Source organism: Triticum urartu, chromosome 2A (assembly GCF_056163025.1).
Source record: "Triticum urartu cultivar PI428250 chromosome 2A, HENAU_Tu73, whole genome shotgun sequence".
Classification (NCBI taxonomy): Eukaryota; Viridiplantae; Streptophyta; class Magnoliopsida; order Poales; family Poaceae; genus Triticum; species Triticum urartu.
Genome location: NC_141874.1, coordinates 365,402,541 through 365,474,629, shown reverse-complemented (window position 1 = coordinate 365,474,629; position 72,089 = coordinate 365,402,541). Strand labels below are relative to the sequence as shown.

Sequence of the window (72,089 nt, the reverse complement as noted above, 5' to 3'; positions counted from 1 at the left end):
GCAGATTAAGTTTGCGGAAAGCTTCACAAAGCTCGGGTTGATAAGGCTTGAGAATCAGACTATTGCAATAAGCCTTTCTGCTCAATGCGTCAGCAATCACATTGGCCTTGCCTGGAGTATACTCGATACTCGGATTATACTCTTGAATCATTTCGACCCATCAAGTTTGCCTGAGGTTGAGATTAGGCTGAGTGAAGATGTACTTGAGACTCTTGTGATCAGTGAAGATGTCCACTTTTCTTCCCAATAAGAGATGTCTCCAAGTCAAAAGAGCATGCACAACTGCCGCCAACTCGAGATCATGAGTGGGGTAGTTCTTCTCGTTGGGCTTCAACTGACGAGAGGTATAAGCCACAACTTTCTTCTCTTGCATCAATACTGCACCAAGACCTTGGAGAGAGGCATCACAAAAGACCTCGTACGGCTTGGATTCATCAGGCGGAGTCAGAACTGGAGCAGTGACCAATTTCTCTTTCAAAGTGTTGAAAGCAATGTCACACTCCGGAGACCAAACGTACTTGACGTGTTTCTGGAGAAGATTTGGGAGAGGCTTCGCGATCTTAGAAAAGTTTTCAATGAATCTTCGGCAATAGCTTGCGAGACCGAGGAAGCTACGGAGTTGCTTCACGTTCTGAGGAGGTTCCCAATTCACAATTGCAAACACCTTCTCAGGATTCACCGCAATGCCCTTGGTAGAGATGATATGACCAAGATAAAGAACCTCATCGAGCCAAAATTCGCACTTGGAGAACTTGGCATAGAACTGGTGTTCCCTCAGCTTATCGAGTACCAAACGCAAGTGCTTGGCATGATCTTCCTTGTTCTTCGAGAAAACCAGAATGTCGTCGAGATAGACCAAAATGAAGTCATTGGTGTAGGCGTTGAAGATGAAGTTCATCATGCGAGAGAACGTCGGAGGAGCGTTGACGAGGCCAAAAGACATGACAGTGTATTCATATGAACCATAGCTTGTCCTGAAAGCCATCTTGGGAATATCTTGCTCACGGATTCGAATCTGATGATAACCCATACGGAGATCAAGCTTGGAGAATACTTGGTCACATTTGAGTTGTTCGAACAGCTCGTTGATGTTGGGAAGTGGGTATTTGTTCTTGATGGTCTTCTTGTTCAATGGACGGTAATCAACACAAAGTCGGTCCGTTCCATCCTTCTTCTTCACAAAAAGAACACCACAACCCCACAGAGAAGAACTAGGCCGGATGAGATCAATTCTCTCTTGAATATCGAGTTGCTTCTTCAGCTCCTTCAACTCTTTAGGTCCGAGCTTGTAAGGATGCTTGCACACAGGTTCCGTGCCAGGCTCAAGATCGATGACGAATTCAACTGGCCGGTGCGGAGGCATTCCTGGAAGCTCTTCTGGAAAGACGTCTTGATATTCGCAAACGACTGGAATTTGCGAGATAGCATCCAGTTCACCCTTCTCATTGAGAGAAAACAAACGGATGGTATCATCACGAGCGGCAAAGACAATTACATCCTCAGACGAATGAGTCAATTGAATCTGCCTGGCAGCACAATCAAGATGCGCCTTGTGCTTAGAAAGCCAATCCATTCCGAGAATAAGATCAATATCCGAATCACCCAGAACAATAGGAGAAGCTAGAAATTTGTAGTCACCCAATGTGATAGTAATATCCGGGATGCAGAAATTAGCTGTCATTTGCTTGCCCGGTGACACGATTTGCAAGGAATTTTGAAGATACTGATAATCGCATTCATACTTCGATGCAAAAGGTTTGGAAATGAAACAGTGCGATGCACTAGTGTCAAAAAGAACTTTTGCAGGGATATCGTTAACAGAAAGGTTACCCATGATGACATCTGACGAGTCCTCTGCCTGAGCTGCATTCACCATATTGACCTTGGCGTACTTGGGGTTATGCTTGACCACAGCTGTACTTGCCGATCTGACAGGAGGAGGAGGAGGGAGACGCCTCTGGTTGAAGCACTTGTTGGCATAGTGACCCTTCTGTTGGCACTTGTTGCACGTGACCTCTGAAAGCGGACGGTGATACAGAGCACTTGATCTTGGAGCTTGAGACGAAGTCTTGTTCTGAAAGCCAGGGTTGGGTGGGTGGGAAGATCCACTGCCACCTTTGCTCTTCTGCTGATACGGCTGACGGAACGGAGGAGGAGGAAGCCAATACTTCTGCTGCTTGGCCACTTGAGTAGAGGAAGAAGGAGTAGCATCTCTGACTCGCTTCTTGGAAGCATCACACCTCAGTTGAGCGGCCTCTTGCTTCAATGCCATGTTGTAGAACTCATCGTACCTCAAGGGCTCAAAGAGAACAAGAGCTAGCTGAATTTCTTCTCTGAGACCACCCCTGAACTGGTATATCATGCTCTTCTTATCAGGGACGTCCTTCTTGGCAAAGCGGGCGAGCTTCTGAAACAACTTGTTGTAGTCATAGACAGACAAAGAGCCTTGCTTCAGGTTGCGGAATTCCTCACGCTTGCTTTCAACCACGCTCTGGGGGATATGATGAGCTTTGAAGTCTTGACGGAACTCATCCCAGGTAATAACACGTCCACCTCTGGAGTCCTTGTACTGCTGGAACCATTCTGCAGCTTGATCTTTGAGTTGGAAAGAAGCAAACTTGACGAAGTCCTCAGGCCTGACATTACTGCACTCGAAATGCTTGCACAGATCCACGAGCCAATCGTCAGCATCAGTTGCCTCAACACAATTGCTGAAAGTCTTTGGCCCGTTAGCAAGGAACTGGTTGAGTGTAGCAAAGTGATTCTGATTGTTGCCTTGGTTGCCTTGGTTCGCTTGATTACGCTCTTGAAGAATTTGCATGATCAACTGTGTGTTTGCATTGGTTGCGGCCATCACAGCTTGCCATGCCTCCGGAGGAGGTGGAGGTGGTGGTGGATCCTGATTCTGATTCTGATTGGTGCTCTTAGCGGGAGCCATCCTGAAGAGGTTGACCACCGTTAGCACATAGACAGATAAAATGAAGCTGAATCCAACGGAATGGAAATTGCAACATAAAGTCTTCACATCCGAACAAAATGAACGAATGCATTCCTCTTGAAATGGTCACATATCCATAAATTGAGAAGCCACTTAGAATTTAGGTAGAGAAATAAATCAACAAGGTACGGATCAAGAACGCATAATCGGTAAGAAATCCCAATCTCAAACCAAATATCCATGGAAGAAGAACTAGAGCTACTTGAATTCCCACCTATGAAACTCCCGAACCTTTCCGGTTATGCAATCAGGTGTTTGGGATACAGGGGAAGCATAATATCTCACCCAAATCTAGCAAATCCTACATCCAGCTGTATCCATCCTTCAACACATAACCGAGAAAAACTTCAGAAACCATCTACCTCAACCTTCGAAAAGCATCTGTTATACAAGTTATGGCGATACTCCCGAACTCCCGCCCCAGTACTGGGTGGCGTCGAGGTTATCTCACCAACGAACTGCATAAAAGAGATTTTCGATGTCGGCATACTAAACTCAGGTATTCCAGAATTGCAACGATAGAATTATGACGACAACACCTCGGAGCTCAACTCCCCGGGACACTTCCACAAAACCCCTGACAGGAGGCACCAAGACAATGTTCTCGTCACAAAACCATCGGAACGATTCCAAGATACCCACGTGATCCTAAATTTTTTTAGTGAAATTTGAGAAGAGAAGAGTCAAAACTCTACGTCAGGATGCCTTACCAGAGCGATGAGGAGACTGGGAAGTAAAAAGAATTCCTAAACTGTCCGATATATAATTCCTAAATGACTCAAAACATTTTTCTAGACACAACTCGGCTGCTAAAAACGATCAAGCAATGGGGCTCCTAAGGTCGGGGAAGGCTCTGATTACCAACTTGTAACACCCTCGATGCGACTATAGCTCCCACGTGTCGAGGCATGACTTAGAGACATAATCGCATTGAACGCATATGTCGCAAGTTAGGCAATCATCACAACATCCCATGTCATATAGATAATAAAAGGGGAGATAACATAGTTGGCTTACACCCGCCACGTCAATCAAGTACATAAAATAGCATTACATCATTCAAACACTCATGGCCCAACTACGGCGCAAAAATAAAAGATAACCCAACAAGCGACACGGTCCCGATCACCCCAACTGGGCACCACTACTGATCATCAGGGAAAGACACGTAGTATCATTGAGAGTCCTCGTCGAACTCCCACTTGAGCTCAAGCGCGTCACCTGGAGCGGAATCATCAGGCCCTGCATCTGGTTTGGAAGTAATCTGTGAGCCACAGGGACTCAGCAATCTCGCACCCTCGTGATCAAGACTATTTAAGCTTAATAGGAAAGGCAAGGTAAAATATGTGGAGCTGCAGCAAGCGACTAGCATATACGGTGGCTATCCTATTCGCAAAAGAGAGCGAGAAGAGAGGGCAAAGCGCGAACGAGAAACTAGAGAACACCCTGCGCAAGCATTACTCCAACACCGTGTTCACTTCCCGGACTCCGCCGAGAAGAGACCATCACGGTAACTCACACGGTTGATTCATTTTAATTAAGTTAAGGTTCAAGTTATCTACAACCGGACATTAACAAATTCCCATCTGCCCATAACCGCGGGCACGACTTTCAAAAGTTCAAATCCCTGCAGGGGAGTCCCAACTTAGCCAATAACAAGCTCTCACGGTCAACGAAGGAATAGACCTCCTCCTGAGACGTTCCGATCAGACTCGGTATCTCGGTTCTTCAAGACACTTCGACAGGTTAAAACAAGACCAGCAACACCGCCCGAATGTGCCGACAAATCCCGATAGGAGCTGCACATATCTCGTTCTCAGGGCACACTCAGATGAGCTCTCCATACAACTAAAACCAAACCTCGAGTTTCCCCAAGGGGGCGCTGCACAGGACTCTAGTTCGGACCAACACTCAGAGGAGCACTGGCCCGGGGGGGGGGGGGGGTTTAAATAAGATGACCCTCGGGCTCCGGAAACCCAAGGGAAAAGAGGCTAGGTGGCAAATGGTAAAACCAAGGTTGGGCATTCCTGGAAAAGCTTTAATCAAGCCGAACTATCAAGGGGTTCCCATTATAACCCAACCACGTAAGGAACGCAAAATCCGGGAACATAACACCGGTATGACAGAAACTAGGGTGGCAAGAGTGGAACAAAACACTAGGCGAGAGGCAGAGCCTTCCACCCTTTACCAATTATATAGATGCATTAAGATAACAAGGCAATATAATGATATCCCAACAAGTAAATAAATGTTCCAACAAGGAACGGTCTCCAATCTTCACTTGCAACTAGCAACGCTATAAGAGGGGCTGAGCAAAGCGGTAACATAGCCAATTAACGGTTTGCTAGGACATGGTGGGTTAGAGGTTTGACATGGCAATTTGGGAGACATGATAAGCAAGTGGTAGGCATCGTAGCATAGGCATAGCAAAAGAGCGAGCATCTAACAAAGCAAAGATAGTAGTGATTTCGAGGGTATGATCATCTTGCCTGCAAAGTTGTCAGAGTTGACTGGATCCTCGAAAGCAAACTCAATGGGCTCCTCGTTAGCGAACTCGTCTCCCGGCTCTACCCAACTAAGACAAACAAGCAAACGGAACACAATCAACCATGTGCAAAGCTCAAACAATATGATGCAAGGATGGTATGCTATGCGGGATGCGATGCGGGATGCATATGCAAGATTTGACGAGGAACGAATGAACCTGGCCTCACAATGGAAATCCAAGTGTGCCACTGGAAAAATGAGATGAAATCGCTTCAAAACGATATAAAGAACGCCGAAATCAGAGTTACGGTTTGGAAATGGCAAGCGATTCAAATATGACCACGTTCTGCGATTTACAGCAAGTAGCCATCTAAATGCAACAAGATGAACATGCTACAGCACCCAAACATGGCACCAAAATACAGAGCAGGAATCCATTAATGAAGCTTAACAAAAGTCTAGCACTGAGCTACGGCCAATTCATCCATTAACAGGTTCAAACAAGCATGGCAAAAATGCATTTGACAACCAGATCTCAGACTTAGTGAAATTAATACTTGTCTGGAATTTCAGATCAGATAGCACTCTTTGGAGCATGAAAATAATATGCTACAGGACCTGAACATGGCAAAGTAAAGCATGGCATGGAGCTACTCAAAGATCTTAACAAAAGTCCCTTAGTGACCTTGAGCCAAAAGGGATCAGAAAATACAATTACAAGCATGTGAACATGGCAAAAACATAATCAGTTCTCAGACTTAGTGAAAACTGGAGCATGCTGAAACAGATATCAAGTAGGCATGTTTACGAGCTCGATGCACTCACCACAGAGCAAGTCATAACGAGATAAGCATACACCCATCAAGAATACACAAAATGCAAGCTAGACATGGCAAGAACAATAGCATAGCATGCACGGTTCAACTACAACATCCCCGGCAAAATTGCTAACAAGTAGACAATCTGCCCAGATTCATGAAATGACAAAAGTAGAGCTCGATTGACTCAAGCTAGGGTGCTTCATAATTGCAAACAAAGACATGGATGGATAGAGCACTACAAGATTAACAAAACATCCTTACTGATCATCATCAAAAGAGGTACGGATCACCAGGAAACAACATGAACATATGGCCATATGAGATAACCAGCTCAAGGACTTGGTGGAAATGCTAAGTCCCTGAAATCAGCATTAACAAATGCCTCACTTTGCAAGCTTGTGCTAGTCACCACACACATCACAAAAATACATGGGTTTCACCTCTGGAAAGATGGAAAAACCCTTAACAAAACATATGTAGAGCTCAGGGGCATATCATGCACACAATAATCATGGCAAAAATGACAAATATCTAATTGGAGCAGCAGATCTGACAATTATCTCAAATAGCACTCTTCTAACATCATTTCGGGCATCAAGATGAACTCAAATGAAAATGATGCAGTGAGATGAAATGATGTACTTTCTGAGACGAACATTTTGATATGCTATATGCCCAAAACGGAGTTACGGATGCAAAGTTACGATGCGATGAACAGGAGAAAATTGTTAGGGTTTCGTGGCAAAAGTCAACCGAGTTTGGATCTAGATCCAGATCCGGCACTGTTCACGCGCGGACTACGAGGTTCACCGGCCGGACTTGGAGCTCGCCGGAGTCGGACTTGGCGCGGAGGACGGGCTCGCCGACCGGGAGGAGGGGGATGTCGGCGCGGAGGAGCTCGCCGGCATGGCGGACGCGGCGCGGAGGCGGCGACCCGAGCTCGCCGAGCTTGGCGGCGGGGCGGCAGAGCTCCGGATTGGCGGGGGCGGCAGTCGCCGGAGGTGTCGGGGCGGCGGCCGGCTCGGTGGAAGACGGCAGCGCACGCGGGGGATGGAGGCTGCGGGGCGACGGGCGCGGTGCGGTCCGCGGGGGCCGGCCTCGGGCCCCAGCGGGCCTGGCGCGGCGATGTGGGGCGCGGAGGCGGCGGCGACACGTGGCAGGCGCGGATAGGGCGCGGGCGGTGGTGGCGGTTTGTCCGGCCAGATTCGGACGTGTCCGGCCGGCGCGAGGTGGTTTTAGGGATTGGACGGGGGAGAGATCCGGATTTTTCGTGGGGGTTTTATTTATAGGCATAGAGGGAGTTAGGAGAGTCCAAATGAGGTCCGGTTTTCGGCCACGCGATCGTGAACGAACGCTCTAGATGATGGAGAGGGTTTTGGGCCAAATTGGAGGGGTGTTGGGCTGCAACACACACGAGGCCTTTTCGGTCCCTCGGTTAACCGTTGGAGTATCAAACAAAGTCCAAATGATACGAAACTTGACAGGCGGTCTACCGGTAGTAAACCAAGGCCGCCTTGCAAGTCTCAGCCCAATCCGGAAATGTTTAATCCCCACACACGAAAGAAAGGTAGAAATGACCACCGGAGGGGAACGAAGCGCCGGAATGCAAAACGGACAACGGGGAAAATGCTCGAATGCATGAGATGAACACGTATGCAAATGTAATGCACATGATGACATGATATGAGATGCATGAAAACGATAACAACACATGAAGACAAAAACCTGAACCCGAGAAATTAAAATAACTTAAGGGCGGAAACGGCAAGAGTTGGAGTACATATTGGGTAAATCACATCCGGGGTGTTACACCCACGTACCAGTGGAAGCAGCATGCTCCGCGCTGGCTGACGACACTTCAGAGGAGCGGCTATGCCTGTACACATTCGGTAGCGCTATGCTCCGCGCTGGTGATAAACAACTGAGGGTGGCCCCCGGGCCGCATCAACCTCAGGGAGCCCAGAGCTTAGTGTCTAGCCTCATCGTAACGCCTCCCCTCGGGAGTGCCGCGCGAGGGGGCTGGGCACGGGGGCTGCGCCTGGGTCACACCCAGACACACGCCGCCCAGCCAGGTCCCCCCGGGCCTGGTTCGTCACGCGTCTCTCCCCGAGCGGAGCCAAGGTACGAAGGCCGTTTGAGCGTCAAGGGGGACTCCTGAGCATCGCGACTCAGGACCCTAACTGGTCACGTAGCCCCTCACTCCGTGGCCCCGTCCTGGTTTTCGGTCGGGACCAGCGCTGGGTGAGGCACGCGCGTGGCCGGGCTCTGCAGACGTAGAACGGTAGATCCACCCGCATCACACCTCCCTACTTGTTGTTCGTGCGCCAAGGGGGACTCCTGAGCATCGCGACTCAGGAGCCTAACTTGTCACATAGCCCCTCACTCCTTTGGTCCCGTCCTGGTTTCCGGTCGGGGCTAATGCTGGGTGAGGTATGCGCGGGGCCGGGCTCTGCCGGTGTAGAACATAAGCAAGTAGGAAGGAAAAGCGTAAATTCAAGGAATTCAAAAGCAAATATTACAGTCCACACTGTTATCTCGGTACCAAACGCAAGTTTAAACGCCTCCTCGAGGCACGATACATGTGCAGGAATTAAAAGTAGGACAGTAGCCACAGCGGAGCCACTTGTCGGCGGTGGAGCAGCGCGGAGTGGCTTCGCCTCATGGAGCAGCAGGGTCGGCAGCGCCTTGCCTCAGCTTGGTGCTGAAGGCCCGGAACTTCCCCAGCAGAACCTCCGCGCGACCCTTCACGGCCTCGGCAGTGGCAGCGGCACGCTCGCCGCTTACTAGCTCCAGCAGGCCGTCGAGGTCGACGTCGGGATCGCGAAGGTAGATGTGGGTGAGCACCCGCGTCAGTGCTGCAGAAGACAGGACACGCGCCTCGGCCTTCGCCGTGGGGCCAAGGCCAAGGGCGACATCTTCAAGAGCGCGAACCAGGAAGGGAAGCAGCTTGGCGGGGCTGTCCTCGGCGCCAGCCAGCGGGCTCTCCAGGCCGCTGTCCTAAAGCGTCCTCAGTGAGGAGCGAGCCTTCGCCTCCATCTCCGTGAAGGCCACGCGGTCCTCGGCAAGAACCAGGGCCTTGTCGTCCAGCTCGGCCTTCCTCGCCCTCAACTCCTGCTCCAGCGCACCTAGGCGGTCGCGGCGCTTCCTGAGCTTGACCTCCCTCTCCGTGACAGCCCCCTCGCGAGCCTTCACACCTTCTTCCTGCTCTAGGCGAAGGCGGACCTATTTCGCGAGCTGGTCCCGCAGGCCCTGCAACTCGTCCTCCAGCGCCTTGCAGCGACCGCGGATGATGACCACCTCCCCCAGGGCTGCGTCACGAGCAGCCTTCGCCTCAAGGACGGCCTGCTTCTCCTCGTCGCATGCCGTCGAGGCCTGGACCAGCGCCGCCCGAATCGAAGCGTCGGAGCGAACCCATCCTGAAGCCAGCTCCAAGAGCCCGGCCACCAAGTGGGGGTCGGCACCAAGAAGATCCTGCCGCAGTCGGCCCAGCTCAGCAACAGCACGATCCAGAACGGCAGAAGGAGTCAGAGAGACAGCAGCCGGTGGAGTAGGAGGAGAAGGCGGCAGCGCGGCCGCAGCATCCTAAGGCGGAGTCTGCCGCGCCCCAACAGCTGTGGTGGCGGCGGCAGGCGAGAGCACCTCGGGAGCCACATGGGCCATGGGGGCTGAGCTCGCCCCAGCCGGCTCAGCCAGGCCTCGCGAGGACGACCGGGCTGGAGAAGCCTGTGCGTCGCGGTCACCCTCCTTCGCAGGCAGGAGCGCTGCCACGGATGGAACCTCGGGAGCCCCCTTCGGCTTCTTTGCTGCGGGCGCCAGCCTATCCAAGATATGCGGACGTCATGCCTCAGCAGTAGAGCAAGAGATAAAGACAGGAATCGAATGCTTACGGGTCGTCGCCAGCGAGCTCAAGCGGCCTTCGGCCAAATTTGAAGCCTGAAAGCCGGCTGGAAGGGTCACCCTCGGGAAGCTTGGAAGCGGAAGGTGCGGTCCGCCCCGGGGCCGGGGCAGGCCCGCGGGAGATCAGCCCAGTCCTGTCCTTCTTCGGGATCGGGGGCAAGCTCCCGCCGTCCTACTCGTCATCATCCTCGTCGTCATCCTCGTCGTCATCGCTCGGAGAGAGGCAGAGAACGCGGGACCTGCACCGGGGGAGGGGAGCCCTCGACTCTCCGTTAGTCGCCTCGGAGTCAGGCCCTTTTCCCCGCTCCCCTCCTTCCTCCTCTTCGCTAGAGTCATCGGAGGGCACGTCCACCGGTTCCTCGGGAGTTTCCATGGGCACGGGCCCATCCCCGTTGAAGACGGGCATGGGCTCCACTACCCGCTCCCAGTCATCGCGAAGGAACAAGGGCGTAGGAGCGCCCACCGACCTCGCCACATCGCCCCCGACCAGAGATTGGAGGACAGCAGCCAGATCACCGTCGGCTAAGGCCGCGGGGCTTGGACGGGGCCTCCACATCGGAAGTGAGTACTGCCGAAGCGGAGCCAGCTGGTGCTCCAGGAATTCCCTCAGCAGCGACGCGCCGGTCAGCTTCGCCGCCGCCGTATTGGCTGGCCTCAGATCCGCGTCCATCTTCTCCAACATTAGCTTCGCGCGGGGGTACGTAAGCTCCGCTCGACCCCAATTGCTGGAGCTCGTGGGCTGCTCCATTGGCAAGATCAGCCGAGGGTGGATGCGCCCAGCATCCACCAAGACCCACTTGCTCCTGAAGCCCTCAATCCTTTTCCCGGGGTTCGAAATGGCAATGGAGCCACCGTACGCGACGAAGCTCGCGCACGCGGAAGCAGTACCGCGAGAGGTCCGGAGGTAGAAGTAGTGGCGCAGCAAGGCCACTTAGGGCTGTACCCCTACATGAGCCTCGCAGTAATAGGCGAAGATTGCCAAGAGAAGGACGGAGTTGGGGTGGAGATGCAAGGCTTGCAGCTTTTAGTGGCGGAGGACAGAGAAGAAGATCTCGGAGAAGGGAGGCACCAGGCCAGCAGCAATGGCACTTACGAAGAGTGGATAGAAGATGCTCCCTTGACCCTCAGGGGTGGCGGAGCCGGCTTTAAACATCTTCGCCCCATTGACGCCCCGCGCCGTCGCCATCCGGCGCAACCGGGCAAGGCTCGCCTCCGACACGTTCGGCGGGTCTAGGGCGGACGAGTACCAAGCTACGGCCGGGGGCTGGCGAGGCGCCATGGCTTCCTAGGTCACACAGTCGGAGCGAATCTGGAAATTTTGGAGGAAGGAAGGAGAGGCGCAAGAAAGGGGATCTGAGCAGCAACCGGGGAAAGCAAGGAGCAAAGCCTAGGTGGGTGCCGCTCCTTAATCAACTCGCGCGGTTGCTAAGGCGCCCACGTCCAATCAACCGCCACGCGGCGCCCAAGGCCGCACACTGTTAGGGCCCACGGCGCTTCGCTCTTACCCTTCCGCCTCCCTGCACGGCCAAGTCTGAGCGCGCCTTGCGCCCGGGGGCTACTGTCAGCATTCTAGGAACGGGGGTCTCCAGACTTGCCTGCCTGCAGCCTGTGGCGTGGCTCAAAAGGGGGCCCAGCGCGGCCCATCTTCACCAACACAAACCCAAGACCCTTGCGAGGGGCCAAGCCTCGCGGGGCGGACGACGTGGAGCTTCCTCATGCACGGCCTCGTCAGGCTGGCTCACGAGGAGGCGGAGAGATCAAGGCGGGGTACCTCACGAGGTGCCCGTGACGCAAGCCATGACGACCGAGGGCGCCAGGCGGGTGCCAGCCCGCGCAGTGTCCTCCTTTCCTCTTTGGTGCAAAGGGGGCAAGCGCAGCTGCGGAGTACCGAGGCATCAGGCAAAGGTTGCCATTTTGGTGCAACGAGACCAAGACCAGGAGGACTACGAGACGGAGGTCACCGTGGAGCCCAAGACGGCGTCATCACCAGAGCTTTGCACAGGCGAAGACTACTTTTGTCAGGATAGCTAGTACTAGTTGTCCCCCTTCAAATTAGCCCGCCATTGTTGGCTCCCTTCCCGCTCGATATTTGGGAAGAGGACCAGGGCCCCTATAAATAGGACCGGCCACCCGCTAGACAGGGGAGAGAGGACCGAGGGCAAAAAGAAAGAGAGAGAGAGAGAGAGAGAGAGAGAGAGAGAGAGAGAGAGAAGGGCGACTGAGCTCCTCCCAGCAGTTCATCGCCCCAGCCAAGAACAAACCCTCGCGAGGCTGTTCTTCCTTGTATTGTTCATCATCATCAGCCCAAGAGGCAATCCACCACACCACACACTGGAGTAGGGTATTACACCACAACGGTGGCCTGAACTAGTATAAACCCTGTGTCTCTTGTGTTGTTCTTTCCTTAGTTTAGATCCTAGCAAGGCGGAGGGGTGCAGGTAGGTAGGAGACGAAAGCTCCGCGCGCACCCCAGTGTTCGAACCTCAAGGGTCTGCCGGAACCCAAAATCCGACAACTTTTGGCAACCAAAATTCACACTTGGAGAATTTGGTATAAAGGCGATGCTCTCGAAGTTTCGTCAATACCAGCCTTAGATGTTCGGCATGTTCCTCTTCATTCTTGGAGTAGATGAGTATGTCATCGAGGTATACTACGACGAATTTATCCAAATACTCCATGAAGACTGAGTTCATTAACCGAGAAAAGGTGGCTGGGGCATTGGTTAGACCGAATGACATAACGGTGTACTCGTATTGGCCATAACGAGTAACAAAGGCCGTTTTGGGAATGTCCCCGTTTCTGATTTTGATTTGATGGTAGCCCAACCTCAAATCCATCTTGGAAAAGGCTGAGGATCCAGCGAGCTGGTCATACAGATCGTTGATCCTGGGAAGCGGATACTTGTTCTTGATAGTGACCAGGTTGACAGGTCGGTAATCTACAGCCATCCGATCCGTTCCATCCTTCTTTTTAACGAAGAGGACGGGGCAAGCCCAAGGAGAGGAACTAGGACGGATGAAAACCTTTTTCAACGACTCATCGAGTTGGTTCTTAAGCTCGGCTAGTTCTAAGGGTGCCATCTTATAGGGTCTTCTAGAAATTGGAACGGTTCCTGGAACAAGGTCTATCACAAACTCGACATCCCTGTCAGGTGGAACACTTGGCAGTTCTTCTGGAAAGACATCCGGAAAGTCCCGGACTACCGGAATATCTTCAAGGTCTGGAAGGGGGTTGGCATTTAGGGAGTAAAGCTGGCGCTTGGCCACTCAAGTTAAGACGTTGACTATCTTGCCCGATGGGTGAGTAAGTTGAACGGTTCTAGTGGCACAATCAATCTTAGCGTAATGAGCTGACATCCAGTCCATACCCAAGATGATGTTTATGTCCGAGGACTTGAGAGCTATTAAGGATGCAAGGAAGACAAGTCTATCGACAAGAATTTCGTTCCCATGGCTTACTCTAGAAGTTTGCCATTTGGAACCTGGAGTTTGAATTACCATGGAAGTGGGCATGTCACAGAATGTCGTGTTATGCAATCAAGCATAGTTCTCGGATATGAATGAATGAGATGCTCCAGTATCGAAAAGAACAGATGCCAGATGGCAATTAACAAGGAGCGTACCAAGGACGACGTTAGGATCCTCATGAGCCTCCTCGGCTGAGACATAGTTGACATGGCCACATGTAGTGGTGACCGGCTTGACGTAGAATGCCTTTGCCGCTGGCTTACCACTGCCAACGGACTTTCCAGACTGATTGGGGTTGTTGTTCTGGGGACACTCTCGACTATAGTGACCCGTCTCTCCACACTTGAAACATGTCACAACATTGGGGCGTGGAGCAGCATTAGCAGCGGGGCCACCATAGGGCTTGGATGGTGCAAACTGCTGGTTGGGACAATGCGCCTCAAAGGATGGCCTCGGAATGAACCTGGGTGGCAGTGTCGTGCTTGGAATCCACACCCGGTGCTTCTGAGATCCAGAGCCGGATGAAGAGCCAAAATCACGAGAGTGCTTGCGTGAAGCGTCATAGTCAGACTGGCATGTCTCAGCACTGATGGCTTTGTTGACCAACTTCTAAAAGGAGGTGCACTCGTGCAGACGAAGATCGCGGCGAAGCTCAGGGCTAAGTCCCTTGCGGAACCTTGCCTGCTTCTTAGCGTTGGTAGATACTTCTTCAGGAGTATATCGTGCCAGATTCCCAAATTCACGACTATATGCATCCATAGTCAGTCTTCCTTCGGTGAAATTGCAGAACTCTTCCCTCTTGCGATCTATGAGACCTTCCGGGATGTGATGCTCACGGAAAGCCTCACTGAATTCAGCCCAAGTAGTGATTTGGCCGACTGGGTGCATAGATTCAAAATTTTCCCACCAAAGGCTAGCAGGGCCTTCGAGGTGATAGGCAGCATAAGTAACCTTATCAGCTTCGGCTACGTTGGCAGAACGTAGCTTGTGGGTGATGCTGCGAAGCCAGTCATCCGCGTCGAGGGGCTCGACGGAATGGTTAAACTTTGGTGGGTACAACTTGATGAAGTCATTGATTGACACCAAGTCATTTCGCTGATGGCGTGCAGTGTTCTGCTCAATCCGCTCCAGCAAGCGGTTAGTCTCACGCTTGTTTCTTTCCGCCTCCAGCATCACTTCGGCCAGAGAAGGCGGGTGAGGCAGATTTTCACCCCTAACTGCACTGGCTTCCCCCTGCTCCGGGCAGCAGGGTTGCTGCGGGTGTTGACCATCCTAGAAGAAAACAAGACAACGGTTTAGATAAGGATGGCACAAACTTAGCAAGGAAGTGCAGAATGTAATGGATAACATGGAATGCAGAGATGTTCATCCGTATGACATGGTAATATAGAACTGCCATATTTATACCAACGGTCATACACACCATACATAGTTTAGTACAAGCCCAGGCTACAGTACAACTATGATGAAAGACGTTACATATCATCGGAGGCATTCCAAGCTCCTAACATTATTTTCCTGCACCTCCGGAATTGATTACACACTAAGTCATATTCCACAAGTCACGCAGGACAGTGGAAATACAACTATTACAATACTAGTGATACTACTACTAACTCAGACAGCTCTGTAGTAGTCCTCATAGAAGTCACCTCCATAGCCTGGAAGTTCAACGTGATCATCCGGGAACAGATGGTCCTGAGGAGCTTGTGGACCATAGGGGCTAGGATGAGGTCTTGGACCAACAAACGATGGGCTGCGGGGACCACGGGGTGGGGTGATGCCTCCAATATCACGCCAATCCACCATGTCTGGCAGAGAAGATCTCAGAGGATACAGATCCCTCGTATCCATACATCCAGCTTGCACAGCAGGTGCAAACCGAGTCAAAGTGTCCCAATGATCAGCACGGGTGTTGAAAAGCTCCAGTCTCAAGGCCCGATTCTCTCGGTCCTTATCCTCGAGCATCTCGGCAGTGGTGCGAGTTAGTGAGTCCTCACATGTGGAGTCAGCATAGATAGCCTAGAGATACCCTTGCGCTCCCGGGAGTGAAGCTGGCATATAACGGAAGTCGGTGTTCCGAAGCAGGCCAGTCCGGACTCGCATGATGGTCATCATGGAATAGGAAGCATCCTGCACAGCCATCTCAATTGTAACCCCGAGTCCATAGGAACAGTGGAGGGGCTCGGTAGATCCAGGATAAGAAGGAAATATCCTGACGGTGCAGAAATATTGGCTTTGATTAAAGTCTCGGAATTGCTCTTTGATAGTGTATTCGGGATACCAACGGTGACCCGTCTCGATCATTACCCGGACTAACATAGCAGTATGACCGGGCACATCGAGGCACCGGGTCAGGCAAACCACTTGGTTTTGAGCATGAGTGGCCATCTGAAAGCATAACCACAATGCAAAGACATTAGAATTTCTAGGGAAAATTGGACAGCATAACAGCTGTAAATGCTCAGAAAAAGATTTGAGACATCCACAACAGTTTGCAATACCACTCAACAACATCATATCAAGGTTCTGATTCAACTGGCAACATACTAAAAGTAATAGAAACTGTACTGAGGCTTGTAACAACAATCCTATAAGCTACTACGGATTAGTAACATGTGAACCTGACAGAAGAAGAGAGCCTAGTCCTTAACCCATGTTCAATGAGAAGAGAATGACTCAGATAAGAGGGCATAAGGTAAAGGAGTAAAAGAGACTTACGTTCCCTCCCACAATCAATTCCCCTACATATAACTAAAGCATTTCTAGACTCAACATCGACCAGTTTGGCTCAACGAACCTACAGGCAGTCCGACTCTGATGCCAACGCTGTCAGGACCCCGATTCCAAGTCACATCGATCTAGCCGGTAACACCTCATATCACATTGCGGCCTCACGCACGGTATCCCCACGGGTGTCGCCTTACCATGGCCCGGGACCGTTTGCGCCTTTTGGCTCACGTATATGATAGTGTTTCTAGCATCCATATGACAAAGAACCCGGGCCGACATGGCTAGTCGAGAACCCAACGCGGCACAGACCTATGGAGACAGGCATACATGAATCACATCGAGCATGTCGGTCATCAGCGAGTGAATCCGGGCTGTAGCACTGGTCTAACAGGACTCCGGGAAACCCGGGCTATAGCAGGCTAGGCAGGACTCCGGATGTCACCGCGTGACACTTCCCCGAAGGGACAGACATAGGAACGAAGTGAAACACATGCCGGCCAGTCAAGTGTCCTGAGCAGTAGTGCTGGGCTAGCAGGACTCCGGTGAACCGGGCTGTAGCGGACTACTATGGCTCGAGGAACACTAGACTACATTTCCCCATAAGAAAGGCTACCAAGGATAAACAACTAGATTGTCGGATCCCACACATACCAAGCATTTCAATCATACACACAATATGCTCGATATGTGTAAATACAACATGGCATCACAACAAAACTCTACAACTCAAGCACTTTATTTAAAGGCTCTAGAGAGCCATACGTAACATGTTCATACAGGTAGGGGTCACATGACCCGACACTCAAGTCATACAAGCATACAAGCACATGCGGAAGCAAATAGTCTGATTACAGACACTAGAAAGAAAGAAGGATTCTCGAAGCCTGTCTATCTACATAGGGCCCTCCATGGCCAGGATCACCACCTGGGTGGCTAGTCACTCGTCGACATCAAGGTCTACGTAGAACCCATCGGAAGGGGCGGTGTTGTCGTCTGGAAACAGTAATTAAACAAACATGAGTACAAAGGTACTCAGCAAGTCTTACATCAGAACCTACTATACATGCTCATTCTCAAGAATGTGGTGGAGTTATTGCATCAAGCCAGCTTTGACTCTTGTCTAAGCTATCCTACGGGACACCACTAGTAAAATAGTTTTCGCACATGAGTCCACTAATCACAACACAATACTCCACCGGGGATCCTCCCTCGTCATCCTACGAGAGGGCCATCCTCGGTACTCACACTTATCTTGAGTCTTTTAGTAGTATCCATTAACCTGTCTATGAACTATATAGGCAACCAAGTAGTCCTTTACCGCGGACGCGGCTATTCGAATAGATGATGTTAACCCTGCAGGGGTGTACTTCTTCATACATGCTCTCACCACTTACCGCCATTTACACGACATGTACTCGGCAACCTTCAAGCGGAAGCCCAACGAGGGTGTCGGCCACGGCCTACCTAAACGCTCAAGTCTCTAGTCCAGGTTTATCGCCTATCCAGGTTCCATCCGCAGGGAGTCCGGCCGAGGTTTCCACATATTGCCCCGAACGGTGTGAACAAGGTTCCCGAGACACCAAACGGGTGACTCGGTACACCGTGCCACGGTGTATCTACCGCAACATAGCCCACCCCTAGGGTCAGCGCTACGCACGGCCGCCAACACATAACCTACAAACACCAGAAACTAGTTGCAACTCCTGGACAGAGTACTAGGGTGATTAAGAAGCCGAGAGGGTCCATTGGCTTCAGGCCCAATGTATGGTAGTAACTGAATCTTAAATCACACATACAGATCTCAGTTCTTAGGGACGGCCTCAATGAAACAACCCACCATGTACTCCTACATGGCCTCTCATCGATACCTTTACCAAAACATGTTCAACACATCCCTCACATTACCAACATAATCATTTCACTCTAGCCCATCACCTAGATGAACCAGACCTGACACAACTCTAAGCATAGCAGGCATAGCAAGGTAGGAAACACAAACATGGCTCAATCAAATCCTACACATGCTCGTGGGTTTCATCTAGTTACTGTGGCAATGACAGGTCATGCAGAGGATAAGGGTTCAACTACTGTAGCACACAGCAGTTTGAAACGATGTTGTCTTAATGCAGTAAATGAGAGTAGAGGCGAGAACATGGGATTGTATCGATATGATCAATGGGGCTGCTTGCGTGATGGAGTGGTAGTAGGGTACTGCCCTTCAGTTGGATATTCGGAGATATCCTCGGAGGCAGAACCTACCACGAAGGACACACAGAACGTAATCAACACATGACAATATGCAACAATATGATGCATGCTATGACATGGCAAAATGATGTGTCCTGCCTAATGCAATGTGAAACAAGTTGAAAAGGGTCCATTTGAACCAAAGATTCAAATGGAAGTTAAAGTTCTTATGCATAAAAAGTGTATTAGCTTGTTTCACCTAAACAGCAAGGTTAAAGTGGTTTGTCATGCATGAAACCATTATAGATGGATAGATTGAATTTTTCTGATCATTTTTCATATATAATTTGTTTGATTTGGAGCTATGGTTGATTTTCTATGATTTTTAGAAGTTTTGGCTATTTTCTGGAATTTCGTATATAAAAATAAATCCAGAAAATGAATAATTGCGTCAGCATTAGGTCACGCTGATGTCAGCAGGTCAAAAGGTGCCGTCCACGTCAAACCTGACCTGGGGGACCCACTGGTCAGTGACTCAGTTAGTTAACTGAGTTAATTAGAGTTAAACTAAATCTACTAAAAATGTCAGCAGGGCTGGGCCCACATATCAGTGGCTGAGGGTTAGTTTAGCGAGGGTATTAACACTAACAGTTGTGATTAGCACTAACTAACACCTAACTAATCCAGTTAGGGCCGGCCCCACGTGTCAGGACTCAGGTGGGGCCCAGCCAGGGTCAAAGTGGGTCGACCCCACCAGCGTTAAGCCGCCGGCGAGGACAGACGCGGCGGAGGCCTCGGGATTCCTCCTCCAGCGACCAAATGGCCGGCGGAGGGCATCTACGTGCTGCTGGTGAGCTCGCGCGCCGAGTGGAGCAAGAGGTGTGTGCGGGGGTGGCCGGAGATGACGCCGGCGTCGAGTCAGGCAGCGGTCGGAGTTCAAGCGTGCATGGAAACGGCATTAGGAGGCACGACAGGGGGCGCAGAGGGGTGCTACGGCCTCCTGGGGGTGCACTGAGCATGGTGACGCGCTCAGCTGCGGCTATAGGTGACGGTAGCCATGACGGCGGCATGGCCGGCGGAGCCAAGCTCCCGGCTGTGATGGCCAATGGGGCTAGGGGCAGCTAGGGTGACGTGGCTAGGGGGAGAAGGAAGAGAAGCTCACAGGGAGTGCAGGAGTGGCCTCGGCGTGCTCGGGGAAGCACCGGAGCGAGCGGAGCAGGGAGGGGGATCTCCGGCGACCGAGGTTGAAGAAGATGGCGGTAGCGGCGTTGTAGTGCCTCCGAGGCGTCGTGGCTCGCCCGTGAGGAAGAGGAAGACGTCGGTGGTGCTCGGGGACACGTCGAAGAGACGAGAGGGGTCGATGGCCACGGTGAACGGCGACGGTGGCGACGAGTTCCTCTCGGGAGGGAATGGGGAGAGAGCCAAAGGAGGGAGAGGGGCACTTGGAGAGTGGGGAAAATGAGAGGGGGACGAGGGAGAGTGTGTGGCACTCGTAGATGACGTCCTGGGCGTAGGCAAAAGCAGGAGGTGGCCGGCGTGTGGCTGCGGGCGCCGGGCATGTGCCTCTTGTCCTCCTGGCAAGAGGAGGGGGATGACTGGCGATAGCTAGTGGGCTGGGCCGAGGTGGGCCAGGCCAGGGCGACAGGTAAGTCCTTTGTTCCCTTGTTTTCTCTTTTTTTATTTGCTCTGCTCTATGTATTGAAATGATTAAAATACCATTCCATTTCTAAAAATCCTGGAAATATTCAAAGGCACATTTGAAAATATTCTCAACTGCCTAAAAATACTTCCAAGAGTTTTTGAGCACTTTAAAATATTTATAGTATTTAAAATGCCCAAATTCAAATACTTATGGCTTGTTCAAAAATCCGGAATGGCCCCATAATTTGCAAGACCATTTTTGGCAGAGGTTTAAACCAGAACCAAAAATGGTGGGCTTTTATGAAGGGCATTTTGGGTTCATTGAAAATCCAATTGTTGGAAATTAGCATTTTTAGGGGGGGTGTTGGGGTTGATTAGCCCCCATTTCAAGTTTAAAAAATATTTAAACATGATGCACATGTTCATCCAATCCTAATGCATGACTAAAAGCAGGGATGTGACAATATGATACGCTCTTTCACACATAAACCTCCTTATATATTCCTCAAAATAGCTCCCATACCTACCTATTATGGCATTTCCATAGCCATTCCGAGATATATTGCCATGCAACTTTCCATCATTTCGTTCATCATGACACATTCATTATTGTCATATTGCTTAGCATGGTCATGTAGTTGACATAGTATTTGTGGCAAAGCAACCGTTCATAATTCTTTCATGCATGTCACTCTTGGTCCATTGCATATCCCGGTACACCGCCGGAGGCATTCATATAGAGTCATCCTTTGTTCTAGTATCGAGTTGTAATCATTGAGTTGTAAATAAATAAAAGTGTGATGATCATCATTTTCTAGAGCATTGTCCCAAGTGAGGAATAAAAAAAAGAGAAAGGCCATAAAAAAAGAGAAGGCCCAAAAAAGAAAAAAAAATGAGAGAAAAAGAGAGAAGAGACAATGTTACTATCCTTTGCCACACTTGTGCTTCAAAGTAGCACCGTAATCTTCATGTTAGAGAGTCTCTTGTTTTGTCACTTTCATATACTAGTGGGAATTTTTCATTATAGAACTTGGCTTGTATATTCCAACAATGGGCCTCCTCAAGTGCACTAGGTCTTCGTGGGCAAGCAAGTTGGATGCACGCCCACTAGTTTCTTTTGTTGAGCTTTCATACATTTATAGCACTAGTGCATCCGTTGCATGGAAATCCCTACTCCTTGCATTAACATCAATCGGTGGGCATCTCCATAGCCCATTGATTAGCCTCGTTGATGTGAGACTTTCTCCTTTTTTGTCTTCTCCACATAACCCCCTTATTATATTCTATTCCACCCATAGTGCTATGGTGTTGGAAATATGCCCTAGAGGCAATAATAAATTAGTTATTATTATATTTCCTTGTTCATGATAATCATTTATTATCCATGCTAGAATTGTATTGATAGGAAACCCAGATACATGTGTGGATACATAGACAACACCATGTCCCTAGTAAGCCTCTAGTTGACTAGCTCGTTGATCAATAGATGGTTACGGTTTCCTGACCATGGACATTGGATGTTATTGATAACGGGATCACATCATTAGGAGAATGATGTGATGGACAAAGACCCAATCCTAAGCCTAGCACAAGATCATGTAGTTCGTATGCTAAAGCTTTTCTAATGTCAAGTATCATTTCCTTAGACCATGAGATTGTGCAACTCCCGGATACCGTAGGAGTGCTTTGGGTGTGCCAAACGTCACAACGTAACTGGGTGGCTATAAAGGTACACTACAGGTATCTCCGAAAGTGTCTGTTGGGTTGGCACGAATCGAGACTGGGATTTGTCACTCCATGTAAACGGAGAGGTATCTTTGGGCCCACTTGGTAGGACATCATCATAATGTGCACAATGTGATCAAGGAGTTGATCACGGGATGATGTGTTACGAAACGAGTAAAGAGACTTGCCGGTAACGAGATTGAACAAGGTATCGAGATACCGACGACCGAATCTCGGGCAAGTATCGTACCGATAGACAAAGGGAATTGTATACGGGATTGATTAAGTCCTTGACATCGTGGTTCCTCCGATGAGATCATCGTGGAACATGTGGGAGCCAACATGGGTATCCAGATCCCGCTGTTGGTTATTGACCGGAGAGCGATCTCGGTCATGTCTACATGTCTCCCGAACCCGTAGGGTCTACACACTTAAGGTTCGGTGACGCTAGGGTTGTAGGGATATGTATATGCAGTAACCCAAATGTTGTTCGGAGTCCCGGATGAGATCCCGAACGTCACGAGGAGTTCCGGAATGGTCCGGAAGTAAAGAATTATATATAGGAAGTGCTATTTCGGCTGTCGGGACAAGTTTCGGGGTCACCAGCATTGTACCGGGACCACCCAAAGGGTCCCGGGGGTCCACCGGGTGGGGCCACCTGCCCCGGGGGGGCACATGGGCTGTAGGGGGTGCGTCTTGGCCTATATGGGCCAAGGGCACCAGCCCCAAGAGGCCCATGCGCCTAGAGATAGAAAAAGGGGAAGAGTCCTAAAAGGGGAAGGCACCCCTAGGTGCCTTGGGGAGGAGGGAGTCCTCCCTTGGCCGCCGCCCCCCTAGGAGATTGGATCTCCTAGGGCCGGCGCCCCCCCTAGGCTCCCTATATATAGTGGGGGAAGGAGGGCCTCTCACCCATGCCTTTGGTGCCTCCCTCTCCCTGTCCAACACATCCTCCTCCTCCATAGTGCTTGGCGAAGCCCTGCTGGAGTACCGCAGCTCCACCACCACCACCACGCCGTCGTGCTGCTGTTGGAGCCATCTTCCTCAACCTCTCCTTCCCCCTTGCTGGATCAAGAAGAAGGAGACGTTACGCTGACCGTACGTGTGTTGAACGCGGAGGTGCCGTCCGTTCGGCACTAGGATCATCGGTGATTTGGATCACAACGAGTACGACTCCATCAACCCCGTTCCCTTGAACGCTTCCGCGCGCGATCTACAAGGGTATGTAGATGCACTCCTCCCTCATTGCTAGATGACTCCATAGATAGATCTTGGTGACACGTAGGAAAATTTTGAATTTATGCTACGTTCCCCAATAGTGGCATCATGAGCTAGGTCTATGCGTAGTTTCTATGCACGAGTAGAACACAAAGTAGTTGTGGGCGTTGATTTTGTTCAATATGCTTACCGTTACTAGTCCAATCTTGATTCGGCGGCATTGTGGGATGAAGCGGCCCGGACCAACCTTACACGTACGCTTACGTGAGACCGGTTCCACCGACTAACATGCACTAGTTGCATAAGGTGGCTAGCGGGTGTCTGTCTCTCCCACTTTAGTCGGATCGGATTCGATGAAAAGGGTCCTTATGAAGTGTAAATAGCAATTGGCATATCACGTTGTGGTCTTTGCGTAGGTAAGAAACGTTCTTGCTAGAAACCCATAGCAGCCACGTAAAACATGCAAACAACAATTAGAGGACGTCTAACTTGTTTTTGCAGGGTATGCTATGTGATGTGATATGGCCAAAAGGATGTGATGAATGATATATGTGATGTATGAGATTGATCATGTTCTTGTAATAGGAATCACAACTTGCATGTCGATGAGTATGACAACCGGCAGGAGCCATAGCAGTTGTCTTAATTTATTTATGACCTGCGTGTCAACATAAACGTCATGTAATTACTTTAATTTATTGCTAACCGTTAGCTATAGTAGTAGAAGTAATAGTTGACGAGACAACTTCATGAAGACACGATGATAGAGATCATGATGATGGAGATCATGGTGTCATGCCGGTGACGATGATGATCATGGAGCCCTGAAGATGGAGATCAAAAGGAGCAAAGTGATGATGGCCATATCATGTCACTATTTGATTGCATGTGATGTTTATCATGTTTATACATCTTATTTGCTTAGAACGACGGTAGTAAATAAGATGATCCCTCACTAAAATTTCAAGAAGGTGTTCCCCCTAACTGTGCACCATTGCGAAAGTTCATCGTTTTGAAGCACCACGTGATGATCGGGTGTGATAGATTCTTACGTTCGAATACAACGGGTGTTGACGAGCCTAGCATGTACAGACATGGCCTCGGAACACATGCGAAACACTTAGGTTAACTTGACGAGCTTAGCATGTACAGACATGGCCTCGGAACACAAGAGACCGAAAGGTCGAGCATGAGTCGTATGGTAGATACGATCAACATGAAGATGTTCACCGATGATGACTAGTCCGTCTCACGTGATGATCGGACACGGCCTAGTTGACTCGGATCATGTAATCACTTAGATGACTAGAGGGATGTCTATCTGAGTGGGAGTTCACAAGATGAACTTAATTATCTTCAACATAGTCAGAAGATCTTCGCAAATTGTGTCGTAGCTCGCGCTTCAGTTCTACTATTTAGTTATGTTCCTAGAGAGATTTAGTTGAAAGTTGATAGTAGCAATTATGCGGACTAGGTCCGTTAACTGAGGATTGTCCTCATTGCTTCATAGAAGGCTTATGTCCTTAATGCACCGCTCAGTATGCTGAACCTCAAACGTTGTCTATGGATGTTGCGAACATCTAACATACACATTTTGATAACTACGTGATAGTTCAGTTAAACGGCTTAGAGTTGAGGCACCGAAGACGTTTTGAAACGTCGTGAAACATATGAGATGTTTCGAGGGCTGAAATTGGGATTTCAGGCTCGTGCCCACGTCAAGAGGTATAAGACCTCCGACGATTTTCTTAGCCTGCAAACTAAGGGATAAAAGCTCAATTGTTGAACTTGTGCTCAGATTGTCTGAGTACAACAATCGCTTGAATCGAGTGGGAGTTGATCTTCCAGATGAAATAGTGATGGTTCTCCGAAGTCATTACCACCAAGCTGCTAGAGCTTCGTGATGAACTATGATATATCAGGGACATATATGATGATCCTTGAGATATTCGCGATGTTTGACACCACAAAAGTAGAAATCAAGAAGGAGCATCAATTGTTGATGGTTGGTGAAACCACTAGTTTCAAGAAGGGCAAGGGCAAAAAGGGATGCTTCATGAAACGGCAAATCAGATGCTGCTCTAGTGAAGAAACCCAAGGTTGAACCCAAACCCGAGACTAAGTGCTTCTGTAATAAAGGGAACAGCCACTGGAGCAAAATTACCCTAGATACTTGGTAGATAAGAAGGCTGGCAAGGTCGATAGAAGTATATTGGATGTATTATGTTAATGTGTACTTTACTAGTACTCCTAGTAGCACCAGGGTATTAGATACCGGTTCGGTTGCTAAGTGTTAGTAACTCGAAATAAAAGCTACGGAATAAACGGAGACTAGCTAAAGGTGAGATGACGATATGTGTTGGAAGTATTTCCAAGGTTGATCAAATATCGTACGCTCCCTCTAACATCGAGATTGGTGTTTGCGTTGAGCATAGACATGATTGGATTATGTCTATCGCAATACGGTTATTCATTTAAAGAGAATAATGGTTACTCTGTTTATTTGAATAATACCTTCAATGGTCTTACACCTGAAATGAATGGTTTATTGAATCTCGATCGTAGTGATACACATGTGCATGCCAAAAGATATAAGATAGTAATGATAGTGCCACCTACTTGTGGCACTGCCACGTAAGTCATATCGGTATAAAACGCATGAAGAAGCTCCAAGTTGATGGATCTTTGGGCTCACTTGTTTTGAAAGGTTTGAGACATGCGAACCATGTCTATTGGTGTATATGCATGAAGAAACTCCATGCAAATGGACCGTTTGGACTCACTTGATTTTGAATCACTTGAGACATGCAAATCATACCACATGGGCAAGATGACTGAAAGCCTCGTTTTCAGTAAAATGGAACTAGAAAGCAACTTGTTGGAAGTAATACATTTTGATGTGTGCAATCCAATGAGTGCTGAGGCATGTAGTGGATATCGTTATGTTCTTACTTCACAGATGATTTGAGTAGATGTTGAGTATATTTACTTGATGAATCATGAGTCTGAATTATTGAAAGGTTCAAGTAATTGCAAGGTGAAGTTGAAAGATCGTCGTGATAAGAGGATATAGTATCTATGATATGATCATAGAGATGAATATCTGAATTACGAGTTTGGCACAGAATTAAGATATTGTGGAAATTGTTTCACAACTAATACAGCCTGGAACACCATAGTGTGATGGTGTGTCCGAATATCATAACTGCACCCTATTGGATATGATGCATACCATGATGTCTCTTATCGAATTACCACGATAGTTTATGGGTTAGGCATTAAAGAGAACCACATTCACTTTAAATAGGGCACCACGTAATTCTGATGAGATGACACCATATGAACTATGGTTTAGAGAAACCTAAGCTGTCATTTCTTAGAAGTTTGGGGCTGCGACGCTTATGTAAAAAAGTTTCAGGCTAATAAGCTCGAACCCAAAGAGGATAAATGCATCTTCATAGGACACCCAAAACAGTTGGGTATACCTCCTGTCTCAGATCCGAAAGCAATAAGGGATTGTTTCTAGAATCGGGTCCGTTCTCGAGGAAAAGTTTCTCTCGAAAGAATTGAGTGGGAGGATGGTGGAGACTTGATGAGATTATTGAACCGTCTCTTCAACTAGTGTGTGGCAGGGCACAGGAGTTGTTCCTGTGGCACCTACACCAATTGAAGTGAAAGCTTATGATAGTGATCATGAAACTTCAGATCAAGTCACTACCAAACCTCGTGGGATGACAAGGATGCGTACTACTTCAGAGTGGTACGTAATCCTGTCTTGGAAGTCATGCTGCTAGACAACAATGAACCTATGAGCTATGGAGAAGCGATGGTGGGCCTGGATTCCAAAAATGGCTCGAGGCCATATAATCTGAGAGAGGATCCATATATGAAAACAAAGTGTAGACTTTGGAAGAACTACTTGATGGTCGTAAGGCTGTTAGGTACATATGGATTTTAAAAGGAAGACGGACAATGATGGTAGGTATCACCATTAAGAAAGCTCGATTTGTCGTTAAGATGTTTTCCGACAAGTTCAAGGAGTTGACTAAGATGAGACTTTCTCACTCGTAGCGATGCTAAGAGTCTGTTGGAATTATATTAGCAATTACTGCATTATTTATGAAATCTTGCAGATAGGATGCCAAAAACCATTGTTTCGTCGACGATTTTTGAGGAAAGGTTGTATGTGATACAACCGGAAGGTTTTGGTAATCCTGAAAGATGCTAATAAGTATGCAAAGCTCCAGCAATCCTTCTAAGGACTGGAGTAAGCATCTCGGAGTTGGAATGTATGCTTTGATGAGATGATCAAAGTTTTTGGGTGTATACAAAGTTTATGAGAAACTTGTATTTCCAAAGAAGTGAGTGGGAGCACTATAGAATTTCTGATAAATATATGTTGACATATTGTTGATCAGAAATGACGTAGAATTTCTGGAAAGCATATAGGGTTATTTGGAAAGTGTTTTTCAATGGAAAGCCTGGATTAAGCTACTTGAACATTGAGCATCAAGATCTATAAGGATAGATCAAAACGCTTAATGGTACTTTCAAATGAGCACATACCTTGACATGATCTTGAAGGTGTTCAAGATGGATCAGTCAAGGAAGGAGTTCCTGCCTGAGTTGTAAGGTATGAAGTTAAGACTTAAAGCTCGACCACGGCAGAATAGAGAGAAAGGACGAAGGTCGTCCCCTATGCTTTTGTCATAGGCTCTATACGGTATGCCATGCTGAGTACCGCACCTGATGTGTGCCTTGCCACATATCTGGCAAGAGGGTACAAAGGTAATCTAGGAGTAGATTACCAGATAGCGGTCTAAATTATCCTTAGAGGAATAAGGATATGTTTCTCGGTTATGGAGGTGATAAAGAGTTCGACGTAAAGAGTTACGTCGATGCAAGCTTAACACCTATCCGGATAGCTCTGAGTAGAGATACCGGATACGTATAATGGAGCAACAATTTAGAATAGCTCCAAGTAGAACAGTTATTTGAAATGGCTCCAAATATAGCGTAGTAGCTGCATCTACAAGATGACATAGAGATTTGCGAAGTACATACGGATCTGAAAGATTCAGACCCATTGACTATAACATCTCTCACAAGCATAACATGTTCAAACCCAGAACTCATCGAGTGTTAATCACATGGTAATGTGAACTAGATTATTGACTCTAGTAAACTCTTTGGGTGTTAGTCACATGGCGATGTGACCTTGAGTGTTAATCACATATCGATGTGAACTGGATTATTGACTCTAGTGCAAGTGGGAGACTGTTGGAAATATGCCCTAGAGGCAATAATAAATTAGTTATTATTATATTTCCTTGTTCATGATAATCGTTTATTATCCATGCTAGAATTGTATTGATAGGAAACTCAGATACATGTGTGGATACATAGACAACACCGTGTCCCTAGTAAGCCTCTAGTTGACTAGCTCGTTGATTAATAGATGTTTACGGTTTCCTGACCATGGACATTGGATGTCATTGATAACGGGATCACATCATTAGGAGAATGATGTGATGGACAAAGACCCAATCCTAAGCCTAGCACAAGATCATGTAGTTCGTATGCTAAAGCTTTTCTAATGTCAAGTATCATTTCCTTAGACCATGATATTGTGCAACTCCCGGATACCGTAGGAGTGCTTTGGGTGTGCCAAACGTCACAACGTAACTGGGTGGCTATAAAGGTACACTACAGGTATCTCCGAAAGTGTCTGTTGGGTTGGCACGAATCGAGACTGGGATTTGTCACTCCGTGTAAACGGAGAGGTATCTCTGGGCCCACTCGGTAGGACATCATCATAATGTGCACAATGTGATCAAGGAGTTGATCACGGGATGATGTGTTACGAAACGAGTAAAGAGACTTGCCGATAACGAGATTGAACAAGGTATCGGGATACCGACGATCGAATCTCGGGCAAGTATCATCCCGATAGACAAAGGGAATTGTATAGGGGATTGATTAAGTCCTTGACATCGTGGTTCATCTGATGAGATCATCGTGGAACATGTGGGAGCCAACATGGGTATCCAGATCCTGCTGTTGGTTATTGACCAGAGAGCGATCTCGGTCATGTCTACATGTCTCCCGAACCCGTAGGGTCTACACACTTAAGGTTCGGTGACGCTAGGGTTGTAGGGATATGTATATGCAGTAACCCGAATGTTGTTCGGAGTCCCGGATGAGATCCCGGACGTCACGAGGAGTTCCGGAATGGTCCGGAAGTAAAGAATTATATATAGGAAGTGCTATTTCGGCTGTCGGGACAAGTTTCGGGGTCACCAGCATTGTACCGGGACCACCAGAAGGGTCCCCGGGGTCCACCGGGTGGGGCCACCTGCCCCGGGGGGGCACATGGGCTGTAGGGGGTGCGTCTTGTCCTATATGGGCCAAGGGCACCAGCCCCAAGAGGCCCATGCGCCTAGAGATAGAAAAAGGGGAAGAGTCCTAAAAGGGGAAGGCACCCCTAAGTGCCTTGGGGAGGAGGGAGTCCTCCCTTGCCCCCCCCCTAGGAGATTGTATCTCCTAGGGCCAGCAACCCCCCCTAGGCTCCCTATATATAGTGGGGGAAGGAGGGCCTCTCACCCATGCCTTTGGTGCCTCCCTCTCCCTCTCCAACACATCCTCCTCCTCCATAGTGCTTGGCGAAGCCCTGCTGGAGTACTGCAGCTCCACCACCACCACGCCGTCGTGCTGCTGTTGGAGCCATCTTCCTCAACCTCTCCTTCCCCCTTGCTGGATCAAGAAGAAGGAGACGTTACGCTGAACGTACGTGTGTTGAACGTGGAGGTGCCGTCCGTTCGGCGCTAGGATCATCGGTGATTTGGATCACGACGAGTACGACTCCATCAACCCCGTTCCCTTGAACGCTTCCGCGCGTGATCTACAAGGGTATGTAGATCCACTCCTCCCTCATTGCTAGATGACTCCATAGATAGATCTTGGTGACACGTAGGAAAATTTTGAATTTATGCTACGTTCCCCAACACTATGTCCATGGCTCGCGCTCATATATTGCGTGAAAGTTTATAGGTTTGAGATTACTAAAGTATGAAACAATTGCTTGGCTTGTCATCGGGGTTGTGCATGATGAGAGCATTCTTGTGTGACCAAAATGAAACATGACTAAACTATATGATTTTGTAGGGATGAACTTTCTTTGGCCATGTTATTTTGAGAAGACATAATTGCTTAGTTAGTATGCTTGAAGTATTATTATTTTTATGTCAATATGAACTTTTGTCTTGAATCTTTCAGATCTGAATATTCATACCACAATTGAGAAGAATTACATTAAAATTATGCCAAGTAGCACTCCACATCAAAAATTCTGTTTTTATCATTTACCTACTCGAGGACGAGCAGGAATTAAGCTTGGGGATGCTTGATACGTCTCCAACGTATCTATAATTTTTGATTGCTCCATGCTATATTATCTACTGTTTTGGACATTCTTGGGCTTTATTATCCACTTTTATATTATTTTTGGGACTAACCTATTAACCGGAGGCCCGGCCCAGAATTGTTGTTTTTTGCCTATTTTAGGGTTTCGAAGAAAAGGAATATCAAACGGAGTCGAAACGGAATGAATACTTCGGGAACGTGATTTTCTCAACGAACAAGACCCAGGAGACTCGGACCCTACGTCAAGAAATAAAAGAGGAGGCCACGGGGTAGGGGGGCGCGCCTACCCCCCACCCCCAGGCGCGCCCTCCACCCTCGTGGGCCCCCTGTTGCTCCACCGACGTACTCCTTCCTCCCATATATACCTATGTACCCCCAAACGATCAGATACAGATCCAAAACCCTAATTCCACCGCCGTAACTTTCTGTATCCACGAGATCCCATCTTGGGGCCTGTTCCGGAGCTCCACCGGAGGGGGCATCGATCACGGAGGGCTTCTACATCAACACCATAGCCCCTCCGATGAAGTGTGAGTAGTTTACCTCGGACCTATGGGTCCATAGTTATTAGCTAGATGGCTTCTTCTCTCTTTTTGGATCTCAATACAATGTTCTCCCCCTCTCTTGTGGAGAACTATTCGATGTAATCTTCTTTTTGCGGTGTGTTTGTTGAGACTGATGAATTGTGGGTTTATGATCAAGTCTATCTAAGAATAATATTTGAATCTTCTCTGAATTCTTTTATGTATGATTGGTTATCTTTGCAAGTCTCTTCGAATTATCAGTTTGGTTGGCCTACTAGATTGATCTTTCTTGCAATGGGAGAAGTGCTTAGCTTTGGGTTCAATCTTGCGGTGTCCTTTCCCAGTGACAGGTGGGGCAGCAAGGCACGTATTGTATTGTTGCCATCGAGGATAACAAGATGGGGTTTTCTTCATATTGCATGAGTCTATCCCTCTACATCATGTCATCTTGCTTAAGGCGTTACTCTGTTTTTAACTTAATACTCTAGATGCATGCTGGATAGCGGTCGATGAATGGAGTAATAGTAGTAGATGCAGGCAGGAGTCGGTCTACTTGTCTCAGGCGTGATGCCTATATACATGATCATTCCTAGATATTCTCATAACTATGTTCAATTCTGTCAATTGCTCAACAGTAATTTGTTCACCCACCGTAGAATACTTATGCTCTCGAGAGAAGCCACTAGTGAAACCTATGGCCCTCGGGTCTATCTTCATCATATTAATCTCCTACTACTTAGTTATTTCCTTTGCTATTTACTTTGCCTTTATTTTACTTTGCATCTTTATCATAAAAATACCAAAAATATTATCTTATCATATCTATCAGATCTCACTCTCGTAAGTGGCCTTATAGGGATTGACAACCCCTATTTGCGTTGGTTGCGAGGATTTATTTGTTTTGTGCAGGTACGAGGGACTCGCACGTAGCCTCCTACTGGATTGATACCTTGGTTCTAAAAAACTGAGGGAAATACTTACGCTACTTTGCTGCATCATCCCTTCCTCTTTGGGGAAAACCAACGCAGTGCTCAAAAGGTAGGATCGCCTAGCCGGGCAAGTTCAAGCCAGATCTGCCTCATCGCTACGACGACACCCCCGACCCGCGGAGTTCCTGTAGCTCTACGAACTGAGCATCGAGGCGGCCAACGGCGACGAGAAAGTCATGGCGAACTGGTTTCCCATGGCTCTCAAGGATGGCCCCCGCTCCTGGCTCCTGAACTTGCCTCCAGGCTCAATTTCCTCCTGGGACGAGATGCGCAACCGCTTCATCGCCAACTTCCAGGGCACTCGCGACCGCCCCCCGGTCGCGGGTGACCTGCGCCGCATCAAGCAACAACCAGGAGAGACCCTGCAGAAGTACATTCAATGCTTCAACAGCGCGCGAATCAAGATCCCCAAAGTGACTGATGAGGCCATCATCTCAGCATTCTCCGACGGCGTTCGCGACATCAAGATGAAGGAGGAGCTCGCCATCCATGAGGAGTTGTGCACAACCATGGAGCTGTTCAACATCGCGACCAAGTGTGCAAGAGCTGAGGAGGGGCGCCTCTCCCTCCTTGAGCTCCCTGCTGCGGGCTCGGAGGAGAAGAAGACGAAGGCCAAGGACGTGAAGCGCAAGGGAGCAGACGTCCTCGCAGCGGAGCCAGACACCAAGCGCGGCAGAGACCAACCTGAGCCATCCAAGGGCAGCGGACCGTTCTGCGCCTTCCATAACCTGCATACCCACAACACCAGCGACTGTCAAGAGCTCAGAGCTATTCGAGAAGGACACTTCGGTCGATGCCCCGAGCGTAGCGACCGGGGCTACGGCCAAGGAGGAGGACATGGTGGCAGGCGCTGGGACGACCGTGGCCCGCGCAAGGAGTGGCACGACCGGCCTCGTGAGGACCGCTGGCAGGATCAGCCTCGCGAGGGCGCTTGGAGGGACCAGCCTCGTGAGGCTCGTCCTCAAGGCAATGCTGGCCTTCCTCCATTACCGCCACCACCCAGAAGGAATGATGACCACCATCAAGACGAGGGGGTTGGGGGCTTCCAGGAGCCACGCGCCATCGTTTGCATCTTGGGCGGAGCTCAAGCCCCAGCCTCGCAGTGTATCTTCAAACAATTTGCCCGTGAAGTGAATGCAGTTCTCCCCAAGCTTGAGGCCACACGCCCGCTCAGATGGTCCAGGTGCTCCATCATGTTCAGTTTGCAGATCAGCTCAAGTGCACGGCTACTACATGCGTCCTCCCAATGCTCTATTCACTGGTCATCAGCAACGTGCAAGTTACCAAGACCATCATCGACGGTGGTGGAGGGCTCAATGTCCTGTCCGTCGACACGTTCGACAACCTCCAAGTGCCATATGACTAGCTTTAGCCTACCAAGCCTTTCTCAGGAGTGACCGACGGCTCTACTACCCCGGTCGGGCAGGTCTGCCTCCCCGTTACCTTCGGAGAACACAACAACTACCGCACCGAACTCATCGACTTCGACGTCGCCTACATCCACCTGCCATATAATGCCATCCTCGGGTATCCAGCCCTGGCCAAGTTCATGGCGGTGAACCATCACGGCCACAATGTCCTCAAGATGCCGGGAAGCGGTGGAATCATCATAGTCACGTGCGAAGAAAGAGACCCGGTGTGCTCCCTCGAGCGTGCCTTCCAAGCTGTAGCAATTGACGACCCCGACAGTCAGGGCGAGTGCCCTCCTGAGGCCACCCCAAGAAGAAGAAGCAGCTGCGCCAAGCAGGGCCTCAGGCAAGCAGCACCTCGTCAGGATCGGTGCCCGCGCCTGGGGCGCCTCCCTCCATCACATAGGAAAGCGCACCCAACGCCCCTCTCGGGCAGGGCTCGGGGGCTCTCTTCTGGAGGGCCTCATACTTTGCCAACATCATGAGGGAGGCACTTGGGCAGCACTTGGAGGCGTGCTTCGCGGCATGTTTCCCTCAGGAGAACACAGGGCAAGGAATGCCCACCGCTTAGGAGTTCATCACCAAGACCACTCAGGAACTGCAAGACGTGAGGGCCATGCACGGTGGCCGCCTCTCACCAGGTGCAGCTCACCATCCAGGCGAGGATGTCGGGCTGCGTGTCTGCATTGATGTCCCAGGGCTCAATCGGGCTGCCGCTCAGGATCTTCTCTGGCCTTCGCGCGTGGGACGCTGCGAGGGCCCACCTCACAGCTACGTTCGCATGCCCTTTAGCCTGCCGAGCATGGCGGCCGCCTATCAACGCAACCTGCGTAGCATCCTGGTGGCTCAGGAGGCCAGGCACCATGCGGTGCTGACGGAGATAAAGACAGTCCTCACCGCACGCCTTCACCGCCCAGGGCCCCGGTGGCTCATGAGGGGCAGCCCCTTCACCGCACGCCTTCAGCTACCCCAACTCTCCTTCATCAACAGAACCAAGTGACATTTTCCAAAGTTCATTCAGCTGGGAGCGCCCCCAGGGTTGCATCATCCCCGGACCACGTGGGTCCGTCCCTGTGGCATGTATCTTTCCTTTTATGTCTTTAGCTTACCCTGTTAGGGGCGCCCCTCGGGCTGCATCATCCCCAAGTCTCTCGGGCCGGACCCAGTGGCATGCATATTCCCCGCATTTACCTGAGCTAGATTGCTTTCCATGCTTAATCTATCTATGACTATCACCTGCTTGATTGTCACCCACCATGGGAGCCGCGCGCCGGCCATCTTTCTTCAGGACCCTTCGCGTTGTCTAACCATCTCGCCGGACCAAGACAGCAAACAAGAACCAAGACCAGGTGCAACCCGCCTTGAGGTAGGGCCTCATGAGTCCCGCACCGGCTCACAAGTGTCCAGACACACCTCGTCTAGCCCTGCCGTGCAAGCCACGTGTCAGGGCGGGGCTGTACACGCCCCAGGGGCTCTCCACAGTAGGGAGTCCCCTCTCATGCACCAGAAGCAAACCAGCAATCACCACGGCGACTGGTGCACTTCCTTGCGCTAACTTGCAGGAACTTCATGAGGGCCGCAGCAGACGGTACCGCGGACTCTCTCTCTTCTCTCATGTGATTCGCTTGCGCATTAAAAGGGGGCTCCTCAGCATCGCGCCTCAGGAGCTCTTACTGGCTCTCCAGCTCTCACCCCCTGACCTTGACCATGGCACGCGACCTGTCATACCAGCAGAGGCTGAGCTCGCTCGAGGGCCGGGACATAAGGACGCAGAGCACCAAGAAGGACATGGAGGGGAGGGGGAGGCCCGCACGGGCCAGACCTAGCCACACTATAGCAACTGGCGTGCGAGTCCGGCACGACTCGAGGAGCAGACCCCAGACAACCAAAGATAAGTTCTCGCTCTAGATCCACCAGTTGCTTGCGGCACGAGACCCTCACTCACTCCCTTCGCTACCTAGCTGCGGCAACGTTTTCTTCCTTTCCCATCCTAAGACAGCTGCTTGCGCGCTAAGGGGAGCCTCATGAGCATCGCGCCTCAAGAGCTCTTACTAGACCTCGGGCCGCTCACCTCCTGGCATTGACCACGACATGCGACCTGGTATACCAGCGACGGCTGCAGCCTGCCTGGGGACCGGGACCTGTCAGCGTAGAGCACCAAGCTGCCGCAAGATTGGAAAGGGGAGGCCGAGCCTCAGCAGGATATGCGCACAAAAATCTTCATAATGAGGGCTATATTGACAAAAGGCATAACAGACGCTTTACACACCCCCACGGGGTCCATTTCTTGATTCCTCGCAGGGAACAAAAGGAAAGGAATTCCTAGGGGTTCTATCTACACGCACCAGGTGTCACCGACGCCATCATCAACAGTGGGCCACGTGAGGCCGGCGCCAACCCCATCCAGATCAGCGGCGACAGCGGCTGGACGCTGCGGCCCTCCTCTGGGCTCGGCGGGAGCTCGGGGGCACGTAGCTGTCATTGCTCGTCTACGGAGACTCCAAGAGCTCAGGAGAGTCGCTGGACCACCAGGAGACGTCGCTGTCACGGAGGAGCTGCAGCCGAGACCGGTGGCAGGCCTCGCGCCCGCCGCAGCGTCGTCCTGGCGACCCCCTTCAGGGCAGCACTCCAGGCGGCGGCCTTCCTCATCGAAGACATTGAAGAACAGCACGGAGGCGCCGTCGTACTCGAAGTGGATCGCGAGGGCGCCCTCCCCACGACAGACTCGGGCAATCTCACCCTAGCCTCGGGTCATGAAGATCTTCCCGGAGGCAACGGTTCCAATCTCCGCTCCAGTCGCTGGGGCGCCGCAGTCGGCATGCTGCAGCCAAACTTCGCGAAGGCCCCTCGGCGGCATCTCAGCAGCGAAGAACAGTGGGAGGCATATCCAGGTGCTCGAGGGCATCGCCGCCCACAGCACAAACCCACGCGAAAAGTCCGCAGTGTGGACCCCTGGGGCGATGGCGTGCGCCTCCGCGGCATGGCGACCACGGCCCTGGCACGGGCGGCGCCTCTCACCGCTCCTCCCTCCGGATTCGTCGGCGTGAGCGTACAAGGGCAACGGGTACCTAGGAGGCAGCCTCTCATACCAAGGCCGCGACCCCACTTGCCTCACAACCACCTTGCGGCGATGAGACCTCCTTTTCTTTGGTGGGAGCAGCACGGGCACGTTGAGGGGAGCCTTGCCCTTCTCTGTGGTCGAGAACCTCCGGCTCGACCCCATGTCTGCACAAGCAAGGAACGGAGCAAGGAAGAAGAAGAAGCAGGAGAGGAATAGGAAGGATGGGCGACGGGGGCTCCGCCCCCTCCCATTTATACCAGGAGTAGGCCAACCAGCACCCTCCCACGATCACAGGTAATGATGGTTTTCCTTGCATGTCGCAGGGACTTGTCAAGTAGGGCAGTTGTCGAGGCAGCGTGGGGAAGCGGAGACGCCCACGTCCAATCAACCGCCACGCGTCGACCGAAGCCACAGGCTATTGGGGTCCGCGGCGCTCCACACTTTACCCTTGGCTTCGCCTCGAAGCCAAGCCCGAGCGCACCTTGGGCCTGGGGGCTACTATCAGCGTTCTGGGAACGGGGGTCCCCAGAATTGCCTGCCTGCGGCCCATGGCATGGTTTTGCTGGCAGGCCTGTACGGCCCATCTTCATCAACAAGGAATCAAGACCCTCGCGATGGGCCAAGCCTCGTGAGGCAGACGACACAAGACCTCCTCAGGAGCGGCCTCACCAGGCTAGCTCGTGAGGGGCGGAGAGTTCAAGGCCGGGCAAACCTCGCGAGGTTCTCGTGAAGTAAGCCATGACGATCGAGACGAGGCGGGCGCCAGCGCGCGCAGCGTCCTTGTTTCCTCTTTGGTGCTAAGGGGGCAAGCGCATGCATGGAGTACTGAGGCATCAAGCAAAGGTTTCCATATTGTTCAACGAGACCAAGACCAGAAGGGCGGCAAGACGGAGGTCACCGTGGAGCCCAAGACGGCGTCACCACCAAAGCCTTTGGCAGGCGAAGACTGCTTTTGTCAGGATAGCTTGTACTAGCTATCCCATTTCAAATTGGCTGTTGTTGGCTCCCTTCCTACTCAATATTTGGGGATAGGACCGGGGCCTCTATAAATAGAACTAGCCACCACCATAGTAGGGGACGGGAGGGGTTGAGAACAGAACCTTGGACCAGATCCTCACACACACAAGTTCACCAAGCACAAGAACACCTCAACCTCAGGCGACTGTTCTTCCCCTTGTACCGCTCGACCTCAGCCCAAGAGGCAATCTACCACCACCACAGTGGAGTAGGATATTACACCACAACGGTGGCCCGAACCAGTATAAATCTTGTGTCCTTTGTGTTGCGAGTTCATCGAGTTAGTTCATGAGATCTTAGCTAAGTTAGGACGTGGATCGATAGGGGGGAGATCTTCGCGCGCACCCCAGTGTTCGAACCTTAAGGGTTTTGCCGGAACCCGTGATCCGACACTTTGATTGGAAGGAAATGAGCCACTTTTGTAATCTTGTCAATGACAACGAAAATAACATCATTCCCATGCTTGGACTTGAGAAATCCAGTGACAAAGTTCATTTCAATATGATCAAACTTCCATTCTGGAATAGCAAGAGGTTGGAGGAGACCAGCTGGTCGTTGGTGTTCTGCTTTCACCCTTCGGCAGACATCACATTCATTCATGAATTGAGCAATCTCTCGCTTCATTCGAGTCCACCAATACAACTGCTTGAGGTCATGGTACATCTTCGAACTGCCTAGATGAATGGAAAGAAGAGAATTGTGCGCTTCGTTCATTATGACCTTCCTTAGATCACCTTTAGGAACCACAATCCGGTCCTCGAAGAACAAAGTGTCTCTGTCATCAATGCGATAGCACTTGTATTTGGATAAGCCCTTGGCAATCCTGTGCTTCACCTTCTTCACCATGGTATCAAGGAGTTGTGCCTCACGAATTTGGTCATCCAAAGTAGGAGTTACTTGAAGGTTAGCAAGAAAACCTTGAGGAACGACTTGGAGGTTGAGCTTCACAAAGATCCGGTTGGAAAGTCCTGAGGATTAAGCTGTTGCAGTAAGCCTTCCTCCTCAAAGCATCTGCAATCACATTGGCCTTGCCTGGAGTATATTCAATACTTGGATTGTACTCTTGAATTATTTCGACCCAACGAGTTTGCCTGAGGTTGAGGTTGGGTTGAGTGAAAATATACTTGAGGCTCTTGTGATCGGCGAAAATGTCCATTTGTCTTCCCAACAAGAGATGTCTCCATGTTATAAATGCATGGACAACTGTCGCTAACTCAAGATCGTGAGTGGGGTAGTTCCTTCCATTGGGCTTCAACTGAAGAGAGGTATAAGCCACAACTTTCTTATCTTGCATTAACACAGTGCTGAGACCTTCCAATGAGGCATCACAGAGAACTTCGAATGCCTTGGATTCATCAGGAGGAGTTAAGACGGGAGTTGAGACTAGCTTCTCTTTAAGAGTGTTGAAAGCAACGTCACACTCAGGAGTCCAGACATACTTGACATGCTTCTGGAGGAGGTTGGAAAGAGGCTTTGCAATCTTTGAGAAATTCTCAACGAATCTTCGACAATAGCTCGCAAGTCCAAGGAAACCGCGAAGCTGCTTGACATTCTGAGGAGGCTCCCAGTTCACAATTGGAGAAACCTTCTCATGATTAACAACAATGCCCTTGGCAGAGATGATATGACCAAGATAAAGAACTTCATCAATCCAAAAGTCACATTTGGAAAACTTTGCATAGAATTGATACTCTCTGAGCTTGTCGAGCACCAATCGCAAATGTTTGGCATGATCCTTCTTATTCTTGGAGAAAACCAAGATATCATCGAGATACACCAGGACGAATTCATTTGTGTATGGGTTGAAGATGAAGTTCATCAAGCGAGAGTACGTTGGAAGAGCATTGACAAGACCGAAAGACATGGAAGTATATTCATAAGAACCAAAGCTTGTTTTGAATGTTGTCTTGGGAATATCTTGTTCACGAATGCGAATCTGATGATAACCCATACAGAGGTCAAGCTTGGAGAATACTTTAGCACCTTTAAGTTGGTCGAATAGATCATTGATGTTGGGAAGTGGATACTTGTTCTTGATTGTCTTCTTGTTCAATGGACGGTAATCGACGCAAAGTCGGTCTGTGCCATCCTTCTTCTAGACAAACAGAACACCACAACCCCACAGAGATGAACTCGGTCTGATCAAACCCAGACGCTCTTATTCATCGAGCTGTTTCTTCAATTCCTTCAGCTCCTTTGGTCCAAGCTTGTATGGACGCTTGCAAACGGGTTCTGTATCAGGCTCAAGATTGATAATGAATTCAACTGGTCGGTGAGGAGGCATTCCGAGAAGCTCTTCTGCAAACAAGTCTTGGTACTCACAAACAACTGGAATCTGAGAAATTGCATCCAACTCGCCCTTCTCATTGAGAGAAAATAGTCGAATTGTTTCGTCACGAGCGGCATAGATGATCACATCCTCAGAAGAATGTGTAAACATAATATCCTTGGCAGCACTGTCAAGTTGAGCCTTGTGCTTAGAAAGCCAATCCATACCAAGAATTAGATCAATATCCCAGTCACCAGGAACAATTGGAGAAGCCATAAATTTATAGTTGCCCATCTTGATACCGACATTCAGAACCAACAATCTAGAGCTCAAATGCTTAGCCGGAGAAACAACTTGCAATGCTTTAGTTAATACCTCAGTTTCAAAATTATGCTTCGATGCAAATGGATATGACATGAAAGAATGCGATGCACCAGAATCAAATAAGACTTTTGCAGGAATATCATTAACTGGAAGATTACCCATGATCACTTGAGAAGAATCCTCTGCTTGAGCTGAATTAATCATGTTCACCTTTGCAGACTTGGGATTATGCTTGACCACTACATTTCTTGAATATATCACAAGAGGAGGAGGCGGAAGACCCTTTGGTTTAAGCACTTGTTTTCATAGTGACCTTTCTGCTGACACTTGTTGCAAGTGACCTCTAAGAGCAGACGATGATAAGGAGCACTTGACCTTGGAGCTTGAGTCTGAGACTTGTTCTGATATCCTGGGTTGGGTGGGTGGGAGGATCCATGGCCACCTTTGTTCTTCTACTAGTAGGGCTGAGAAACGGAGGGGGCAGAGGAAGCCAGAACTTCTGTTGCTTAGCTGCCACTTGTGAGGAAGAAGAACACTGGACTGCATCCCTGATTCTCTTCTTTGAAGCCTCACACTTGAGCTGAGCACATTCTTGCTTGAGGGCCATTTTATAGAATTGATCGAACTTAGTAGGCTCAAGAAGCACGAGAGCTAACTGCAGATCTTCTCTGAGGCCACCTCTGAAGTGATAGATCATGCTCTTTTTATCAGGAACGTCTTGTTTAGCGAAGCGAGCAAGTTTCTGAAATTGGATGTTGTATTGGTACACGGACATGCTTCCTTGCTTGATATTGCGGAACTCCTCTCAGCAACACTTGTTGGAATATGATGAGCTTTGAAATCACGGCGGAAATCATCCCAGGTAATCACTCGACCTCCTCTGGAATCTTTGTATTGTTGATACCAATCAGCAGCTTGGTCCTTGAGCTGAAAAGAAGAGAACTTGACATAGTCCTCAGGTCTGACATTGCTACATTCAAAATGCTTGCTGATGCCCATGAGCCAATCATCGGCGTCTGTGGCCTCGGCATAGTAGCTGAAAGACTTTGGCTGATTTGCAAGGAACTGGTTGAGGGTAGCAACCTAAGGCTGATTGTTGAACTACCCTTGACCTTGATTTCCTTGGTTGCCTTGGCCTTGGTTGCGCTCTTGCAAGAGTTGCAAAGGCATCTGGGCATTGGCGTTGGTGGCTGCCATGACAGCCTGCCATGCCTTCGGAGGCGGAGGTGGAGGGTTCTCCTGTTCCCCATCATTACGGTCCGGATTCAGACGCGTTGGAGGAGCCATCCTGAAGAGGGTGACTGTGACGCCCCAAGACCAGAGCTTCAGGTGCCTTCCGTGATTTCCGGGTTTCGTCGTGTGAATTGTTTGGTTCGTTGCATTCACCATTGCATCATGTGCATTGCATCATGTCATCATGCCATCTTTTTCTCAACAATCAAATCGTATGGATCTTTGATTCATTTAAATCGAGGGATATTCACATGGTGATTCTCTTTATAACATATCCTCCCAATATTAGGGGGCTACAATAAATATTCCATCCTTTGGAATTTACCACAACACACTTGCAAAAAATTCCATCCTCTTCTTACTAAATTCCTCGTCTCCAAACTTTGCCCTAAATTCTTTCTTCACTTTCTGGAGTTCCTTCAAAAACCTCAACATTTTTGGACACTTTGAAAAACCTGTCCTAGTTCAAACCTTTTGAATTAAATTCAAATGAGTTTGAATTTAATCTGTTAATCTTGGCCATTTCTATTTTCTAGGAACGAGCACATTTTTGTGAGTTCAGGAAATCATCTGCATGTCCAACTTCTTCCCCTAACACCTCCTTCCTTTTTCTTCTCTTCTTTGTTTTTTCTGTTTTAGAAATAAGAATGAGGGAGAGAGAGCACCCCTGCCAGCTCTTCCGGGCCGGCCAACCAGCAGCCCTCCACCGCGTCGGCCCATTTTCCCTAGGCCCAGCCACGCCCCGACCTAACCCTACCCAATCCCGATCGATCCCCATCTCTGTCCCTTGAGCGCCGCCGAGCCTTCGTCCCTCTCCCTCGATGCCGTCCTTCCTCGCGATGCCCTTGCTGCCTCCCCTCCTCCGCGTCGCCGCCTCCCAATGGCATCGCGTCCAGCCTCCCCCGCCAGAACTCTTAGAGCTGAGCTTCCCCGAGCGCCTCCTCCTTGCTGCCTCGCTTGTCACTGAGCAGGAGCTCCGCCGCCTCGACTCCTAGTCCGGGCTCCGTCGACCGCTCCCTCCTCGGCTTCCGGCCTCGTCCAAGCCACCCTGCCGTCGCCCCTACTGCCTCACCCATGACCTGCTCCCTCCTTGTTCGGCCTCGACTTGTGCTAGCCTCCCCCGTCTCCCTGGCCAAGCTACGGCCATGCTCCGACGCCGCCCTCTACATCAGCCGAGCAGCGCCGCCGTCGCTTCCCCGAGCTCCCTCCTACACCTGACCGCGTCCAGCTGGACAACTCCGTGCCTTCGTCCTGCTACTACCACACGACATCTCCGCATCGGACACCAACTCGTCCTCGAGATTCGAACCTCGTCCTTGGTGCCGGTCTCCTTGCAAGAAGCCACAATTGCAAGTCTCCAGCGTAGTCCAATGAGCCCCTGCTCCTTCCCACGCTGCCCGCATGACGCTACCTCCATTGCACCCTCCTCGAGCAGGAGCATTTTAGGTTCGCCAAGTACATCTACACGGTGACGCGCCAAGTACCTTTACCGCCCTCTTCGGAATCGCCAAGAACGCCAAGACCGCCTTCGTGGAATTCGCCAAGTACACCACCGACAAGACCACATGGATGCTCGAACGAGTACCGAACGAAACACCAAGTACCACTATCGCCGAGTATGACTGCTTCCATGATGATACGAGAACAACTACCGTCAACCCTCAAAGCCTCCGTGGACGTCAAGTCCCTCGCCGTGACCCCGAACATCTACAGAAAATTGAGCAACTAAGAACGTGAAAGACTACCGCCACCAAGATCGCTAGTACCACTACCATCGCCGAGGTCCGATAGTACCACTACTTCTACTACCATCGCGGGAACGACTACTTCCTCTACTTCCCTCGACGAACTCGAACCATCCCATTTGCATGCTTTAAAGGTATACCGCCGAGAACGACCGCCCCGTGGACGAATGCATGTGTGGTGTATGAGATGCCCGTGTTTGCTCTGTGTCGGAGTTGTTCGTTGCACGAAGCCCCTCTTTTGCCTTGCCACCGTCATGTGGGACACCCGGTTTCCGAGAGCACCCCACCATCCTTGCATGACACGCTTCCGTCACTTTTCCTTTTGCACCTGTATCCCTGTGGGCTACCGGATCAGCGGAATGTTGTCGTGGCATCATTTCCGTTTCGCCGCCGTGGCACCATTCTCGTTATCGTTGCCGTGGCACCCCTTTTCGTTTCTGCCACGATGACAAATGCTTCATAACAGGCTCTTATCAACATTTTCATAAACTTGCATAAAACTTGCACATGTCATCCGCATCATGATAATAACACTTAAAATGTTTAAAATTGTTGTTTGCCATAAATTGCTAAATGCATATGGGGTTTTATCGGAATTGTTGTTTGGCGTTCCGACCTCATTTAAACTTTCCTAAATATATAATTTCTTTATGCTTCTCCTATTGCCATGTTTAACAACATTTAATATTGTTGAGTACCTAAACAAGAGAGAACTCAATAAGTCATGTGGTGTTTCATCAATATGCAACTCGTTGCATATTGAGCTCCACTTAATTTGTAGTATTGTTTGTGCACTTTGCCATGCCATACCTCATTAAACCAAACATGCATCATACTTGGTTGTGCATCATGCCATGTTTATGTGATGGTTGTTTACCATGTTGCTTGCTTCTTTCCGGGTTGCTTCTCTCGTTAGCTTCAGTTTCGTTCTGGAGTTGTGAGGATCCGTTCGACTACATCCATTTGTCTTCTTCATGGACCCATTCTTCTTCCTTGCGAGATCTCAGGCAAGATGACCATACCCTTGAAATCACTTCTATCTTTGCTTGCTAGTTGCTCGCTCTATTGCTATGCCGCGATAGCTACCACTTGCTTTATCATGCCTCCCATATTGCCATGTCAAGCCCCTAACCCACCTTTTCCTAGCAAACCATTGTTTGGCTATGTTACCGCTTTGCTTAGCCCCTCTTATAGCGTTGCTAGTTGTAGGTGAAGTTGAAGCCGGTTCCATGTTGGAGCATGGATATGTTGGGATATCACAATATCTCCTATTTAATTATTTAATGCATCTATATACTTGGTAAAGGGTGGAAGGCTCGGCCTTATGCTTGGTGTTTTGTTCCACTCTTGCCGCCCTAGTTTCCGTCATACCGGTGTTATGTTCCTTGATGTTGCGTTCCTTACGCGGTTGGGGGAATGGGACCACCTTGACAGTTCGCTTTGAATAAAACTCCTCCAGCAAGGCCCAACCTTGGTTTTACCATTGCCACCTAAGACTTTTTCCCTTGAGTTCTCCATACTCAAGGGTCATCTTTATTTTAAACCCCCGGGCCAGTGCTCCTCTGAGTGTTGGTTCAAACCTGTCAGCAGCCGGTGGCCACCAGGGGCAACTCTGGGTTGGCCTACCGGAATCTTGGACAATCCGGTGTGCCCTGAGAACGAGATATGTGCAGCTCCTATCGGGATTTGTCGGCACATTCGGGCGGCTTTGCTGGTCTTGTTTTACCATTGTCGAAATGTCTTGTAACCGGGATTCCGAGTCTGATCAGGTCTTCCTGGGAGAAGGAATATCCTTCGTTCACCATGAGAGCTTGTGATGGGCTAAGTTGGGACACCCCTGCAGGGTTTTGAACTTTCGAAAGACGTGCCCGCGGTTATGGGCAGATGGGAATTTGTTAATGTCCGGTTGTAGAGAACTTGACACTTAACTTAATTAAAATGAATCAACCGCGTGTGTAGCCGTGATGGTCTCTTCTCGGCGGAGTCCGGGAAGTGAACACGGTTCTTGTGTCATGCTTGAACGTAAGTAGATTCAGGATAACTTCTTGATCACTTCTAGTTCACGACCGTGCTTTGCTTCTCTTCTCGCTCTCTTTTGCGTAAGTTAGCCACCATATATGCTAGTGCTTGCTGCAGCTCCACCTCACTACCTTTTCTACCCATAAGCTTAAATAGTCTTGATCTCACGGGTGTGAGATTGCTGAGTCCTCGTGGCTCACAGATACCTCCAAACAGTTTGCAGGTGCCGATGATACCAGTGCAGGTGACGCAGCCCAGCTCAGGTGGGAGCTCGATGAAGTCCTTGTTCGTTGTGTTGTTTCGTTTCCTGTTGATCACTAGTGGAGCCCAGTTGGGACGATCGGGGATCTAGCATTTGGGGTTGTCTTTATTTATGTTGGTTCCGTAGTCGGGCCTTGATTGTATTCTGGATGATGTAATGCTATATTTATGTATTGTGTGAAGTGGCGATTGTAAGCCAACTCTTTATCCCTTCCTTATTTAGTACATGGGATGTGTAAAGATTACCCCTCTTGCGACATGCCTACTATGCGGTTATGCCTCTAAGTCGTGCTCCGACACGTGGGAGATATAGCCGCATCGTGGGTGTTACAGTGACAACCATTACAATCTTGATAGACAGATAGACAAGCTAAATCAATGAATAGAAATTGCAACATATAGTCTTCACCATAAACATTCGAACAGAGATTGAACGAATGAATTCCAAAGTTAACATCACACGTCCGTTAAGTTGAGAATCCACTTAGATAAAGGTAGATGAATGAAACAACAAGGTACGACTGGAACAAATAAGTGGTAAGGATTACCCAATCACAAACCAAATATCCGCGGGAAGAAATACTAGAGCTACTTGAATTCCCACCTATAAACTCCCGAAACTTTCTGGTTATGCAATCTGGTGTTGGGGATACAGGGAGGCAGAATATATAACACACAACTAACAAGCCCTACGCTCCAACTGTATCCATCTGTCAACACATAACCAAGAAAACTCCGTAAATCATGTACCTCAACCTTCGAAAAGCATCCGTTATACGAGTTATGGAAATACTCCCAAACTCCCGCCCCAGTACTGGGTGGCGTCGAGGTTATCTCACCAACAACTGAATAAAAGATATTTTCGATGTCGGTGAACTCAGGTATTCCAGAACTGCCACGATAAAATTGTCATGACAACACCTCAGAGCTCAACTCCTCGGGACACTGCCACAACCCCTAAATGTCAGGAGGCACCAAGAACAATGTTCTCGTCACAAGAATATCGGAACGATCCGAAGATACCCGCGTGATCCTAAATTTTCTTAGTGAAATTTGAGGAGAGGAAAGTCAAAACATCTACGTCTGGAGACCTCACCAGAGCGACGAAGGGATTGAGGAGTAAAAAGAATCCTACTCTCTGTTATATATAATCCTAAGACTCAAAAAAATTTTGTTCTAAACTCAACAACGTCAGCGATTCGATCAAGCAGGGGGCTCCTAAGTCGGGGATGGCTATGATTACCAACTTGTAACACCCATGATGAGGCTATATCTCCCCATGTCGAGGCACGACTTAGAGGCATAACTGCATTGTGCTTTTGTCGCAAGAAGGGTCATCTTCACACAATCCCATGTAATGAACAAGAAAGGGATAAAGAGGGTTGGCTTACAATCGCCACGTCACACAATACTTAAATAATTCATACATCATCCAGAGTACACACATAGACCGACTACGGTCAAATCCGAATAAAGAGAAGATAACCCCAAATGCTAGATCCCCGATCGTTCCAACTGGGCTCCACTACTGACCATCAGGAAACAAAACATAGTAACGACCAAGGTCCTCGTCAAACTCCCACTTGAGTTCGGTAACATCACCTGCACTGGTATCATCGGCACCTGCAGCTGTTTTGGTAGTATCTGTGAGTCATGAGGACTCAGCAATCTCAAAACCTGTGAGATCAAGACTATTTAAGCTTATGGGTAGGAAAAGGTAATGAGGTGGAGTTGCAGCGGTCGTGAATGAGAGTAAGATGAGAAGCTACGCAACGGTCGTGAAGCTAGAAGTGATCAAGAAGTGATCCTGAAACTACTTACATTCAAACATAACCCAAACCGTGTTCACTTCCCGGACTCCGTCGAAAAGAGACCATCACGGCTACACACGCGGTTGATTCATTTTAATTAAGTCAAGTGTCAAGTTCTCTACAATCGGATATTAACAAATTCCCATCTACCACATAACCATGGGCATGACTCTCGGAAGTTTATACCCTACAGGGGTGTCCCAACTTAGCCCATCACAAGCTCTCACGATCAACAAAGGATATTCCTTCTCCCGAAAAGACTCGACCAGTCTCAGAATCCCGGTTACAAGACATTTCGACAATGGAAAAACAAGATCAGCAAGACTGCCCGATGTGCCGACAAATCCCGATAGGAGACGCACGTATCTCGTTCTCAGGGCACACATGATGGGACAAGCTACGAGTAAAACCAGCCCTCAAGTTTCCCTGAGGTGGCCCCGTTGGCTGCCCATGTCGGACCAACACTCAGAGGAGCACTGGCCCAGGGGAGTTAAAATAAAGATGACCCTCGGGTTTGCAACCCCAAGGAAAAGTTATAGGTTGTCAAGAAAATGTAAAACCAAGGTTGGGCCTTGCTAGAGGAGTTTTATTCAAAGCGAACTGTCCAGGGGGTCCCATAACCCCAACCGCGTAAGGAATGCAAAATTAAGGAACATAACACCGGTATGACGGAAACTAAGGCGGCAAGTGTGGAACAAAACGCCGAGCAAAAGGCCAAGCCTTCCACGCTTTGCCAAGTATATAGATGCATTGATTAAATAAGAGATATTGTGATATCCAAACATATCCGTGTTCCAACATGGAACAACCTGCAAGGCACCTGCAACTAGTAACACTATAAGACGGGCTGAGCAAAAGCTGTAACTTAGCCCAACAACGGTTTGCTAGGAAGGTGGGTTAGAGGCTTGACATGGCAATATGGGAGGTATGATAAACAAGTGGTAGGCAGCGCAACATAGCGATAGAACAAACAACTAGCAAGGAAAGATAGAAGTGATATCGAGGGTAATGGTCATCTTGCCTGCAAAGTTCTCAGAGTTGTCGAAAGCTTGATCCTCGTTAGCGTACTCAACAGGTTCCTTGTTCACGAATTCGTCTCCCGGCTCTACCCAAAGCAAGAACACAAGCAATGGAACAACAATCAATCACAGTGCAATGCATCAGCAACATGATGCAAGACATGGCATGGAATGCAAGATATGATGTGCAATGCGTATGGGTACTCCGGATGGAAAGGATGATCAAGGCATCAACTTGGCAAACCAAGTGTACCACTGGAAATATGGGGTAATTTCGGCCGAAATCGATATAAGGATCACCGGAAATGGATGCACGTTTACAAATGACAAGCGAAACAAGAATGATGCAAATCTACGATTAGCAGCATCATAGCACTTAGAATGCAACAAGAAACTATTCTACAACACTTCAACAAGACAACAAAGCAAATAGAATAGAAGTACACATGAAGCTCTACAAATCATAAACACTGAGCTCCTACTAGAACTCACTGGAACAAGCTCAAAATAGCATGGCAAAAATGCAAAAGATAACAGATTCATAGACTTGGAGAAAATACTAAGCATGTCAAAATAGCATCAGGAAGCAATGTTTAGAGCTAGCAAAAAACATGCTACTTGAACATATCATGACAAAAAAAGGCATGTCATGCTAGTACTAAAGACATAAAACAAAAACCCCTTAATGAACTTTAACCAAAGATGCATGGAAAATATGGTGGCACCCATGCAAACATGGCAAGTTATATGAACAGTTTCAAACTTAGAAGAAGAACAGAGCATGGTAGGAACATATTCATGATAGCAACTTTGCAAGCTCATGCCACTCCCCACAACGCATCTCATGGCATAACATGGTAACCAACCTGAAGTACAAATGTTCAAGAAGCATAGAATGGCAAGATCAAGTTCATAGGGTACGTGCATCAGTAGCAAAACACATGGCAAAACTGAAACTCATGTTAACAATCTGCCAGGAACAATATTTAGCAAGAGTAGGGCATGGAAATGACATGCTAGAGTACTTCATAATTACAACCAGAGGCATGAATGTATAGAGAAATACCACATCTTCTAAACCCTCGTACTGAACTACCTCAAAATGTGCATGGATCTCATGGTAGCAACAAGTTTACATGGCATCAAAATGTAACAGGAAAAGACTTTTAACGATGATTTGAAATCCAGTAGACTACATCATATTTAGAAAAAGTTATGTTGAAATCCAGTAGACTACATCATATAGAACTTTTGCAATGATGATTTGAGCATCAAAGTAGATAGTAACATTCATGCAAATGGCACTAACATGAAGAGCATCACGAGACGCACATTTTTGATATATCATGTATGCAAAACGGAGTTATGAGTTGAAGAGAGGCACAAAATGTTATAGATTCGATACATAGACGATATCGAGGTCGACCTTTTGGATCTAGGGTTTTGGGCGCGGTTCCCGAGGTTGGCCTGAGAAGCTCGCCGAATCTTCGCCGGAGAATGGAGGAAGGGGCGGCCGGAGTGCGGGGGAGCTCGCCAGAGTGCGGGGAAGTCCGGATCCGGCCGGAGCGGGGTCTATGGAGGCGGATGGCGGCGGAGTAGTGCGGCGGGGACAGGTGGCGCTGGTGATGCTGGTGGTGGCGACCGGCGACGAAAGGCGCGGTGGCATGGCGACGAGGAGGCGTCGGACAGCGGAGAGAGCCTCGGCTTGGGCGGCGCGCGGAGGCGTTGACCCACGGGCGGCGACGGAGGAGATGGGTTTCGGGGGGCTGTCCCGGGCCTGGCTGTCCGGCGGCAGCGCATAGTGGCCAGGGCCACGTGGAACGCGACGATTGACCCGGGCGGTGGTGGCGGTTTTGTCCGGTGAGGCCCGACGTGTCCGGTAGCGCGAAGGGTTGGTTTCTAGTGTTTGGACTGTGAGAATTTCGAGGGAGAGGGCATATATATAGGTTGGGGAGCTAGGATAGTCCAAATGAGGTGTGGTTTTCGCCCACACGATCGTGATCCAATGCCGGAGAGCATGGAGGGGGTTTAGATGGGTTTGTGGGCTGTTACAAGAGAGGGGCTTATGCGGTTACCTGGTTAACCATTGGGGCATTAAATGGCCTCCAAATGGAACAGAATTTGACAGACGTTCTACCGGTGGTGTACCAAGGCCACTTGACAAATCTCGACCCATTCTGAGGACGTTTTTCTCCCGCTCACGAAACGAGATTAGAGGGGTGCAACTGGTGCATGTGGGAGTGTTGGATTGACAGATGTTCTACCGGTGATGTACCAAGGCCACTTGACAAACCGGATGGATAGGGCGAAGACGAATGCAAATGATGCACATAATGACATGAGATGAAATGCATGACATGAACAAAATGGAAAACATAGACAAAAACCCAACCACGAAGAAAAATAACATATCACATGGGCGGAAATGGCAAGAGTTGGAGTTATAAATATGGAAACTTACATCGGGGGTGTTATACCAGTGCCAATTTTTTCCCTTGTTTTTGAGTTTCGTAGAAAGGAATATCAAACAGAGTCCAATTGACCTGAAAATTTATGCAGTATATTTTTAGAAAAATATATAAAATACTGGAGCGAAAAGTTATCGGACGAGAGTCGCGAGGCCACCACAAGGGTGGAGGCGTGCCCCTCGTCCTTGTCGTCGCCTCATGGGCCCCCTGACTTGTTCCCGACGCCAACGCCTCTTATGAATCCCAAAAACCCCAGAACTGAACCTAGATCTGGAGATCCGCCGCCGCAAGCCTCTGTAGCCATGAAAAACTAATCGGGAGCCCGTTCCGGCACCCCACCGGAGGGGAAACCCTCATCGGTGGCCATCCTCATCATCCCGGTGCTCTCCATGATGAGGAGGGAGTAGTGCACCCTCGGGGATGAGGGTATGTACCAGTAGCTATGTGTTCGATCTCTCTCTCTCTCTCTCGTGTTCTTGATTTGGCGCGATCTTGATGTACGGCGAGCTTTGCTATTATAGTTGGATCTTATGATGTTTCTCCCCCTCTACCTTCTTGTAATGGATTGAGTTTTCCCTTTGAAGTTATCTTATCGGATTGAGTCTTTAAGGATTTGAGAACACTTGATGTATGTCTTGCATGTGCTTATCTGTGGTGACAATGGGATATTCACGTGATCCACTTGATCCATGTTTTGGTGATCAAGTTGCGGGTTCTGTGACCTTGTGAACTTATGCATAGGGGTTGGCACACGTTTTCGTCTTGACTCTCCGGTAGAAACTTTGTGGCACTCTTGAAGTTCTTTGTGTTGGTTCGAATAGATGAATCTGAGATTGTGTGACGCATATTGTATAATTAAACCCGCAGATACTTGTGGTGATATTGGAGTATCTAGGTGACATTAGGGTTTTGGTTGATGTGTGTCTTAAGGTGTTATTTTAGTACGAACTCTAGGGCTGTTTGTGACACTTATAGGAATAGCCCAATAGATCGATCAGAAAGAATAACTTTGAGGTGGTTTCATACCCTACAATAGTCTCTTCGTTTATTCTCCGGTATTAGTGACTTTGGAGTGACTCTTTGTTGCACATTGAGGGATTGTTATATGATTAATTATGTTATCATTGTTGAGAGAACTTACACTAGTGAAAGTATGAACCCTAGGCCTTGTTTCTAAGCATTGCAATACTGTTTTCGCTCACTTTTGTTACTAGTTACCTTGCTGTTTTTACATTTTCATATTACAAAAACCTATATCTACCATCCATATGGCACTTGTATCACCATATCTTCGCCAAACTAGTGCACCTATACAATTTACCATTGTATTGGGTGTGTTGGGGACACAAGAGACTCTTTGTTATTTGGTTGTAGGGTTGTTTGAGAGATACCATCTTCATCCTATGCCTCCCACGGATTGATAAACCTTAGGTCATCCACTTGAGGGAAATTTGCTACTGTCCTACAGAACTCTGCGCTTGGAGGCCCAACACGAGTCTACAAGAAGAAGGTTGCGTAGTAGACATCATTGACATGTAGAGTCCTTCTCCGACAGCCCTCGGCTCCATACCGAGTGGCCACTCGCCCTACCATCGCACGTCGCCGCAAGCGTTCAGGGTGCTCGCGGATGCAGCACTGGATCAAGCACGCTGTTGCCACCCAGGCTGCAGCTGAATACATGGCGGCCCTCGAGTTCGACGAGCCCGCCCTTGACCTCTCCAGCGAGTCATTCGGTGATTCCTCTGAGGAGTTTGAATGCAAAAGCATCGAGTCGACCGCCGAAATTCTCATGGCAGACAACTCTGAGCACCATGCACCCTCCGGGTTCACGGATGCTCAGAGCGGCCGCGTATGGGTGTCACACGACAACACTCACAGCGGTGCCACGGGCCACAAGCAGTATGTGCCTCAAGCTTTCACCCGGGAGTAGCGGGACGAGCTCCGTCGCAGGAACGACTAGCTCCTCAACACCTCCATCATGGGGACGACACCCGATGCATTGGCCATGTATTCGACTTTCCTAGCCACTTTGGCCGAGCACGATTGCCTCGAACGGATTCAGAGACAGCTAGACGAACACGAGCACCGCCAGCCCAGTTCTAGTTGGCACAAGCGCCGGCTCTACTCGAGTGACCAGCCTCGTAACTATCAAGTAATCAGTACTCCACTACAAAATCTAGTAGCCACCACTCGGATCACAGATTCCATCCAACCCTCTGGCTCTTCGGCCGGGGAAGGGATTTGGCAGATCCAGGCACTCCTCAAGACAGCACTGTCGCAGAATGCGATGGTGTCCCGATCCAGAGACCAAATCCATAGCGCATCCGTGCGCAGAGACCGTTCAGTCGGCTCATAACCCACTCTTCTTAGGCAGGTGCCGAGCCACTTCCTCCTCTAGAGAAGGTTATGAAGATCGGAGGCACGATCGACTTGCATCTCCCTGGCGTAATGACGACTATGATCGTGTCCTGATGCCTCCATCACGAGATGGCACGTACGGGCACAAACCCTACGACGACAGGCGGACACACGGCGGTGACCACATGCCGAGTCCTTCTTGTCCCACAATAGACACTCGAGACCCGCTATTCTACGCAAGATCCATTCTTGCTCAGAACCTGGTCGACAGAGGCCGGGCCCTGAAGGCCAAGATCACGATGTACCGAGTGGTTCCCTACCCTCAGGTCCCGAGTGCTTCAGTCGTTGCATACTAGCAACTGAGATTCCCAACAACTTCAGGTTGGCCACGGGAATCAGCAAATTCACTGGCGAGTCCAAGCCTGAGATATTGCTGGAAGATTATCGATTCGTAGTCTAGATCGGTAGCAGGAATGACAATGTGGCCATGAAGCATTTTTCATTGTTGCTGGAGGGCTCTGCTCGGGCCTAGCTTATGAGCTCCTGCCAGGTAGCATCTTCTACTGGGACGGCTTGGTGAGAGTATTCATCAAAACTTTTGAAGGCACTTACAAGAGACCGGGTGGCCTAGTCGAGCTGCAACACTGCATGCAGAAGTAGAATGAGACTCTCCATGAGTTCATTCAGCGGTGGACCACCCTACACAACACGGTGGAGAACGTCACCGAGAACTAGGCAATCTGCACCTTCAAAGCCAGAGTTAGATATCGAGAGCTGAACATGAAGTTTGGCCAAACTGAGACTCTGACTCTCAGTCAGGCCATGGAGATAGCTAACCGGTACACCAATGGTGAAGAGGAAGACCGACTGAGGAGTGGAAAAAGCCAAGCAGGTGATGCCCATCAATCGGACAACAACGGCAAGATACACAAGCCGAAGGCGGATGTTGGAAGGAGCATTGAGGCTGCGGCTCTGGCTGGCCAAGGCAAAAACAAGGGCTCCCAAAAGCAAAAGAAATATTGGAAGGGTAAGAAGCAAGTTAGCATGAAGAGTGACATCCTCGACCAACCCTGTCAGATCCATATGAAGAAAGACGAGGAGGGCAATTCGATTTTGCCCAAGCACACAACTCGGGAGTGTCGATTCCTGAAGTAAGATACGCGACAAGATTCCTCTGGAGACAAGGATGAAGATGACAACGACAGAGGCAAGGGTACTTCCGTCTACCCCAACATGGAGAATGTCTTGATGATCTTTGCTCATGTCGAGAGCAAGAGTCGCCTTTCATTAACCGAGAAGTCAACATGGCAGTTCCAACTGTCACCAAATACCTCGACTGGGCCAAGACGCCAGTGACCCTCGATCAGTCAGATCATCCGGCCCACATACCGACCCCGAGAGGTAGGCCTTGGTGGTTGATCCGATCGTGGGTGGAGTTCGATTGCGCAAACTCCTAATGGACGGTGGCAGCGGGCTTAACATCATCTATGCCGACACGTTGGAGGCAATGGGCATTCCGGTTACCCGACTCAGCAAGAGCAACATGCAGTTCCATGGGGCAATCCTTGGGAAGAAGGCCAAATCACTCGGGCTGATTGCCCTCGACGGCGTATTCGGCGAGGAGAAGAACTTTCGAAAGGAGCGGCTGACTTTCAAAGTGATGGACTTCTGGAGTGCTTACCACGCCATCCTGGGTACGCTTGCCTACGCTCGTTTAATGGCCCGTCCATGTCACGTGTATCTTAAGCTTAAGATGGTGGGGCCAAAAGGTGTGATCACTACCACAGGGAATCGAAAGTTGGCCGAAGAAGGCCTCTAGAAGGGCTCTCAGGTTGCTGACGAACAGATGGCGATGGCCGAGTTGGACGAGTAGAAAAAACCGTTAGATTCAAGCGAGTTACTGAAGTCCAAGAAGCTGACTGTGGAATCCGCTTTCCAGTCGGTAGGAGACACAAAGCCAGTGCACATCCATCCTGAGGATCCAAATGCTGCCCCAACAAACATCTCCACTATGCTTGATAGCAAATGGGAAGACAAGCTCGTCCAGTTCCTCCGTGAGAACTGGGACATCTTCGCATGTAAACCTTCTGACATGCCAGGTGTTCCCAGGGAGCTTGGCGAGCACAGACTCCATGTCGACTCAACAATGAAGCCTGTCAAAGAGCACCTTCGATGATCTTCCATCTCAAAGTGAAAGGTGATTGGCGAGGAGATAGCACAGCTCTTGGCCACCGATTTTATCCGAGAGGTGTACCACTCCGAGTGGCTTGTCAATGTCGTCATGGTACCAAAGATGAATAATTCTCTCTGAACGTGTATCTATTTAAGCACATCAATTGGTCCTGCCCGAAAGATCATTCCTTCTCCCTCGCATAGATCAGATAGTAGATTCTACTACCGAGTGTGAGCGGTTGTCATTTCTGGATGCATACTCCGGGTATCACCATATCCGAATGTATGGTCCTGATGAAATAAAAACAGCGTACATCACCCCATTCAGGTGTTTTTGCTATAACACTATGCCATTCAGATTGAAAAACATTGGGGCACGTTTCATCGTATGATTCAGAAGTTCCTGCGGAAAAAATCAGTCGGAATGTGGAGGCCTATATGGATGACAACCTGGTCAAGTCCAGGAAAGGTTCCCACCTCCTGACTGACCTCACCAAGACCTTCGCGAATTTGTGCACTTTTGGCATCAAGCTCAACCCAGCTAAGTGTACATTCAGCGTACTCACAGGAAAACTATTTGGTTTGCTCGTTTTGGACCGGGGGATTGATGCCAATCCTGAGAAGATCAGAACAATCATCCGAATGAAGCAGTCAGAGCGTCTCCACAATGTACAACACCGCACGGGCTGCCTCGCAGCCTTGAGTAAATTCATCTCAGGGCTCGGTGAAAAGGCCTTGCCACTTTTACCGATTGATGAAGAAGTCTGACAAGTTTGAGTTGGATCCCAAAGCACAGGTTGCATTCCAGGAACTTAAAGCCCTGCTTTCCACCCAACCGGTGCTAGCTTCTCTGAGCAGCAAAGATCCTTTGCTCCTATACATCACGGCCACCGGCCTAGTTGTTAGCACGGTTCTCACTGTGGAACAGGAAGAACAAGGCAAAAACTTCAAGCTCCAACAACCAGTCTACTACACGTCCAAGGTCCCGACCCCTTCCAATCAAAGGTATCTGCATTATTGGAAACTAGCATATCTAATGTACCTAACTGCAAAGAAGGTGGCGTGTTACTTTCAAGATCACTTGGTCACGATGATAAGTGACGCTCCTCTATCTGAGATCATGAACAACAGAGATGCAACTGGCCAAGTGGCTAAGTGGGCCACCGAGCTCCTTCTGCTGGATATCAAGTTTGAAGCCAAGAAAGCAAACAAGTGACAAGCCCTGGTAGATTTCCTTGTTGAATGGATTGAGCAAGAGCAACCCGTCCCGAGTGTTCCCAAACACTGGACAATGTTCTTTCATGGCTCCAAGGCTCGGGGGCCGGAGTGGTCTTGGTGTCTCCTAAAGGTGACAGGCTCAATTATGTGCTTCAGATTCACTTCGACTCCTCCAATAACGAAGCCGAATACAAAGCTCTCCTATATGGGCTGCGAATGGAAATTTCTCTAGGAATTTTCCAACTGATGGTCTATGGTGACTCAGATCTGGTGGTCAACCAAGTCATAAAAGAGTGGGATATCTGCAGTTCGGCAATGACTAGTTACTACAGCACCGTCAGAAAACTGGAGAAGCACTTTGAAGGCGTGGAACTCCATCACGTGCCACGCCTCAAGAACCAAGCGGCTGATGATTTGGCCAAGATGTGTTCAGCCCAGAAGATAGTGGCCAAGAATGTGTTCCTGGAACACTTGCACTCACCCACAATCAAGGAAGATCCTTTTGTGGAAGAGCCCCTGCAACCAGCCGGTCCTTCCAATCCAACTGAAGTAGACATCCCTGCGGTAATTGACCTGGTCCAAGAGATCCTGATTATCACTCCCAAGTGGACTGAACCATACCTACCATACCTGCTTCGGCCGGAGCTCCCAGAAGATGAAGATGAAGCTTGCTAGGTCGTCCGTCGATCCGAGGCCTTCACCATCATGGGAGACCAACTGTACAAGAAAAGCATGACCGGCGTCACTCAATGATGCATTTCACTGGAGGAAGGGCAACAAATTTTGCAAGAGATTCACTTGGGAACATCTAGACACCGTGCATCCTCTCGGACCTTGGTCGCCAAAGAATTCAGAGTCGGGTTCTATTGGCCCCGAGCCAATGAGACTGCCCGAGATATAGTGGATCAATGCGTCGGGTGCCAGTTTTATACGAATCAGTCACACAAACTAGCATCCTATATAAAGACTACCCCCTCACTTGGTCGTTCACCGACTGGGGACTTGACATGTCGGCCCTCTTCGGACCGGGGCGAGCAGCTTCATGCACCTGTTGGTGGCAGTGGACAAGTTCACCAAGTGGATCGAGGCCAAGCCAATAAAAAAATTGGACTTGCAAAACCTTCTCGCATCCAAGGGCTTAGTGAATATATTGGCAAGCTGGTCTTTAGTCTTGACGTGGTCAATGACAATGTCTCCCTTCAGCACATGATCATGAAGAAAGTGGTGACGAATCTGAATGTGCTTTGTCTTGGAGTGTTTCATAGGGTTGTGGGTGATCTTGATAGCACTATCATTGTCACAATAGAGAGGGGCTTTCTTCACGTTGACGCCATAGTACTTGAGGATCTACTTCATCCATAGAAACTGTGAGCAGCAAGCACCAGCGGCAATGTACTTAGCCTCGGCTGTGTATTCAACCCAAATTTATTAATTCAACACAAGGGGAGCCAAATAATATTTGCATGTATTAGTAGTTGAGTTTTCAATTCAACCACATGATGATGACATTAATACCATTGTTACACCCACAACCACAACTGCTACATATACTGGACCAATTAATAGAGCTCGCGCACGCCAATTAAATTATCAGGCACTTTCGTTTCTTGGTAATGATTCTAATGTTCATGAGAATATGATGCTGCCTAAATTGGATACATTTGTTTTGCTTACAAATGAAGAGCATGCCATGGATAAGAGGGACGAACACTGGAGCAATACCAAGCCTGGAGATGATGGTATGCGCAAGGGAATAAGAACGGAGTTACAAGTGATGATTTCAGGACTTTGAAGCCACCATAAGGAGTGCATGAAGCCTTGGACGAAATATACAAGATGCCACTTCATAAATTTCGTCCAAAGGCTATTCTAGGTGCTGCATCACCTTATTATTGGGCCAGGCCCATGTAATTTCGAAATACTTAAGTATAGGTTGTTTTCAGAGTCCGTATGTGTGGGGAAACAAGAGTTAGGGTTGGTTTTGGACCCCTCCTCCAAGGGCCATGAAATTCCCCCTCTTCCTCCATATATACGGCCTTTAGGGTGTCGTTCAGACTTTGGGTTTTGTTTAGATTAAAAGTTTGCCATAGCTACAACTTCGCGTACTTCGTTTGTGTTCAACGACCAGAACAAGGCGTCACAGAACCCCACCTTGATCAATAAAGCTTTCATCTTATATTCGCAATATCCTGATTGCAATCTTAGTTTGTTGCTTGCTCTTTGTTTGCTTGCAGGAAATAGACCTTTGTGGTCAGGTTGATCGTGCTCCGGCATGGTCAATAACCTCTCGGAGTTGGTTTAGTGATTGCTAAGGTGCGACGTCCTCGCACGTTCGTAGTCGGATCATGAAAGTATATTCCTACGAAATGATAATCACCATCTCATCGAAAGATGGGACACCTTCGCCCCTATCAAGTGGTATCTGTCGTGGTTCTAAGTCTGACAGTAAAGTAGGGTGTAGGTATGTAGAGGCAAGATCATAGCTACGATGAGATTGTGCACGCAAGATGTACGAGTTCAGGCTCTTCACGGAGGAAGTAATAGCCCTATGTCTCGGTGCCCAAGGGCTCGGTCGATTGGAATATGCACGAAGTTACAGGAGGTTCAAACCCTTGTGCCAGAGCAGGGGTTGGCTTATATAGAACGCGCCGGACCCCTCCAGCCCTCAATTACACAGGGTTTAAGGTACATAAAGATGGGCGTTACTGATAATGCCAACAATAAAGATACATGAATGACTATTAAGTCTATAGGGTAACGCCTGATCGTTGCCACACGGAGTGACTTTAGATCTTCTATCTATCGAGTGATTCTTGTTACGGTCGAGTGAGTACTCCTTAGTCGAGTGAACTTGGATCTTCCGAGTGGAATGTTTATGGTCGAGTGAATGATGGTATCCCTCAAATGCTTCTGACTTTAGGTCAATGTCCTTGGGGAGGGTGTCTAGGTCTGGCCTATGACCCTACCCTAGGTACATGTCATCGTCATTAGCCCCCGAATCGTTCAAGGTTCGAGTGGGAAAAGGAGTGGAAGTTGGTCCCGACTCTATTACACGATGCAGAAGCATTTTCCTTAGACTGATGAGTTATGTGACAATTTGACTTCATTTTTAGTCGCCTTGATCCATTCTAAAGTAGTCGAGTAAACTTTTGTTGATAAGCTTCGAGTGTTGATATGGAAGAAATCTTTAGTCTCACAGGTTGCTCTGCTGTTCCCGGATCTTGCGGGATTAGAAATTTTGGGAAGCGCACAGGACGGAGGAGGCCGCAGTAATTGGGATGGATTAGGCAGGGCTGCCGCGATCACTGGGCCACCTTTTTCGCCATGTACCGAGCGAGCGTCAGTTGCGGGATTTGACATGATTGCCCGGGCCTAGTCGCCAGTCACTTGGAAATGACTCCATATAAGGCGTTGAGTTGGTGAATTTTGCACAGTGCGCCCCAATTTCTCCTTCTTCCTCCTCTGCTTCTCCACCGCTACCGCTTCCGTTCTCGACGCTGCCTCTGTCACAGCCCTAGCTTAGCCTTTGCTTGTCCTTGCATGATCGTCATGTCATCATGTCTAAATTTCATTTAAATATGAAATGGGGGTTGAACAAACCCTAGCATCAATCAAATCAAATAGGCTCAAGTAAAATCTATTTCAATGAACCCAGAATGCCCTTTAGAAAAGTTCATGATTTTTGTTAAAGGTGAAAACCTCTGCCAAAAATGATGCACATATTTCTAGGCCATTCTGTATTTTTGAATTAAATCTTATTGTATTTGACTTTGGACATTTAAATACTATAAATAATTTAAATGTTCAAATAATGTTGGAACTATTTTTGGGCCACTGAAATAATTCAGCAAGTGTCCATGAATATTTTCAAGATTTTAGGAAATGCCTTGGTATTTTTCCTAAGCTCAAAACAGAGGCAAATAATTAGAAAACAAGAACAAAAATTAGAAAAGGACTAGAACCCACCTGGCTTACCTGGCAGCCCAGCTCGCTGGCCCAGCCCACCTCCTCCTCCTCGTCTTCTACCTCTGCCTACTGGCAGAGGCGTGTCGCCCGCGCGCGCAGCGGACGCTACCTCCTGCTTCTACCTCTTGCTTCCTTCCCCGTCCTCGACCGCGTGCCTGGAGACGCCCGAGCCCCCCTGGTCCTTCCCCTCACTCGCTGCTCTCTCTCTCCCCTCCTCTGTTTCTCCCGCACGCAGCCACCGCGCGGAGCTCGTCGCCGCCGTCCACTGCCACCGCGGCCACCGGCCCTCCCTCGCCCTACCGACCCGCCCAGAAGAACCGCAGTGTCGTCTTCATCATATACGAAGAGCCACGCGACGCCAGGCGCCCCGCATCGCTAGCTACCTCGTCTTCTTCCTCCTCTGCCGCCGGAGATCGCCACCGACCTCCCGTCGTCACCAGCCTCTCCCCGAGCACGCCGAGGCCTTCGTTCAACTCGCTGTGAGCTGCTCCGTCTTTCCCCCTCCTCCCCGAGCTCATTCATGTCCTGTAGCCGCCGATTCCACTGGACCCGCGAGCTCGGCTCCGCCGGCCATGTCGCCGCCGTGGCCACCGTCACCTAGAGCTACAACCGAGCGCACAGCTGTGCTCAGCGCTTCCTCAGGAAGCCGCAGACCCCACCAGTTCGCCTCGAAACGCGCTGTAGCGCCTAACCCGTCGGTGCTCGAGCTCCGGCCGCTGCCACGAGCTCGAGTCCGGCGAGCTCGCTCCACCTCAGCCCCTCCCACTTGCTTAGTTGGATGTGGCTGAGCACCAGCTACGCGTAGATCATCTCCGCCGCTATTTTGGTCGCTGGAGGGCATTTTCCGAGCCCATCCGCCACGTCTGTCGCCGCCGGCGTCGAGCCGCCGGCGCGTTTCACTTGTTTGACAGGGTTTGACCTCCCCTGGGTCATTGACATGTGGGGCCAGCCCGTGCTAATTATCTAGTTTAGGTTTAACTAAAATAGGATTAGCTCCTGTGACACTAACACGCGGGCCCCACCGTCCAGGTTTGACCTGGACCGCCCAGTTGACCTTCTGATGTCACTGTGACGTAATGCTGACGCTATAAATAATTTTCTGGAATTAGTATATTTCTAAATAATTAGAAAATCCAGAAAATTGCCTAAACTTCTAAAAATCATAGTAATTCAACCGTAGCTCCAAATCAAATAATTTATATATAAAAAATGATCAGAAAAATATGAAGAAGCTGTTTATGCCATGTCCATGCATGTTTGAGAAAGTTAAAATCACTGTCTGGGACAAACTAAGTGAATGGCATTTGAATATTAACATATGGGGTTTGTATTTGAACCTAGGGTTCAAACCAACTTCATTGAATATGGTTGCTAGTTGCATTAGTTCAATCAACAGCATATTGCCATGTCATGAGCATGCATCATATTGTCTCATTGCATTGATTGTGTTCTTTCTTGTTTGCCGGTATTTGTCCCCTCTTGGTAGACGTGGTTTTGACGATGTGATCGATGACACCGATGAAGAGCTATACTATCTTTAGAAGTGCCAGGCAAGAAAAACCCCCTTGTTCATTCTGATACAATCCCACTCTCTCGCTCCTGCTCTCTTTTACTGCATTAGGACAACAACGATTCAATGTTACATGCTGCGGTAGTTGAACCCCTTTCCTCTGCATGACCTGTCATTGCCACAGTAAATAGATGAAACCCACTAGCATGAGTAGGAGTTGTTTGAGCCCTGATGTGCCTACTCATTCATGCTTGTTGTCATGCCTACTACTGCTTAGAGTTGAGTCGGGTCTAATTCATCGGGAATGAATTGGAATGTGGTGAACATGTCCTACTGTTGAGAGCTAAGTGTGTGAACACGATTTGGTAAAGGTAGCGGTGAGAGGCCATGTAGGACTACATGGTGGGTTGTCTCATTGAAACCGTCCACAGGAACTGAGTTCTGTGTTTGTGATCCATGAACAGTTACTACCACACATTGGGCTCCGGGCGCTCCAAGCTTTCTCGACTTATTAATCAACTTGATCTCTGTCCAGGAGTTGCAACTAGTTTCTGGTGTTTGTAGGTAGTGTTAGTAGTCTACCAAGTGGCACCCGGTACAGGTGGGCTTGGGACAAACTAGGCACAGTGGCACGGTGTACCAAGTGGCACCCGGTTGGTGGGCTTGGGAACCCTGCTCACATCGTTTGGGCCGTGAGCGAAACCCCGGCCGGATCTCCTTGCGGATGGAACCCGAATAGGCGATAAACCTGGACGAGAGACTTGTGTGGTTAGTCAGGTCGTGGCCAACTCCCTCGCCAGGCTTCCACTTGAAGGTTGCCGAGATACACGATCTGTACATGGTGGTAAGTGGCGAGAGCGTGTGTGAAGAAGTACACCCCTGCAGGGTTATCATTATCTATTTGAATAGCCGGATTTCTCGGATATGGAAACTTGGACCCCTTGCATAGTTCATAGACAAGTGAAAGTGGATACTCTAAAACTCGCAAGATAAGTGTGAGTGTTATGGATGGCGTTCTCGTAGGGAGACGGGAGCGGATCCATAGTGGTGTATTGATATGGTGATTATGTGGACTCGTGTGCGCCACCTCAAAAGAGTTGCTTGCAGTTGTAGTTCAGGTTAGCCACTGAGTCAAAGCTGGCTTGCGGCAGTTAAACTCCACCACCCCCTTTATTGATTCCGATGCATATGTACATAGTTCTGATGTAAGTCTTGCGGGGTACATTTGTACTCACGTTTGCCTATTTTATGTTTTGCAGAGAGACGTCAGTCTCGCTAGTAGTTCCGTGTGGACTTCGACGTTTAGCTTGTTACCTCAGCTACGATCTTGTACCCTTGGGAGGGTCATGTAGATAGTCAGGCTTCTCAGCCTTTTTCATTTGTAGTTGTCTGTACTCAGACAAGTTAAGCTTCCGCATGTGCTTGTTGCTTGTATGCTCTGTATGTTGGGTCATGAGACCCATGTTTGTAATACTTGGCTCCTCAGAGCCTAATGAATAAATACTTTGAGTCGTAGAGTTTTGTTGTGATGCCATGTTGTATTTACACATATCGAGCATATTGTGTGTATGATCCAGATGTGTGGGGGCTTAGGTATCCAAATGAGGGGGAAGAGCACTTTGAGTCGTAGAGTTTTGTTGTGATGCCATGTTGAAATGCTTGGTATGTGTGGGATCTGACAACCTAGTTGTTTATCCTTGGTAGCCTCTCTTATGGGGAAATGTAGTCTTGTGCTTCCATGAGCCATAGTAGTCCGCTATAGCCCGGTTCACCGGAGTCCTGCTAGCCCAGCACTACTGCTCCGGAACACTTGACTGGCCGGCATGTGATTCACTTCGTTCCTATGTCTATCCCTTCGGGGAAATGTCACACGGTGACATCCGGAGTCCTGCCTAGCCTGCTATAGCCCGGGTTCCCGGAGTCCTGTTAGCCCAGTGCTACAGCCCAGATTCGCACACTGCTGACCGACATGCTCGATGTTGATTCATGTATGCCTGTTCCTGTAAGTTAGTGCCACTTTGGGTTCACGACTAGTCATGTTGGCCCGGGTTCTCTGTCATATGGATGCTAGCGACACTATCGTATACGTGAGCCAAAAGGCGCAAACGGTCCCGGCCATGGTAAGGCGACTACCGTGGGAATACCGCGCGTGAGGCCGCAGAGTGATATGAGGTGTTACAGGCTAGATCGGTGTGACTTAGAATCGGGGTCCTGACAGCCTCCCACCCATGCGCCTCTTGCTGCGATGGCGAAGGACAAGACGGTGATGCTGGAGTGCGCAAAGAGGGGAGCGGCGAAGGGGAAGGGCAAGAAGACCGGCAGGAGCCGGTCGTCGTCGAGATCCGCCTTGCCACGCGGCTGGGTTCAGGGCGACTGGATCCAGTCCACAATTGTGCTGGATGACTTGCAAGACTTGGCCGAGAGCGGGTTGATTGAGCATGGTTCCTGGAGGCTCCCGGGGGATGAAACTGAGCCGCAGCCTCAGGAGGGTGAGTGTGTCTTACTCGCCACTCACGTCGACCGCGGTTTTTCTTTGCCCCCACATCCCTTTTTCCATGCATTCCTGAACTTCTTCGGATCCCAACTCCACCATTTCTCTCCCAACACTATCACGTACCTTGCTGCCTATGTCTCCTTGTGTGAGAATTTCCTGGGCTGCCAACCGCACTGGGGTCTGTTTAAGCACCTCTCCACATGCCGCTCGCATACTGTGAAAAAAGTTAGCCCGAGTGACGAGAAAACCCAGGTGATCCAGATGTGTGGGGGCTTAGGTATCCAAATGAGGGGGAAGAGCACTTTTCCCGCGATGACTCTCCCTGACTCGGTTAGAGGGTGGTAGTTGACTTGGTTTTATTGCAAAGACAAGTCGACCCCTGGTCATTTGACTGGTCTCCCTCCCTTTACCTTAGAGCGAGTCCAAAAACCTACTTCCTTGAGAGTGACACAGCAGAGAAGGTGGAGGTGACCATGTTGATGGGGTGAGTAGTTCTGCGCATCCATGAGGGTGTGACTGTTATGGACCTGCTCAAGGTATTCCTCGGTCGACGTATCCAACCCCTCCAGGCTCGTGACCACTCCATGTGGATGTACTTGGGGATTGAAGATTCCACTCGGATCCCACCCGGAGGACGTTGATGAGAAGACGGTGGCGCAATGGGTGCAAGGCATCACAGGGAACAAGGATAACCCCAGGTGGTCCCGAAGGGTAGTTCAGCGCATCCATGAGGGTGTGACTGGTATGGATCTGCTCGAGGTATTCCTCAGTCGACGTATCCAACCCCTCCAGGCTCGTGACCACTCCATGTGGATGTACTCGGGGATTGAAGATTCACTCAGATCCCACCCGGAGGACGTTGATGAGAAGGCTGTGGCGCAGTGGGTGCAAAGCATCACAGGGAACAAGGATAACCCTAGGTGGTCCCGAAGAGTTTTACCATTCGACACCAACAACCAACCAGACCAGGTCTATTCTTTATTTCCGAGTGTTTTTCATTCTGACTTGTAGTTGTTTATTGACTCGGCCATCCTTTGGTCACCTCTTTTGCTTCGCACATTTATACAGAGACGTACTCAATGCCGAACGGGGAGCAAGAGCAGTACCAGGAAGGAGAAGAAAGCGGAGGCGAAAGCATGGATTGGCAGTCTGATGGAGGAGAAGAGGAGGAAAGCGAGGACTCGAGCAGTGGTGAAGAAGTCGAGTCACCACCTGACAACGAAAAGCGTTCCAAACATAAGCATGATCCATCAAGTATCCGTGGAGAAGTAGCTAAGCCGACCAGACAAACTTCCAAGCGCACTCGGACCTCTTCCCCTGTGCCGACTGAGAAGGCTCCAAAGCAGCCCAAAGTTGCAGAACCAAAGTCTCGGAAGACCCTGCCCAAGATCAAGATCGATATTCCTGTCGCTTCTGCGTAAGTGTCTTGTCCCCACTTTTCGATCAAGAACTTGTGCTGTCGACTCTCTTTCTCATTTGTCCGAGTGAATCTTGAAACTTGCAGAGCTACTACTTCTGGGACTTCTGCTTATAGGGATGATGATGAGGATGTGGAAGACGCGGTCACTTCTAACCCGGGTATGACTTTTGCAAACTTGTCTTTGCTTTCTCAGCCATTTTGTTGGTTGACTGAATTCTGGTGGTTAATTCTTTTGCAGCTCCTCCCGATGTCATTGATCTTCCAGACGACGACGAGGATGTGCCGTTGAGGCCCATGAGAGGGAGGAGTAAGAAGACACCAACTGGTAAGGTGACCCACTAGTCACAGAGCTGTTGATCCAGGAGACCGGCGAGGCCAACCGAGCTTCTGTGACTTTTGTCGTACCATTGTCGAGTGCTCAGCCTTCGGCGTTGACTGCACATATTCCAGCTGATACACCATCTTCACTCTTCACTATGCATCACGTCCCGGAGGACCAAGTGGGTGCTGCCAAGGAAGCTATACGCCAGACAGGCATCATGATGGAGCAGATGAAGGTGGTTCGGGGGGCCAGTGAAGCTGCTTATGACGCCGGCTCAGCTCTCCGGAGCAACGTCCAGGTTGGTTGATTACCGACTGATCCCTTAGCTTGTCGCTTGTTCTGTTAGGATATGCTACCTGGAAAGTTTCCTTGTGCACCTTTTTGTCAGTCTGCATTTTGCATTTGTACACCCACTGGATGTTCAATTTATTGCTGAATAGTTTTGCTTCTTGAGTCGACTAGATTGTGTCGATTGAGTCTTTGAACCAGTGGGGGCATGCTGAGTGCACCCACTGGGAGTAGTCCCCGAGACCATAGTTGACTGCGGGCAGTCGGCTATGGTCTGAGAATCAGAACTTTCTCACTCGATCTGAACAGATCATGTCGAGTGTAACTTGAACCAGTGGGGGCATGCTAAGTGCACCCACTGGGTGTAGTCTCCGAGGCTACTGTTGAATGTTTGATTCGGCAGTAGTCTGAGAATTCTTTTTCACTCGGGAGTGAATAACTTTTGATTCTGTCCACTGATGTAAGATTTGTTGACTTCAGAAATCCTGCGAGCTTATCTCCAAATTTTCCGAATTCGAGGAGAAGCAGAGACAGCTCAATCTTGACTTGGAGCTGGCTAGCAAAACTTGCAAAAGGCCAAAGACGAGACAGCCGGTATGGAAGGCAACAACCGGTCGATTGTTTTAACTTGGCCGACTCACAAGCCATTCCCTCGTTCTTCTGTCTGACCTAAGTGCCTATCTTTCAGAGAAAATGAAGCAGGCTCTGGCGAAAAAGGACCTCGATCTTGCTGCTGCGCAAAAGGAGGCTCAGGAAAAGACCGCGCTTGCTGAAAAGAAGCTGGCCTCAGTCGGGGCGCTAGAGGAAGAAAACAATAAGTTGAAGGCATCTCTTAACGAATCCAACCGAGAAGTGACCCGTCTGAAGAAAGAAAAAGTGGCTTTGAACGAGAAGATTGAAGGCATTTCTCGTAAGAGAAATGACCTGGAAGCTTATCTGGGGGCACTCGCCAAGAAGCTATTTCTTATGCTCGAAGGTACTTTTCCTTGTCCGACTATTTAGCTATCGTCGATTCACCATGCAACCGTTGACTCATTATTTCTTTGCGTTCGTAGAATTCTGCCAAAACTTTCAGGAAGAAACTGGACGGATCGAGACAGGCCTGGACCCCATCCTTTCCCTTGTTGGTGATGAGGTTGCCATGAACGTGCTCCGACTGGAATCTCGTGTTGCCAGTATTACGGCCTACCTTGCTTGCCTGAAGGTTGCGGTGTCACAGATTCACTCAACGCTTTGGCCATGGGAGACGCCTAGAATGACCTCGAGTTTCTGATGACTCAACTCAATGAGATCCCTGGCCGAGTGCAGGAGTGGAAGAAGTCATCTGCTCGCTGCGGTGCTGACGTAGCTTTGTCGCTAGTTCGAGTCCACTGCATGGAAGCCAAGGAAGAAAAGCTAACAGCGATCAAGGTTGCCAATACCAGAAAACATGACTTCTAGTCCTTCATGGAAACCTTTATTGCCACCGCCACTCGAATTGCAGATGGGATTGACCTGGATGAATCCATCGAGCCTGCCAGTCCTCCTGCGGAGTGAACAAACTTTTTATGATCCGATTAAATTTGCCTCGGTATGCCGAGTGGTTTTTGTAACCGTTTAAACTTCTTCGGGCATGATGCCCGAGTACCTTAAACTGCGATCTAGAACCTCGTAGGATTTATCTGAACTTGGTTGCCTTTGGATCTTTTGACTCTTTGAGTAGAACTTGTTTCTTCAGTTTGAGTTGCTACTGACTTTGTGACGCAGCTCAGTCGAGTGTACCATGGACAAAGGTACTTAGTGTTGCCCATGTCTTGCACCTCGTCGTCCTTGCGGATCAGGATGGAGCGGACGTTGTATTTGTGTCGTAGCTCCGAGGATGAGGTCGTGGTCGACCTGCACCTCGTCTTCCTTGCGGATAAGGATGGAGCGAACGTTGTATTTGTGTCGTAGCTTCGAGGATGAGGTCGTGGTCGACCTGCACCTCGTCGTCCTTGCAGATAAGGATGGAGCGAACGTTGTATTTGTGTCGAAGCTTCGAGGACAGATCGTGGTCGACCTGCACCTGACCGTCCTTGCGGATAAGGATGGAGCGTGTTTTAAAACTTAGGCGAGTACTAGACTGCAGCTAAGCCCTCGAGTGGGAGGGTTGCTCACCACTCGGTAGGATTTTTTAAACTTAGGCGAGTACTGGACTGCAGCTAAGCCCCCGAGTGGGAGGGTTACTCACCACTCGGTAGGATTTTTTCAACTTAGGCTAGTACTGGACTGCAGCTAAGCCCCCGAGTGGGAGGGTTGCTCACCACTCGGTAGGATTTTTTAAACTTACGCGAGTACTGGACTGCAGCTAAGCCCCCGAGTGGGAGGGTTGCTCTCCACTCGGTAGGATTTTTTTAAACTTAGGCGAGTACTGGACTGCTGCTAAGCCCCCGAGTGGGAGGGTTGCTCACCACTCGGTAGGATTTTTTTAACTTAGGCGAGTACTGGACTGCAGCTAAGCCCCCGAGTGGGAGAGTTGCTCACCACTTGGTAGGATTTTAAAACTTAGGCGAGTACTGGACTGCAGCTAAGCCCCCGAGTGAGAGGGTTGCTCACCACTTGGTAGGATTTTTAAAACTTAGGTGAATCAGGTTCGCAGCTAAACCCCCGAATGGGAGACATGCTCTCCACTCAGTGGGATTTTAATTTTTGGAATTTAGGCGAATCGGATCCGCGACTAAGCCGCCCACTGGGGGACTTTGGACACATGCATAAGAAATAACAATCATTTAGGAGACTGCAAAACCTTGTCTTTGATAAACAAACTGAAAGGTACTTCTTATTACATCTCGACAGTCCAAATGATTAAGTGTTAAAGTGGCGCAGAAGCTCCGCATTCCAAGCGCGTGGATATGCACCATTGTGGATCACTTTGGTGATGATGAAGGGGCCTTCCCAGGCAGGGGCGAGCTTGTGTGGACGTTGCTGGTCCACTCGAAGAACTAGGTCTCCTTCCTGAAATGCTCGACCCCTGATGTTTCTGGCGTGAAAACGCCGCAGATCTTGTTGATAGATGGTCGACCGGATCAACATCATCTATCTTTCCTCTTCCAGAAGGTCAACAGCATCTTGATGGGCTTGTTCTGCTTCGGCTTCTGAGAAGAGTTCCACTCGCGGGGCATTATGAAGCAAATCAATCGGTAGCACGGCCTCGGCTCCATAAACCAGGAAGAAGGGAGTCCGACCAGTCGATCAATTTGTGTTGTCCTCAGGCCCCACAATACTGATGGTAACTCATCTACCCAAGCGCCAGCCGCATGCTTGAGATGTCACATTACCTACGCTTCAACCCTTGGAGGATCAAACCATTTGCTCTTCCTGCTTGTCCATTCGACTGCGGGTGAGCGACTGAAGCATAATCGACCCGAGTGCCTTGGGAAGCACAGAAAGCTCTGAATTCATCTGAATCGAAGTTTGATCCATTGTCTATGATGATGCTATGCGGGACTCCAAACCTGAATGTTAGCCCCCTGACGAAGCTGACGGCAGTGCTTGAATTGAGGCTTTTGATGGGCTTGGCTTCAATCCATCTAGTGAACTTGTTGACTGCGACAAGTAGGTGAGTGAAACCACTTCTGCCAGTCCTCAAGGGTCCAACCATATCCAACCCCCAAACGGCAAATGGCCAGACGAGTGGAATGGTCTTCAGGGCTGAGGAGGGTTTGTGAGACATGTTGGAGTAGAACTAGCAACCTTCACACTTGTCAACTATTTCCTTTACCATTTCATTTGCTCGCGGCCAGTAAAAACCTGCTCGGTATGCTTTGGCCATGATTGTCAGTGAGGACGCATGGTGACCACAGGTTCCCAAGTGGATATCTTTGAGAATCATTCGACCTTCTTCTGGGGTAATGCATTGTTGAGCAACTCCAGTCACACTTTCTCTGTACAGTCGACCGCTTATCACGGTGAAGGCTTTGGATCGACGGACGATCTGTCATGCTTCATCTTCGTCTTCTGGCAGCTCTTTCCTGAGGATATATGCGATGTACGACACAGCCCAATCAGGAATGACGACCATAAGTTCCATGACTAGGTCGACCACACCTGGGACTTCAACCTCGGTCGGATCAGTGGAACTCTTAGGTTGCGGGGGCTCTTCCGTGAAGGGATCTTCCTAGACTAATGGTGTGTGAAGATGCTCTAAGAACACATTGCTGGGAATGGGCTCTCTCTTAGAACCTATCCTAGCCAGGTCATCTGCTAACTGGTTTTCCAGTCGGAGAATATGGTGGAGCCCTAGACCTTCAAACTTCTTTTCTAACTTTCTAACTGCATTGCAATAGCCAGTCATAGCCGGGCTTCTGACATCCCACTCTTTCATCACTTGATTAACCACCAAATCCGAGTGGCCGAAGACCATTTGGCGACAGACGCCGAGTGAAATGGCCATTCACAACCCATAACAAAGAGCTTCCCATTCAGCCTCATTGTTGGAGGAATCAATGTGAATCTGAAGGACATAACTAAGTTTGTCACCTCGCGGGACACCAGAACAACTCCAGCACCAGAACGACTCAACATTTTGGATCCATCCAAGAACATAGTCCAATGTTCTGACTGGACTTGCGTCGGTTGTTGCTGTTCAATCCACTCGACGAGGAAATCTGCTATTGCTTGGGTTTGATTGCTTTCTTTGCCTCAAACTTGATATCCAAAGGAAGGAGTACAATCGCCCACTTTGCCAATGGACTAGTTACATCTCTGTTGTTCAGAATTTTTGACAATGGAGCGTCGCTAACGACTGTGATGGGGTGATATGAGAAATAATGTGCCACCTTCTTTGCAGTCAAGTAAATTCCATAGACCAACTTTTGGTAATACGGATACCTCTGCTTGGATGGAGTTAAGACTTTAGAAATATAGTACACTGGGCGCTGGACTTTATAGGTTTTACCTTCTTCTTCCCGCTCGACCGTGAGTACTATACTGACAACTTGTCCAGTGGCTGCAATATAAAGCAGCAAAGGCTCCTTGCTAACTGGAGCAGCGAGCACCGGCTAGGTGGAAAGGAGGGTTTTGAGCTCTGCAAATGTTGCGTCAGCTTCAGGAGTCCACTCGAACTTATCAGATTTCTTCATCAATCGGTAAAGAGGTAAAGCCTTTTCACTGAGACGAGAGATGAATCGATTCAAGGCGGCCAAACAACCAGTAAGCTTCTGAACGTCGTGTATGCGCACAGGGCACTTCATTCGGAGTATTGCGCCGAATTTCTCTGGGTTCACGTCGATTCCTCGTTCGGAAACAAGGAAACCGAGTAACTTGCCACCTGGAACTCCAAATGTACACTTCGACGGGTTAAGCTTGATATCATATCTTTTCAGATTGGCAAAGGTTTCAGTGAGGTCAGTCAGTAGGTCAAAACCTCTATGTGACTTAACCATGATGTCATCCATGTACGCCTCCACATTCTGACTGATTTGAGTGAGCAGGCACTTCTGTATCATGCGTATGAATGTGGTGCCAGCATTCTTGAGACCAAAGGGCATGGTAACATAGAAAAAGCACCCGAATGGGCTGATAAAGGTTGTCTTTATTTCATCGGGCCCATACAGTCAGATCTGATGATACCCGGAATATG

The 72,089-nt window shown here is 49.2% G+C and overlaps 1 protein-coding gene across 1 annotated transcript; it reads left to right on the top strand.

The window, feature by feature from the left end:
* Positions 1 to 32,372: 32,372 nt before the first annotated feature.
* LOC147985125 (uncharacterized) lies at positions 32,373 to 34,000 on the top strand. The gene is made up of 2 exons (XM_087541417.1): positions 32,373 to 33,324; positions 33,642 to 34,000. Exons 1-2 carry the CDS (start codon positions 32,373 to 32,375, stop codon positions 33,998 to 34,000), a joined length of 1,311 nt encoding a protein of 436 aa, XP_087397543.1.
* Positions 34,001 to 72,089: the final 38,089 nt, after the last annotated feature.

Bases quoted from the DNA above. Each gene is read 5' to 3' on its own strand.
- LOC147985125 (XM_087541417.1), top strand. From the start codon at position 32,373: ATGCGCAACCGCTTCATCGCCAACTTCCAGGGCACTCGCGACCGCCCC. The intron at 33,325-33,641 runs GTGCACGGCTAC...TCGGGTATCCAG, and splicing joins CAGTTTGCAGATCAGCTCAA to CCCTGGCCAAGTTCATGGCG.